Source organism: Humulus lupulus, chromosome 9 (genome assembly GCF_963169125.1).
Source record: "Humulus lupulus chromosome 9, drHumLupu1.1, whole genome shotgun sequence".
NCBI classification, from domain to species: Eukaryota; Viridiplantae; Streptophyta; class Magnoliopsida; order Rosales; family Cannabaceae; genus Humulus; species Humulus lupulus.
Genome location: NC_084801.1, coordinates 25,167,079 through 25,239,167, shown reverse-complemented (window position 1 = coordinate 25,239,167; position 72,089 = coordinate 25,167,079). Strand labels below are relative to the sequence as shown.

The window sequence follows — 72,089 nt, the reverse complement described above, 5'->3', positions numbered from 1 at the left end:
GTTATATATTTGTGTATTTGTTTAATGGTCATTAACTACATGAGGTGTTCCTCTTATTTGGTATTTCAATTTATATTAGACTGAGCATAAACTTCTTAGTTGCATAAGTGATCTTTTTGATAGTTTTTTTAAGTTATGATAGGTTTCTTACATTTTGTGGTGTATCTCTCTGTTTAGAGACAGAGTTCATCTCTTAAATTAACAAAATTTTCCTTTAGATTAGATTGTATTAGTGTTGATAATCCAAAAGTCTGTTAGTAACAGCTTTGTCTTAATTTATTATTGCTTTGTTTGTCTTTAGTTTTAATTTTGTATTAATCTTTTAGGTATTGATTATATTCCTTTGGTTGTGGATCGAATTGGCAAGGAGCAAATTTAATTAACTTGATTATTAATAGCAAGAGGTACGGAAGTATGTTCTTTTAACTCTTTTATTAATATCATACAATTGTTAGAGGAGTTTGAATATCTTAAATATTCATCCATAGAGAAGTAGGTTCTGAGATTAAAATTGTATGCTGCGGTGATAACGGAAGGTTGAAAATTTGTGTGTCTTAGAGAAGTAGGTTATGGAAAATTTGTTTGTGTGTTGTGGTGATATAAGGATGAAAACTTATTGTGTGTTGTTTGAATTTTTTTACTTGGTATTGATAGATGGTTAGGTAAGCTTTTAATTTTACTTAGTGGTTGGCATATTAATTTTATTTTTGTTAATAATCAATTGCTGACATATAAAGCTAAAAGTACTAGTAGACTATTCCCATTAGAATGATTACTTTAATAAATTTATAAGCGTTTTATTACTTCTAAGCTAGACAAAAGCTAAACAAATTTATCAATAAGAACTATATTAGTTTTAAGCTAGACAAAAGCTTAATGATTGAACAAAACACAAGAAGATCCAAAAGAACATTGCAGACCTTAGTAAATGGTAAAAAAAAAAAAGATTGTTGCAACAAAGAACTAAACCAAGTATTGCACCTTTAAAAAAACACTAATACAATTAATGAAACACTAATGCAAGTATTGCAACAAAAGAAGTATGCATTTGAAGACTTTGAAAATGCTACACATATACATTTAATGAAATGCCTTCGTGAAATCAAATTAGTATTTGTAATCTCTATAAATTAGAAAACTATATTAAAACTCATAAGCCCTGTACCCAAATAGAAGTAGAGATTACTGGAGTCATTCATCACACTATAAATATATCAATTAGTCTTATAGTATTTCAGGGGAACAAATTGAGGACTTATAAATACTTTGTAAGTATGCATATTTGTGATACAGAGGACCTGTTTTTAAGCTCTTGTAATACTACTTTTTTTAATGGAGAAAGACATACTTCATGTAATTGTCATAATATATTTTACATATTCACCTACTACTCTCAATTCCCTCATGATTTCCTCACTATTATTGTAAAATAATATTATATGCATGCACTTCATGAATCATGATATGATGATATATACAAACTTATAAATTCAAATTTTAAATCTCTACCTAGTAATGTCATCCCTTCCCAAGCTTATAATATTATAAGTACTCTTTGTGCTTGTAGTGGATTAGGCTAATCATAAGTACTCTTTGTCTTATTTTTGTTAATTTCTTTGCTGAATATTTGAATTATATATATGCTTTTTGTGCGAGTTTATATAAACTAAGCAAATAAACTTTGGGCATGTAGTTGAGTACTTGAAATTGAATCTTTTGTTGTGGGCTAATTTTGGGTCTTTTTCTGTGTTATATGTTTGGGTATTGTGGAGAAGAAGGGTAACTTGTATTACGAGCTTAATTATTTTGGGCAGAGAGTGTGGGGTGGGCTGTGGAGAGAAGAATATGTGTAATCAAATATAAGAGTGGGTTTCTGTTATTTATCAATATAGGAGAAGAAGTTGTTGATATTCCATAGCCCAGAAACAGTAAGGTGCTTGAATATCTTCTTATTTGTCATGCCTTTTCATCTATTGATTATGGTGTACATGTAGTGATACATAGTATAGAATAGTACAGTACAGTATAGTATGTATATAGCAACACTTCAAACTACTGACAGTCAAGTTACATTCTTTAAATAATCAATTTCATTACCCATTTTGCTTTGATCACATTTTTGTGTACTTCTTAATTTCTAACCATTCTCACATTGCTATTAATATTTGTGGTTTCTATTAACTATGGTCGTACTACTATTAGTTTGTTTTGAGTCACATTCTGGCTGTTGGAATCTTCAGTTTTGAGTCACATTATTAATGTTATTTTTCTTAAAATGTTACTTCTTTATTTTTATTGTGTCACCAAACTTTTGATGAATTGACCTCTTTCACCCTGCTTTTTAAGTCAGTTCAGCAAGCTTAGAATAAGATTTTAAATTTTAGCAGTAATAGAAAATTCTTCACGTCAAGATATACATTTGCTCAACCTTTAATTCCTAATATTATATCTTCCAATATAGTTAAAAATTTCAAGAAACTACTTTCTCTATTGTCTGACATATTGAATGAAAATGGGACTGGGTAATGAAAATAGAAATTCTTCTTAATTTCTAACCATTCTCACATTCTAGGTGCATATGTAGCAAACTCAAATCTTTGGGTCAAAGCTTAGTTGGCTAGTGATGAAGGCATCAGTGGGCATATTCCTGTGAGAAGGCCAAAGTAGAGTTGAATTACAACCCTAGAAGCTTGAAAGAAGGGCTGGAAGAGGTTCTGTCGTGGCGTATGAACTTAGGCAGGATTTTATTGACCCCTCTCCTTTCTAACAGCCAGGTTTTTGTATAATAATGCTTTATGTATAATATCATATTCTACATGAAAATCCTTGGTGTATGCATAATGTGAAAAGCCTTTGGTGTAGAGTTGTATGGTACGTTCGTATGCAAGACCTGATTCTGTATTGGAAAGCCTTTCATTTTATTTTACTTTTCCATAAAACTTGTGGAAAGATTTTAAAGCAAGACCTGATTCTGTTTTTGTTTGTGTAAAAATTATTTATATAAATATACAATTAATTTCACCTGATTTTACATTATTTATGGAAATCCCATGCCTTTTGTATAGAGAAGCAATGCTAATATATATGTTTTTGCCTTGCTTTTTAACCTGTTTATGCTTTAGCCAGTCATGGGTAATGTTTCATGAGCAATTTTTTCTTCAAATAATGCCTGTGTCATGTTGTTTATGGTATATCTTAGTTTCTTGTTAATTATTTAATTATTTAGGTTTCTTCCTCCAGTAATGGATGTGAGATTCTAACTAGTCTAGTATTGGTTATCTGAAAATCTCATCTTCTCAAGCTTCAGATTTTTTTTAATTCATTTTGGTATCTTAGTAGTGATCACTGCAAGCATAACAGTTATTATAGGTCCTTTATTTCATTCTCTCTCTCTCTCTGGCCATTTCTAAATGTTGATGTTTGTCTGTGTTGCTCTTATAGATATATTTGTTATCTTGATACATTTCACAAGCCTTGTTTTAAGTTGCATGTTTTGTTGCTTCAGTCGTTGTTTTGCATGGTAGTACATCTTGCTATACCTTGCTATTTTGTCAATTTTTGGAGTTATTACAAATTTAATTTAAACTTTATATGCTTACAGGTGGAAACTAGCTTAAGTCTTATGTTCTTAATAATAAAAGGACTTTTTTTGTTACAATGTGCAGGTTTATTGAGATGATTTCTTTGGAGCAATTCTTGACAACATTTGTAGTTGAGGCCTTTAGAATGGAAGAATGTATTTCACTAATTTTTGTATACATTTCTTGTTTTGTATTTAGTGATAAAGGAATCTGAATTGGGCATAAATTATGTTGTAATATGATTTCTTAAGCCTAGACTAGTAGACTAAATATTGTAATTACATTTGAGTAATTAATAAAAATCTATTTATGTTACCTTATTTGGCTTCAACTTTCATATTTGTTTTCCTAGTTTTGTGTAAGTAAAAAAAGATTATGTTTCTCTAAACTAATATAACACATGTGTTATACTAAAGTGTAGTATAACACAAATTTATAAGTATTGAAATGTGTTATATAATCGACTATAAATAACATAATTAAACACTTATCTATATATTAAAATAACACAGAAAGTGTGTTATCGTTGACAGTATAATAACACTAATAAAGTGTTATGTAAAGTACCCTGACCTACGATAACATAGCCGGTCTTAACACATCAAAAAGTGTTATGGTATGTTTTGATAACACATTTTCGGTGTTATTAAAAGCATTTTTTCTTGTAGTGATGGTTACTAGTACGGTTTGTTAAGCATACGGGATGCGAGTAATCTAGATTTGAATTATTGAAGTGGATAGACATCTTAGAAAAGTTGTTGTATATAATATAGATTATATATGACAGGACCGATGATAATTAGTTATCTTTATAAACTTGTCATTTGACATAAATGTTTAATTCTTATCATAATAAATTATCATTTGTAGATCAGTAAATTCTGAGTATTCATGAACTCCTGTTTATGTTTATTGGATCTTTTGATTCGCTCGTTACGGTCTCTTAGAATAATGAGGCTAATGACTTTTGTTTTGGAGATTCAATATCATGGATGGTTGGGAACATGAATTACAATATTAGAATCCATACTTTCCTAACATATCGAATATTGGCTCCCTTAAGGGTTAATTTTGGAACTGAATAGTTATTGAGCTCAAATCTATAATTAGATTATAGATTAATTATTCGCTAAAGAATTAATGGTACTTAAGGATCAAGAGGTAATTAGAAGAGTAAAATGATAATATTGACCAACTTTAATTAACGAACCAATAATGGAGGACAAAACTATATTTGTTGCTTATATCAATGGACTACAAGAGAAAACTCTGTAAATATAATTCTATAAATACTTAGAGTGCAATTCCATGGTTATAGTAGAGTAATCATGGAATTAATAAATAATATTATTAGATTAAAGAGTCTGATTAATAAACTATTTTATTTGAGCTTCGTATTATAGGTCCATTGTAACGACCCAAAATCACTAATAAGGTTTAAGGGCCTTGATTAGTGTGCCGGGAGGGCATAATTGGTTTATGCGTGAATTTATTGACTTAATGCATGACTATATGATAAGCATGCTAGTATGGTTACATGAATATAAATGTGATTATATGCTTTAATTGTGAGAACTACATTATTATGTGGGTAAATATGCAGCATGCGACTTGAGGCGATTATAGGTCGGTAGTTAGCTGGAAAGTCACAACGGGGCTTAATACTTGATTTTGGGCAAGTCAAGGGGTATTTTAAGTACTGGAAGGTTATTTAGATTACCAGGTTATGGAAATAAATAATTGGAGATATATTTGAGGTTAGGAAGCTTAGGCGGGAATACTGGGGAATTTTACCATTTTGCCCTCGGGGACATTTCCGGCACCCCGAGCCTTAGGATTAACTTAATCACCTAAGGATAGACTAAGTAAAATCTCAGAACATAGTAGAACACAAGGAACCTACCCTCCCTCTTTCTCCCTTTCTCTCTCAAGGAAAAACCATAGAAAACTTAAGGAATTCAGCTGGGAATTCAGTGGTTTGGGCTGGAGTCTTGAAGGATTAGTCCAGTGTTCAGCTAAGGAGTTCAATCAAGAACTGAGGTAAGATATAAGCTTTGTGCATGGTGATTAATTCTGTGTTTTGGCTAGGTTTTAAAGTGTTTATGGTTTTGAAATTTAAGGACTGAATTGAAGCCAGAAAGCTTGGGTTTTAGCTCAGAAATCGTTAAGGGAGTTGGTTCATCAAAGAAGGTAAGCTCTTATTCGTGATTTAGTGTTTGCATTATGAGTTTTTATGGCTGGTTTTAATGTTCTTGAGTAAGTGAGTTTCAGAGATTGAAGTGGATTTTGGTAAGTTTCTAGGCTAAGTTTCAGCTGGGTTGTGTTGCTGGAATCATGTGAAAAGTTTTGGGATAATTGAGTTGTGGAATTGGGATGGTTTTAGATGGTTTTGAGTGAGGTTTAAGAGTAAAAAATGGTGGTTTTTATGGGTTCGAAGGGGTCGGGCCGCGGCATAGTTCTTGGTGAGCCGCGGCCCTTTGAAACTGAAATGTGATGAGGAAGGAGGGCGGGCCGCGTCATGGGGTTTGTAGGGCTGCAGCCCATGTCTAGTTCTGAGCCTAGATGGGCTCTATTTGGGGGCTATGCTGCGGCATGGGTGGCTTGAGCCGCGGCCCTTAAGGGATTTTGGGATTTTAAGCATGGGAATTTTACCTAGGGTGCTCGGGATTGAATCTACTACCGTGTTTGGTGGAATTCAATGTTTCGGAGACTAGATATTATCTAGAAGCCCTTTTACGATCATTAATGATATCCTTTATCTTGGTTGTGACTAGGTATAAGCTAGGGGCTCGGGAAACGAATCGTGCTTAAGAGGCATCTTTCACAATCAGTACACTTGGAAACTAAAGGTAAGAACACTGCACCGGTTGTGGATTTATAACGGGGCTAAGGGTTCCCTGTTTGTATGATTTATGAAGGATGGTATTATGCCATGTAAAAAGTAAACAACCGGCTTAAGAGTGTCGAAGTTTACACTAGCGCACAGGGCGCGGCTCGGCCACTGGTAGTTGAGGACAGCTTATTATGCACTAAGCTCGGTTTAAGTGGGCCGGAGTCAGTGGGTTAAACAGAGGGTGTGACGTAAGGTGTCGACCCTGATTACCGTGAGACTTGATTGTTATTATTGATTGGTAGATTGTTATGTTGTATAGCTGGGTATTAATTAGCTGAATCTATGATTGAATCTTCGTGCTTTGTGACCATTGTGGTGAGCTAAGTATATGAACATGCTTAAAGGGTTATTCAACTGTTATCATTGCTTGTTATATAATGTTGTGTTTTCTTGCTGGGCCTTGGCTCACAAGTGCTTCGTGGTGCAGGTAAAGGTAAGGGCAAGATCGATCAGCCTTGACTCAGAGAGCTCTGAGAGCAGAATGTACATGATCAGCTGCTCAGCCGCCATAGTTGAGAGGGAGACAGGAACAGAAGAACCATAAACGTCTGTTTTTCCCTTAGAGTGGCTAATGGTTGTTTGAACTCTCGAAATTTGTAAACTGACTTTTGAACGCTGTTCCTTTTTGGGATCCCACGTGTAAAAATGTTTAGGTATATGAAATATACCCTTTTGAGACCAAAACCTTTTAACCCTAGCTCATTAGTGGTTTCTGTATCACGTTTTTCACTAAATGACTTGATTAGCAAGTCTTGCACCTTTATAAGTACACAGTGTAGCAGTCTTGACTATCTAAGGCATTACAACTTGGTATCAGAGCATCCTAGATTTAAGGGTTCCTGAAGACCGGCTGGACATGTACATTCACTGCTAGAGACAAGCTCGATTCAGGGTTTGGTAATGTGTATATGTTCATATGTGCTCGTATGTCTGGAATGAATTATGAATGTTGTTATTTATTGGATTAATAGGAAGCATGAGATACTGATAGGGCCTGGCCCTTGATTGTTGTATGAAAATATTAAGGCATGTTTATTAGCATCCCTGTGCATGTAAATGAATATTTGAATGATTAACTGCATATTGTGTATGGATGGATGTTTATATTTTAGCTGTTGAGTGGTAATCTTGGGGCATGCTTATTAGCAATGCCAATGCATGTGGATAAATGCCTATATTTTTTATTGTTTGTGATTGGTTATGTTCCTCTGGTGGATTTTGGAGAAGTTTTTACCCTGTCATCATTGTCTGATTGTTGAGTCATTGATTGCAGATTGACTTGGATAGCTATGCGTCCAAGAAAATCTACACGACTAGCCGGCACTAGGTCTGGGACCGGGGGTAATGACCAAGGCCAGATTCCTCCGCTAGTCCCTGAGAACTGGCACCAACTCATGACAGATATGCAAGCACGACTATAAAACCAGGATGAGCAGATCCGTATTCTGCGACAGCAGGCTCCATCAAGGAGTGCTGCCCCTATCGTACCACCTGCAGTGGTACCAGTTGTACAGCCAGGAGAGGTTGGGAACAGGTGGGAGCTGTTATATGAGTGGTTCAAAAAGCAGCATCCCCCAACTTTTGAGGGAGGACCTGACCCACTGAAGGCCGAGCAATGGTTGACTATGATTACTACTATTCTGGAATTTATGAGGATAGAGGGGCATGACAGAGTGGCCTGTGCCACATATATGTTGAGAGAGGATGCCCGCATTTGGTAGGAAGTGGCATCACAGACCAGAGATGTCACTTCTTTGAGTTGGGAGGGATTTAAGGACTTGTTCAGCTAGAAATACTATAATGTTTTCATCAGGGCAGCTAAAGTTAATGAGTTTGTGGGTTTAGTGCAAGGCAACATGAAAGTTACTGAGTATGCCCTAAAATTTGATAGACTTGCGAAATTCGCATCAGGCCTTGTGCCTACAGATGCAACTAGGCAGGATAGATTTATTAGAGGGCTTAATGTTATGATAGCCCGAGATGTGAGGATTACGACAGTTCCTGGGGGGACAACTTATGCCCAGGCTGTGGAAAAGGCTCTTACTGCTGAGGAAGCGGAGAATAAGATCTGGAGGTAAAGTGCAGTAAGGCGGGAGGGCCGCAGAGTGGTGCCTCCTTATTCTGGATCAGGTAGGGGCGGAGGCCCCAGTGTTTTCAAGAGAAAGACTCCTGACACTCCGACCGCTGCTGGTCCTGATAGGAGGGGTCGAGGTGGTCAGGGTGGTCGTCAGGGCTGCAGTGAACCATGGAGAAGTTATGTGGAGTGCCCGAGGTGTAGAAGACGCCATTAGTGCGAATGTCGGGCCAAGGCTTACTATGTGTGTGGAATGGTGGGGCATCTCAAGAAAGACTGCCCAACAGTGAAGAAAGGGGAAGAAGGAAAGGTGGATAGCTTAACTCCAGCTCGAGTATTCACCTTGACACAGGCAGAGGCCGAGGCTAGTCCCTCGGTAGTGACAGGTTAGCTTTCTAGCGCTGGCTCTCCTTTTACTGTATTGATTGATTCTGGTGCTACACATTCCTTTGTTTCTAGTAAAGTGATTGATAGACTTTGTAGACCTAGTGAGTATCAGACTGCAGGGTTTGGGACTTTATTGCCTACAGGTGAACTGGTAGTTTCTAGGAGATGGATTAGGGCACAGCCAGTGATGGTTGATAGTAGGGAGCTTTCGGTAGATCTGATTGAGTTAGTGCCGAGTAACCCACATAATAATGTGGTCTCTCACATATATCACATTTATGCACATAGATATATAATTATGCTTGCAACGGGCAAAATGATCATAATTGCCCTTCTAATAAGAAGGGGGCCCACATGCATATTTAATACCTTTAAACATGCACAACTAGTCATATAATCACATAATTACAATTAAATATAACAAATAACACATAATTCCATATATTTCCATCCTGACCCCCTAATCAAGGCCCTAAGCCTTATTAGGTAATTTTGGGATGTTACAAAACCTCTCTAGATCTCATGTGTTGCACTACTACAAAATACACTTTACGGGACACTTTTTTAGGACACGCACCTAAATGTAAGTCCTAAAAAATGTCTCTGGAGTTTTTAGGACTCTCATTGCGAGTCCTAAAATGTGATTTTTAAGGACTCTCAATGAGAGTCCTAAAAATATATGTGAGTCCTAAAACACCTGAATAGAAAATTTAAGAGTGGTGACTTTTAAGGACTTACTTTGGGTATCCTAAAATAGTATTAAGGACTCCCAAAGTGAGTCCTAAAAACTTTTAAGTAAAATTTGAAGAATACACTTAACATTTTCGAAATGGGGGATTTTTAGAGTTAGGGTTCGACATATAAAATTTTCAGCACACACACAAAGAAGAGGAGAGAAGAGGATCGACTGCTGGAGAGAAGAGGGGCGACGACGGCAAGGCAGCGACGGCGGCGACGGTCTCCATAGCAGGCGCGTGTACCACGTCAGGGGGTTTCCTTGGACGCAGGCTCCACGGCAGGCGGCGACGGTCTCCTCGTCTCCAACACCTCAGCACGCTGCGACGACGTGGGGGTTCTCGAACGCTCCAACACCTAACGATTCCTGTAACAGAGTTTAGCAATTGTGCACTTCAATTCCTATAATGTTGTACATTTTATTCTGAAATATATATATATATATATTAATGAGATGAAATAAAAGTAAATCTCTTGCAAATTCTTTCAGGCTCGTTTGGAACTGTCTATCATGCTAAATGGCGTGGCTCAGTAAGTAATCTTTCTTTCATTGCCTTTCATCCATGATATACATTTACCTTTGTATTTTTTGTTATTTCTAGTTGGTTAGGAAGTTCTTATTCTTTCTTAACCATAAAAGCTAGTCGTTTTATTCCACTGTAAATTTGTGATTTTAACTTTAGTTTAGTCAATTGATGTCTAACTTGTTTTCTTTTTGGTATTCTTATTCCTTCTGAACCATAAAATTAAGTCATTTAAAGCATTCCTCTGAACAAGTTTCTCTCTTATTCACTTTCCTTTTTAGCATAAGTGCCAAACACCCAATTCTTATATGACACAAACTTTTCATAATTCATATGGTGTCTTCAAGTTTCGATTTTGATGGGATGAGTATGATATTCAACAAAGTGTGCTTGTGTTTGTCACACATATTCCCAAAATGAAATGATCAATTTCAAATCATAGACCTCACCATGTCTAAAAGAGCTCTGTTCCTCATTTCTGCTATACAATTTTACTCTGTTATGTGCAAAGAATAGGAGAAAATCCTAATTTCTATTAAATGTTGCTAAAACTCATCCGAGTGGTATTTGTTGCTTCGATTTGATCAAAGAGTCATCTTTATGTAATTACTTAAGTAGTTTTTGGTTTCTGCTTGATACCTCTTGAACTTTTAAAAGCTTCATACCTATGTTGTATTAGATATGCATAATCATCTTGATCAATCGTTCGTGAAGGAGATAAAATTATAGCATCTTCATCTCACATGAATGTTTGTTAGACCACATATGTCATCAATATGTACTAATTCAAGAAAAGTTGTAGCTCTAGCTCTTCTAGCTCTGAATGTCATTATAGCCATAGGGTCCATCTTTTACAAACCTTTGAATTCTTATTTAATTTCTTAGTTAATAGGTCCAGGATGCTGGTGACACAAATAGGTTTCTTTAGTATATATATATATATGTATATAAAATAATTCATATGCTCATTGTTGTAGGGTTTAGAATTAATGATTACATTGTATTTGTATTCGACATTTGATGTCTGCAACCTAGATTTCTTTGATTATTTCAATTTTTATCTTATTTTTAATTTTCCAAATCTAAATTTTCGTTCTGAACTGAAACCCTTTGGTTAGGCAAGTAGGAAGTTGCTCAATTGCAGACTTAGTCAAACAATCATTGTTAACGCAAGCTCATATATAACAATTTTTGCGGAAGTACGCACAATGGTGCCTTTTTAAAAGCAAGAGAGTTTTGTAGTTGTTTGGTCATGATTTCTACAGAGTACTTAAAAAAGTAATAAGATTGTCTGATGTTGTCTTTCATGATGTCCATATTAATTGGTTGCCTCTCCCTTTTCTCATTTTTTTAATGCACTGAACATCGTTATTTATTTCAATTGCAGTGGTTGCTTGGATAAACTTTTATGGAGGTCGAATGCAGGAGTTATACTTGATGAAAGGCTTCGGATGAATATGGCTTACGATGTGGTAATGTCTCAGTGTGATTTGTTGCTTTTTGTTTCTATGTTGAAAGAACTCGGTGACTGGCTATCTGCGTCTTATTATTCATGGCTCCCCTATAAATGTTTAGTATAATTGTCTCCCCGCTTTTTTTTAGGATTCTTTCTCTGAAATCTATCTTGTTTTGTCGCTTGATATAGAAAATAGCTTAGTGTGGCAAAAGCTAGAATTTGTCTTTGGTAAGGACTTTCAACACTAGTTTTTATGAAATTACAGTATTTTTTTTTCTAGAGATGTGACACTCAAAGTTCTTGGGATTTAAATGTTAGTTTGAAATTATTTCTTCATAGCATGTGGACTGTCTATAGGTTAATTAGTATGTGTGCGTAACTAAATATCTCTCCAAACTCCAATACTAAATCTAGACATTATGTAGATAGACATCTATTTTTAACGTTTTGCACTTTGTTGACGCCATTTTTCGTCAGCAGATAAAAGAAGAGAGCACGTAAACAATTTAAGACAATGGCCAAAAATAAACAAACGAATCAAACACGGTTTTTTACGTGGTTCAGCAGTTAAATCTGCCTAGTCCACGAGTCACTGTTATTATCCTCAAGATTATCTCTGAATAATTCTTTAGCAAGAATTCCTCAGAGTTTTCTCTCAAGGATCAGAATTTCGGTCCTTTACAATGGTGCATGCCTTCTCTATTTATAGAGAAGGGTGCAGAATACTATCCCACATATTTTGGGTAGTTACTCTTTTGTGAATAAAAATAAATGGCTTTAAATGCCAATAATCTGATATTAAAGGAAACGTCCCCCAAAGATCAGGGGGCGTATAACTGTATTAAATAATATCCCACAATTCTTGGGGATTTACATCAATTAATGAGGACTACATCTCATAGTTATTATACTTGTAGATACTCAAGGTGGTTATAGCGTATCTTCAAGGCTCCAGCATTTCTGGTCTCATGTCATTGTGCGAGCCACTGACATCTCCCGAGCTAACGTTTATTTCGAGATAGGATATCGAGCTCAAGAACCATGCTCCGAAGTTCCTGAAGATGAAGGTGTTCTCGGTGCTACCTTTCGAGATCGAGGTCATTTCGAGATAACCGCATTCGAGATCATACATCATACTTTGCAGGCTCGACTTACAATCCTAGATCACTCTAATCCTCACGAGACCATTTGTTGCGAACTCAGCTTTCGAGGTCATATTTACTATGGCTCGAAATCTGGGTATAACACACTTAAATTTCTTTTATATTGGATATACGTAATTGATATTTTGATTAGTACATTATATCTTAAGTTTAAAACAATCATTTTTCTATCTTAATTCAAATGAATTTGTATTTCTCTTAATAATTTATATCTAGTTGCATGAGGATTAAAATTTAATCATTAGAAAATGTTGAAATTTGTAAACAAATACAAGCGTGTCTAGCTCTCTTGAAACATATTTCTTATCCCAATTTTCGTTTATCTTTTGGACGTTCTTATTTTCTAAAGGTATATATTTTTTTTTTTATAAATACAATATTCTAATATTAATTATCAGCTTGCAATGGATTGATTGTTTCTAAGTAAACTTTTGAAAAGTTTGATGAACCTAATAATTAAAGAACTTTTTTATAATGTGCAGGTCTATATTGAGATGCATTTCTTTGGCGCAATACTAGACAACATTGGTAGTTGAAGTTTTTAGAATAAAAAATATATTTCACTAACTTTGTATACATTTCTTGTATAATATTTGGTGATGATAGAATTTGACTGTAGTATAAACTATCATGTAATATGATTTTGTAAGCCGAGTAGACTAAATATTGAAATTATATTTTTGAGTAATTAATACAGAATTATTTTTGTTGTATTTTCTTTTGAAAATTTTAGAAATCTAACATATATAATACATTTTGGACTCTTAAAGGGATATATTTTTTTTAAATCAAAATAAAATTTGTAGCTGCATTTTTTTTAAAAAAAATTTACTTTTAAGGGCATACAAAACGAGTCCTAAAATTAATTTAAAGACACTCAACGGGATCTTTTAGGACTCACATTGCGAGTCCTAAAAAATTACTTAAAGGCACTCAACCCGATTTTTTAGGACTCGCAATGTGAGTCCTAAAAACATTCTTTTAGGACTCGCTTACTTAAAGGCACTCAATGGGAGTTTTTAGGACTTGCGTTGCGAGTCCTAAAAACATTCTTTTAGGACTCTCAATGCGAGTCCTAAAAAACCTCAGTTTTTAAAGCTCTCAAATAGAGGACTCGCAATGCTAGTCCTAAAAAGTCTTTTTTGTAGTAGTGTGAGTACATCTAGAGAGTCACATAAATCAACTTTTTGAATCCTACGTGCCCACACACGTCCTTGTGTGTTTGAGGATTGTTCTGGAAGATCAAGGTGTGAGCTTTTAGATTACTGGATAGGAAGATCATTGATTTTATACTAAAAGATTCAATGACACTTGATAGGCTACAAGAGGTAATCTCTGATCCGTTTTGTATGTGATTTAATGTTTATATATGTATATGATCCTGGAGGTATTAATATTTATTAAAATAAGTACATGTATTCTATTGCACACCTTTGATTTGATCATTTAATACCAACATTTTGTAGTGGGTATACGAATCTTATATTTTGGATCCAGCCTGATGTGCATTGAAATTATAAACCGATATAATTAGTAATGCAAATTGGATTGATTATTTATCATTAAATAAAGAGAAATGTACATCATACATCTAATAATATAAAAAAAAATTCATTTATACATTGACACATATTTTTTTACATTTTTTATGCTTACATTAATATTATTTCTTTTTTACGGTGTTTATCAGAGTTAGCCGACGACGTTGACTTGAATGGTTCTGATCTCTCTATCAAGATAAATTATACTAGCTGACTTATTATCTTTCCCACTTCTGAATTATTATTTTTTCTCTCACTCGTGCTCTCCACATTCTTTATGAAAGCTACCATTTTCTTCTGCGCAAGTTTTTTTTTCTCTGTTTTTAGAATTTTTCTTTTTACTTCTCGTAATGCATTTTTGGGATAAGAACAGGGTGTTATGGTGTGACAGACTCTAATCATATTAAAATTCTAATTATTTCAAAGAAGTTTTAGAAAATGTTGAGCTTTTCAAATGGCCAGTTGATGATGATGACTCTTGTAGAAGCAACTCTGTTTTTGAGAATGTAAAATAGAGTTTCATTATAGCTCGAAAATTGTTGATCCAGTCAAGGAGTATACTACCATTGGGCTGCCTCATGGACCGCTTCCATGCTTGGAGGTTGAACTTGTAGCTGCCTCATGGGTTAGCATAAGTTTTTTTTAAGATTAAATGTATGCCAATTTAAATAAAAGAAAAGAAGGGTATATACAAGTAGCTACAATATGAACAAGGATGAAAAAAAAGAGTAGAAAGGGAACACATGAATATCCCCATATTTTATTCTTCTACTTATCAAAACAAGAAAAATACATAATGTTTTGTTGAAAAAATGGTCATACATGTAAACCAATAAGCAAAAGTGCCTTATATAAAGTAAAAAATGATTAACATTTGTTATATGATTACCAACAAATATTACGTGTAAGTTAGAGTCATGGTACTTGATACGTGTCTTCAGGATAAAAATAGTGATATGTGTCACCAAATTGTATAAGCTTTATATAGTCTTTGAATAAAGACAAAAGACTAATCATGCATTTATATCAAACAAACCTACTTATTTATTCTTATGGAGGTGCACAACATGTCTTCACGATAAGAGTAGTGATATGCGTCACCAAATTGTATAACTTTTATATAGTCATTGAATAAAGACAAAAGACTAGTCATGCATTTATCAAACAAACTCAGTCATTGTTTTGATGTTGTTTTTTAGTTTATGTTGGGTTGATGCAATCTACTGAGTCTATTATTTTGATGTTGATGTCTAGTTGATTTTAAGTTTCTTTTTCAACAATGTATTGTTTAGGTTTAGGCTTATGTATAGTTGTCTAATATAATTTTTTTTTGTATTTGTTTAGATTTATGTATAGTTATTTTCATGTTCTTTAAGTTTATGTATAGTTGTTATGTTATTGTGTTGATGTCCAAGTGATTTTTAATTGAGTAAATTTTTAGTTTTTCTTGACACATTTTAAAATGCAGTGATAAGTTTTTTAATGTTTTTTTTTAGTTTATTTTGGATATATGTTTAGTTGTTTTGAGATATATTTTTAGTTTAATTTTTACACATTAAAAAATGCAAGGAAAAGTTGTTTTGAGGTTGCTTTATTGTTGTTTTTTAGTTTATTTTGAATAATACAATGAATTGATGTCTAATTCCCTTTTTTAACACTGTAGTATTGTGAGGTTGTTGTTATGTTGCATTTAAGTTACTTTTTTGATATTGTATGGCAGTGTGTTGCTTTTTTAAAATGTAAGAATGAGTTTTTTGATGTTGTTTTTTGGTTTTTTTTTAGCTGCAATGAATTGCATTGTGTTGTTGTGAAATTGTTGTCGCGTTTTTTTTATAACGTTATGTTTTGTTGGTTGATGCTTAGTGTAAATCATATTTTTGTAATTTTGAAATATTAAAATCGCATTTTTGAAAACTTGAGTTAGTAAAAATGTACAAAAAAAAAAGGACTGTAAAAATATAAAAAAATAATAAAAATGAGTATTTATGAAAGATCCCTTAAATAAACTCATAATATGTTTAAGCAGAAAAATCAATAAATAAAACATCAATTTTTAATTTGAATTTAAAGCTAGGTTTTAAATTGATTTATCATTTGAATTTTTCCTTTTTTAAAATAATTTGAATAGGATAGTCATTATTATTTATTTAGGAAGAAACACTATGGAACCAGCCAGACTAAGGAAAAGGCAAATCCTCTAGCCATAAACGGAAGACCCCATCCAAAAAGTAGAAGCTTTAAAAACTAAAGCATACTTTGCTTGATTATGAGCAACTGCACAAGACTCAGACTCACAAATAATATTTTTTGATACATTATCAATTTTTTACAATTTGTATTAAATATTAAAAATTATGTAATTAAAATATTATTCTATATATATAATTTATATAAAGAAAGTATCGAATTCGCATAATATGAGTATCCGATCCAAATTAATTTGGAACACCCTTAACTAATATTATCTTATGTTGAAACTTACAACTTGTTTTGCATGATGGATTAGAAGCATGATTGATTAAGGGGTGTGAAATTTGACTAGAGCCTTAATTTATTATTGTTTGTTTGTTTGTTTGATAATGAAAAAGGGACCAAGAAAGGGAGATGGCTATGCATGGATTACAAAAACCCCTCGCCCCAAAAAAAGAAATCCAATCATTTATATATGGAGGGATTGTACGTATTTGTATAGACCAAAAAATGGAATGTTTTTTTTTTAAATAATTAAAATGATCAAACACCCTCTTTCCTTCCTATTTTATCAAACAAAACTGTTAGAATTTTTTGAATTGAAAAACATGGTGATAATTAGCCCACATTGGTAAAGAGAAGATTTTTTCCTCTCTCTTGGCCTATATAAGAAAGCCTCATGACTTAGTATTTTCTACATCAAAATCCTTTATTTTAAGGTATGATAAATATATAGGATATTTGCGGCATAAATACCTAAAGTTTTGGGTTTGTACGCGGCAAAGACCCAATTTTTTTTTTTTGCGGGGAAAGTACCCAATGTTAGTAAAATAGTTATTGTGTTAATCTCCGTCTAGGTGCTGATAGTTATTCCGTTAATCTCCGTCTAGGTGCTGATTGGACCAACACGTGTCACTTCGTGATTGGTCCAGCTTAAAATTATTTTTTAAAATTGATTTTAACAGATTTCAAAATAAAAAATTAATGAAAAATACATTTTTTAAATATTAGGAATTAAAATAATATAAATATATTGAAAAAACTTGGAATACTAGCAAAAAAACTTGAAAATTTTAAAATTTATTTAACAAAACCAATAAAACTGAAATCAAAATAAAAAAAACCTCTTCTTCTTCACCTTTATCTTCCTCGACTCGTTTTTCGTCATCACCATTCTCTTCTTCTTTCGTTTCTTTCTGCAGATGCTGCTTGAGACGACAAATCTAGGTGATAAGACTTAGGCAATGGAAACCTTCGACGTATCCAAGATGCAAGGAACATGAGCGAAAGAGACTTCTTTGCGACATGGCCAACAAAGACCTTCGACTGTTTCGACGACACCTTCATTAGATCCAATCTATTGGGGACAACGAGTTCATAAGATCAAAGCTTCTTAGCACGACAAATGAGGGTTAGGTTTTGAAGCACTGGTATTATTTGGGATTAAAGCCCTAACGTTAACCTCTAACTTTGATTGGTTATGAATTTGACTCATTTTGATGTTGTTTTAGGTCTGTTATTCTTTTTTTTCCTCAAAATTTTATCTCAAAACCTAGATTGCCCAGATTGTATTATTGTGATTCATTGATTGGATTTTTTTTCTAAGATCAAGACTGTGTTTTGGGTGGTGTTCTGAGATGGGTTTTGGGTTTTTGGTGGAGAGAAAACAAAGTTGTTGTAATTTGTTATTTGTGATTTTCGATTTTTTGATTTCTCTAATTGAGGCTTTCATTTGTGATTTCTTTTAAGTGTGCTCCCTGTTGGAAAATAAGAACTCAATTAATTTGAGCTGACTACTGGAAGTGGTGCAAGAGCAAGCTTCCTCAAGCATATTGATCTTTACTGATTAGGTTCTTGTTTGTTTTTCTTTGAATCTTTGTTGGTTGCAAGTTTTCATTTGTTTACTTGATTTTTGTTTTGTTTTGTTTTAATATTGTTTACCCAAAAAAATGGCTGCTGATGACGTGGCAAGGATTTCTCACACATGGTTGACACGTGGCAGAAGTGCTGTTCGACTATCGACCAGAAGCACATCACTTCATTAGGCTTAACTTTTAGATACGACCGGGCTGGTTGTATAATTTAATTTGTTTCCTTCTAAGTTGTAATCTTATAATAATTGCATTGAATATTTCCTCATTATTACTTTGATACGCGGTTATTAAGGAAAGATACAGCCTGTTGGCCCATGTAACCCTTCTTGAGCCTATAAATATAGATGAAATAGCTCAAGGAAGAGAATTTTGGCCTGAATCTTTTTGCTAAGATAGAGAGTTAAAGAGAGCTATAGTGCAATTATCCATCGTTTCATTGTATTTCTTCTAAGGTTTGTTAAACTCAAGAACCCTAGTTCTTTGATCACGGCTTTGAGATTCAATATCAATAATAGCACTAAGTGGACGTAGGTCATTACCATTCTTTGGGGCCGAACCACTATAAATCCTTGGTGTTTTCTTCTTTTCCATTGGATTATATTCTTAATTGTTGTTATATCTTCTGTCGTACATTTTACTCCGTCTCGTTGGCCAAATTGTTGGTCAACATTCTGGTGCTTTCATTGAGAGTTTGACAAAAAACTGTGAGAAAATCTAATGGCTAAAACATCCAAGAAGACTGGACAGGCTGCTAGCGCTGCACCATCCCAACCTCCTCCCCCAAATGTGGCTGAGAATGAACCACATTTGGAGTTTGATGAGGAGGAGTTAGATTCCGAAACACTAAGGGCAATGCTAGGAGTGTTGCAGGATGAGTTGGCTAATCTGAGGGCCAATTAGGAGAATGCTGCGGAGACAATGGCGCTGCAGCAAAGAGAAATAGAACGCCAGCGCTAGGAGCTGAGTGAGCGGCAGGCGGAAATGGATCGTCGGCAAAGAGATGCCATGGTCGCCCTTGAAGCATCCATTCAACTGGCTAGGAGTCAGGTTGTGCCAACCTCCCAGCCAGATCAGCCACCAAATGTGCCACCTCAAAGAGGTCCCAATCCAAGCCCTCCGCTCCAGCCGGCAAACCCTCAAAGGCCGGAGTAGCTGCCTATGGCTCAAGATGATGTCCCACCTAGGAATCCTGAGCAGCAGCCTCCATCTCAGGCTGGTCGAGGCAATCCCCAGCTCCCGAGGTAGAATAGGGCCGGGCAACCACCCCGCAGCCCTAGACGCCCCGGAGATGAAGAGCCAAATCTACCGAGTAGGGGGCAGCGTCCTTCTACCAACAGGAGGAACACCGAGTCAGGCTCTGCGGTCAGGGGTCCCCCACGGCATAACAATGCACGGGGACCCAAAGACCAATGCAGGCCTCCCCCTGAAGCTCGGGAAATGCCAGCTCGAGGAGGAAATAGCTTGAACAGTCGGTCACGCCGTAGTCAGCCACAATTCAGAGATGGCCATGACTATAATGAGGCTGATTCTGGCAGAAGAAATGCTGGTCGGAGAAATGAGGAAAGAGGTGGAGGCAGAAGCCCCCCACCTAGAGAAAATAGGCCAGCTAGCCACAACGCTGGAGGGCAACCCAGGTAGCAGAACGTCTTTAGTTGGCTGGGAGCTAGCGAGCAGAGACGTAGAGACGATGATTTAAGGGACGTACTTAACAACCACCGTGAGAGGCACGACGAGTATGCTCCCCCGGCACTGGCGGTTCCAGCAGTCCCAGAAGCTGTTCAAGCTCAGATTGATGCTCTGAAGCAAGCGGTACAGCAACTGGTTGGGGGATGAACGCCCCATATCGAGTACGATAGGAGGAGGGGCACTCCCTTTGTACAAAGGACTGCTGCAGCTGAAACCCCCAGTAAGTTCAAGATGCAAACTTTGCCAAACTTTGACGGGTACGGAGACCCAGTATCTCACGTTAATAAGTTTGAGATACAAGCTGCCGGATCTTCCCTACGACACTGTCTAACACCGCCTAGGAGTGGTTCTTTAAGTTCCCTCCTGCTAGTAAAGTATCTTGGGAGATGTTCGTAAAGGAATTTTATGGACAGTTCTACGTGGGTCGCGTACACCCCACAGAGGCCAACCAACTAGTCGAGATACGCCAGAAAGAGGGAGAGCCCTTGAAAGAATATGTCCAATGCTTCATGCGAGCAGCAGCTGGAGCCAAGACAGTGGGCGATGAGGGTAAGATGATGGCTCTAACTATTGGGGTTAGGCGCCATTCACCCCTCTGGAGTAGCCTAAAAAAGAATGGGGTAAGAAGTACCCAAGAGTTTTTGGGTCGGGCTGATCAATATATCAAGCTGGAAGATGCGATTGCCAACGAAGGGAAATCGCCAACAAAAGACAGGGGGCCCAAGGAAGAACCCTCCAAAGTCGCCAACGGGTCAGAAAAACCCAATGGCAACAACAAGGGCAACGGGAATGGCAATGGTAGGAACGGTGGAAAATGGGCGAACAATGAACCCTCAGCTTCTGAGAGTAAATGCCCCAAAGGCAATCGATACGAGGCGAGATTCACCAACTACACAGCCCTTGTCGAAAGCCGAGCTAAAGTCTACCAGGCGACCAGCTCAAGCGTGCCTTACAAACGACCCATAGCTATAAGGAAAGATATCTCCAAGAGAGACACGACAAAGTTCTATCATTTTCACAACGACTACGGGCACGAAACCAATGAATGTAACGAGTTAAAAGACAAGGTTGAGTTCCTGATCAGGTAGGGACATTTAAGAAAATATGTGCAAGCCGCATGAGGGTCTCAGCGAGAGGCTCAAAGTGGCAACGAGCAGGCGCATGCACGCCAACGCTCGCCACCTCTACAGCCAGCTCCTGTGGCAGTCACTTTACTCACCATCTGCGGAGGCCCACATCTTGTAGGAGACAGTGGGAAGGCAAGGGAACGATATGCTCGAACCCTATGCCACGCCCAGGACATCGAGATGATGAATGTGGAGGATCGAGCACCGAAAAAGGCTCGAACAGAGGAGGAATTGATAACCTTCTCTGAAGACGATGCCCAGCATGTGCGATTCCCACACTTCGATCCGCTGGTCGTAGACGTCCAAATTTCCAACATGATGGTAAAGAGGGTGTTGGTCGACACAGGAAGTTCGAACAACATCCTGTACAAGTTTTCGCTGGAAAGAATGAAGTTGTCCGTACCTGGAGCCATGAAACCAAACCATTTATGGTTTTTCCGGTGAAGGGCTCGCCCAACAGGGTCGATTAGGCTTCCAGTTACAGCAAGTGCTGCACCTGCTAATAGGACATTACTCACTACTTTCATAGTAGTTGATTGTCCTTGATGGACCCAAAACGGGTATGTTTAAAAATTTATAAATCACAAGCGCACGAATCGTTCATATAGAATAGTGATCTTGTAAGCAAGGATGTTGAACCCAAAGGAGTTGTCTAAAATTGAAAAGAGAAAACTATTTTAAATCAAAAGTAATAAATTCTAACCTAGCTCCAAAGATTGATGAGTTTTAATGTTATGAACATAAAATAAAAGATTGAAAAATAAAGCTATTTAAGAGAATAAAAATAAACCAATAATGATTTGAAAATAAGTGTTAAAAGAAAAGATTATTAAGATACTAGAATCCACAAAATGTAAGTTTAGTAATATTTATTAGTATATTGATTCCCAAGTTTTAGTGATAGTTAAAATAAATAAAACTATAATTTTCAAAATAGATTTATAATTTTAAGCATAAATTACTTCTAAAAAGATAGGATTTTTCTTCACTTTTCAAAATTATAATTTCAAAGCATTTAGTGTAAATCAATCTAATGAAATAACAATTAAATCAATGAACATTATTTATAAGGCAAAACATAATATTTTTGTTCTAAGCATGGATGTGTACAATTTAATGACACATCTTACACAAAGAATATTATGTTTTTGCAAAATGAAGAACAAAGTGCATATTATCTAACAATCCAAAATATGAGATATTAAAGATGAAAGACATATATGAAGAAGAAAAATCCATAAACTTTGTTGCATTACAAGGGAAATCAACATACAATATAAATATTACCTAGTTACAAGTTGCTTCATCATGATCTTAATAATCTTATGAAAAATATTAGAAGCACATAACTAGAGTATAAATTACAAAATAAATGACATACATACTTACAAAATTCTCTTGAAAAACCCTAAATGGAAGAGAGAATGGTAGAGAGAAAATGGGAGAAAAGAAGATGGTAACAAAAAATTAAGCACCCTAAAATGGTCTTGAAACTCCATATTTATAGCCAAAATGAGATTATTAAAATAATCAATTTAAATTAATTAAATTGATTAGATTAATTAAATAAAATAAATATGGTATATAGAGGTAAATTATAGGGTGTAATGATGATGTTGTGGTGAAAAAATATATAGAAAAATGGGTAAAAAGTTGGCATTTTGGACATAGGGGACATTGTGGGCTCAAGATGATTATAGGGGCTAGAACAGGTGGCTGTGCCGTGTCTTGGGCTGGGGTGGCAGGTGGTTTCGGCTGGCTGAAGGAAGCATGCATCTGGGGTCACGGCTGAGAAGTGCTGGGCTGTACGGCTGGCAGGGAGGAAGGCTGGTGGTGGTCTTGTGATGCCAGGTGGGGAGCTGCTTGGGCCCGTACGGCTGGGAGAGACTTGAGCTGGCTGGGAAGAATGGATTGTTGAACATGGGCCTGGTTGCTGGGCTCTAGCGTGGGCCTGGTGGGTATTTGGAGAAAAACCATTTTTCTTGTTACTTTCTTTCAAAACTACCACCTTTCCTTTGATTTCCTTGCTTTTCAAGGGCCACAAATGAAATAATTTTCCTACAAAATAAATTATAAACTAAATTAAAATTAAATATTTTCATTAATAAAATATATCATATAACTCCCATGAAAACATTATTTAAATTTAATTTACATAACATTTAATTTCAATAAAATCATATTTTTAGCATTCAAACTAACAATACTAATTTTAAATAATTAAACTACAACATATTATAATAAAATATATATAAAAACATATAAAAATCTAGAAAACTACAATAAGACTAATAAATTAAAAATTACATAAAAACTTAATAAGTTAATTAAAAACTCAAGAACTAAGCAACAATTAGCATGTAAAATATGGTAAAATAACTCTATTTTGTAAAGTTATCAGTCTGAGTCTCAAAACCAAACTACCTCGTGGAAATTATTTACAGATGGTTTTTCTAACGAGTGCCACGCTGGAACAGGAGTGATATTGATAACGCCGGAAGGGCATCGATTTTATTGCGCAATCAGGTTTGACTTCACTGCTTCTAACAACGAAGCCGAGTATGAAGCATTACTCGGTGGGTTGCGGTTAGCCAGGGACATGAATATAAAGGTGCTCGACATCTACAGTGATTCTCAGCTGGTGGTGAATCAAGTCATGGGAGAATACCAGGCGCGAGGTTTAAAGATGGTTGCCTATTTAAACAAAACAAAATATCTATTGGCTCAGTTCGAAAAATACACCCTCCAGCAAGTACCTCGCGATCAGAATTCCAATGCTGATGCTTTGGCCAAGTTATCAAGTGCGAAGGATGCTGATACTTTGAATATAGTACCGGTTGAGCGGCTGTCTATGCCTAGCATCCGAGCAGAGGAGACCACTATGGTAATCCAGATGGCGGATACATGGATGGTACCATATATAGAGTATCTGATGCAAGGCATGTTACCAACAGACAGAAACAAAGCTAGGTCCCTTCAGTGACAAGCTGTTAGGTATATCCTGGTTGATGGAATTTTGAATCGAAGGGGATACTCAATGCCACTCCTCCGATGTATTTCAAAAGAGAAGGCCAAAGAATTGATGAAAGAGGTACATGAAGGCTTCTGCGGAGACCACACTAGGGGACAAAGCTTGTCAAAAAAGATCCTGAGGCAAGGGTACTTCTGGCCAACAATGAATGAAGACTCGATGGATTTTGTAAGGAGGTGCGACAAGTGCCAAAGGTTCTCCAAAATCCCGTGAGCAGCCCCTAATGAGCTTAAACAGATGCAAAGTCCGTGGCCATTTGCAGTTTGGGGCATTGATCTAATCGGATCTTTGCCCACAGGAAAGGGCGACGTCAAGTATGCTGTGGTTGCCGTCGACTACTTCACTAAATGGGCCGAAGCCGAGCCGCTCGCAACCATAACGACCAAGAAGGTGCTGGATTTCGTGATCAAAAACATCGTTTGTCGCTATGGAATGCCAAGGAAAATTGTCTCGGATAACGACACTCAATTTGATAGTGATTTATTCACGGATTTTTGCGAATGGCATGGCATTATCAAGAGCTTTTCTTCAGTCGCTCATCCCCAAGCAAATGGACAAGTCGAAGCAGTCAACAAAACGATAAAGGATACTTTGAAGAAAAGACTGGAAGAAGCTAAGGGGGCATGGCCAGAGAAATTGCCTGAAGTCCTTTGGTCGTATAGAACTTCCCACCGAACAGCAACAAGGCATACTCCATTCTCTTTAGCTTATGGGTATGAGGCTATGTTTCCTGTTGAGTTAGATTCGCCTTCACATCGTAGAATAATGTACGATCAAGGCTCGAACAGGCAACTACTGATGGAATCCCTAGACTTGGTCAATGAGAAGCGTGAGCAAGCCCAACTCCGAGTAGCTGCGTACCAGCAAAAATTCACCCGGTATTTCAATTCTAAAGTGCGAGAAAGGAAATTCAATGTCAGAGATCTAGTACTTTGAAGAGTTTTCCTAAACACCCGCGACCAAGCCGCTGGCGTACTCGGACCTAATTGGGAAGGGTCTTACCAGATTGAAGAAGTCCTCCATCCAGGTACCTACAAACTTGCTCGCTTAAATGGAGATCTCATTCCTCGCTATTGGAATGGAGAACACCTGCACAAGTACTATCAATGAACAATCCTTCTTAAAGGATTGGCTTGAATTAATTTTACTTTTTACAAGTTATGAAAAAGGGTTGGTCATTTTATGTTACTAATCGCTTATAAGTGTAAGATCTTTTTGATCACTCGTACAGACACGTTTTGTCCATTTATTACGAGAAATATAAGGGACTGTGCGCAGCCAGTCATTCTTGCCAATTATTGTATTTTATACAAGTATTTGCTCATTACGTGTGTTGTTTTGCTGTATTACAATTTTAATTATTTTGCTCCGAGAAGTATTGTTCGAACAGGTTTTGGTCAAGGCAAGTGACCAAGGACCTAAAGCTCCTCGATCACTTGGGGGCACATAAGGTAACTAGTAAGCAAAGCATATCGAAAGGTATGTAAACACATGAGCAAAATAAGTGAAAGCATGCTAGGGTACTTAGAGTATTTTTCAAAATTTTGTATTTTGTTAAATCAAACCAAAGTACTGTGCTAAGTTCGGTCATGCGAACAGATGTTATAATAAGATGTAAATATATTATAATATCAAAATGGTTCCTTTTACACCGCGAGCAGTCGCTGCTCGGATGTAATTGTTCAATTAAAAGTAAAAGCTGCCCGTGCAGCAATAAATATTCAACTAGAAAATAAGTGTCTTTACATCACGACCCGTAGGCCGTGTACTTGAAAGATTAAAGAGAAAGAAAAATATTAGACTATGAGGCTGGAGGATCTTGAGGGGTACCTTAATCGACGACAGTTGTAGCTTCATTGTCCGCCCCGTCCATGCCAGTGGCCAAGGAGATTTCGGGCGAGGCAGGTACCCTTGCTCTCTTTTCTTCCGCCAATTGAGCAACGCAGCAGGCTATCTCAGCATGCCTTGCGCGCTCGGGAAGATAGCTGAAATCAGCCTCTTGGTTGTGTGTCCAGAAGTCATAGAAACACTTAACCGCGGCGTTCTTGCTCCAGGCAAGTTTGTCGGCGTTTGTTTCTTCAAGCTTCTCGATTTGGCGCTCCAATGTTGCGGTCTCCTGTCTGCTCGCGGTCAAGTCCTCCTCGAGCTTTTTAGCTGCATGGTAGTTGATGCGGTTAGACTCCTTGAAGTTGTCCCTTTGCTCCACGGCCTTATCCAAAGCAGTTTGCTTCTCCCTTAACTCCTCAACCAGTTTGTTCTTCTCCTCAAGCAATACCTCAAGCTGTTCAGCGTATTGCGCTTCGACAGCCTTGAGTTCTTCAACATGTCGTTGCTCCAAAGCCTTAGACTGCTTGGTGATAGCACCCGAGCGGAGCCGCTGGCAGTAAGGGTCAACATTGCCTGCGATCAAAGCAAAAGTTATACTATCTGTAGAGTATAAAAGGGCTGTCTCCACAGAAAAAGATAACTTACACTGGAAAAATCATTTAATGCGCGGGTTAAGATCTGGTCGACGTCCATCATCTCCGTCACAACCATCACCTCTCGGCAGCGTTCGTGCTTCAAAATTTTGGCTACCCTGTCTTTGACCGATCTTAAGGCGCGACTCGATAAGTCGCCGCCTGTGGAAGCAGGAGCAGCCTGCTGAGTATGGTCGGTTAGGGCAGATGGGGAAGGTGTCGACCCGACAGGAGCAGGAGGAGTTTGCTGCTCGAGAGGAGAAGGAGGTGGTGTTACGTTTGTTGAAGGTCCGTCTACCGGAGGGCCTGAAGTATGGGTTTTCTTGGCCGGAGGTGCTTTATTGCTTTCCTCGGGAAGCCGTTCGCTCATTTTCTTCTTGCTCAGGGGAGCTTCAGGAGCCTCGGGGGCACTGTATATGTTGAATACATTCTCGGAGTCCATGTCTATATGAAAAGCAAATACACGAATAGTGAGATAGTATAAACGACTGAGTATGTTCTGTTAGGAAAAGAAACAAAGAAAATTGTAAGTGAAATACTCGAGCTATCATTACTGGTCGCTACATTATATACTCTACTAGTGTTACACTCACTCTCTGGCATGAAGAAGTCTGAATCTAAATTGGGAGTGCACTTAAAGTTGCTGTCCTCGTCAAATAAGTGACAGGGAATTGGCAAACTATCTAAGAGTGAGAGATCAGTACCGTTCTCATCCGAAGATTCGTCGAGGAGCTCGAGAGGTTCGGTGGCTTTCTTTTTTCCCTTTCTCGTTGGGGCGGGGGGAGCAGCAGCCCGCGGGGTTCTGGAGGGTTCCTTGATTGTCACTCCAGTTGCCCTCCTCGGAGGGGGTTATGGCACATCTGGGTGTTGCTCGGGAACCTCTCCACCAGTGGCATTCCCCGGTGTTGTCTCCCTCACATCTTGGTGAGGGGCCAAAAGGCCGACCAGTCTTAGATTGGCCTCTGTGACCAGCTGTTTGACACTTTTCTCTATGTCGGTCATGCTGGCCAGGAGGGCTGATCGGATCTCCATGTCTGGTGTAGGCTCTGGTCGCAACCATGGGCCTGAAACGCACTAAATTTCTAAGGGAAACGCAACAAAAAATTGAAGAAAGATAAACGACCAGTGGTACAAAGACTTTACCTCCTTATGTGAAGGCCAAGTTGTTCGCGACCATGTCAGTGGTCAGAAAGTACTCCAGATGGTACTTCCCCACGTTCGAGATATAAGTGGTGTCAGTCAGGAAAGTGCGACTTGTTTCCTGGTGACAGAAGTGGAAAAACCCCGTGTTTTCCTGGTTGGGGTTAGATTTTAGGTCGAACAGGTAGTTGACCTCATGTGGCATGGGGATGGGCAATTTCTTATGGCTATAGAGGATATAGAGTGCAACAAGCATTATATATCCGTTGGGAGTTATTTGAAAAGGAGCGACCTCGAAGTAATTGGCCACCTCCTGGAAAAAAGGATGAAGAGGCAGGATCGCTCCTGCCTCGATGTGGTACCTCGACCATGCGCTGAAAGCGCCTCCAGGCAAGTTCGCCCGTTGGTCTTTGGTGGGTTGGACTAGGGCCACCCCAGGAAGTCCATATTTTTTAATTAGCGATCATCCTGATCGTTACTCGGCTAGAAGGGGCGATGTACCATTCAACATCTGGTTGAACGGCGTTTCGAAGCTGAGCACGAGTTTGGATGTTGGGGTCAGGGATATTTCTTTCCCGAAAATTGGTCGAGGGAATTCCAGCCTGAGGAGCAGGCTGATTTGAAGGGTTGGAAGGTTTCTTTTTCTGGGCAGTGGATTTTACTCTACCCATGGCTGGAAGGTTTGACTGAGGTCTATTGGGTGGGGTTCGAGAAAAAGGAATTTCTGGTATCAACAGCGATGGTTGCTCCTCATCTTCAAGTAATTGGGCAAGCAAGTCATCGTCGATAGGCCTTTCACCTCCCCACGAATCCTGCATGAAAAGCTGCGAACAGAGAAAGGGGGAGGTGAGAACGTAAAGCCTAAAATTCTATGTTGAGAGTTAGAATAACGTTGCTCGCGTATAAAAGTTAAGCTTTTATACGAACAACAACATTCTAGCAAAAACACTAAGTTTTATACGAGCAGTTTGAAAAGCAGAAGTAAAAAGTTTTTCAGGAAAAAAGCTTTTTCGACTCCGAAGGGGTGGGAAAAACCCAGTTTTTCAACTAGCCTAAAAATCGAATTTTTACTTCGATTTTATGCCCTAAATCTACAATCTCGACTGCCAAACTGGCTCCTAACTCCTACGAAACATTGCTTTACTACCCTATCAAACATCTATTGATATATACACAATCCCCATAACAGTTTCAGCCAAGAACATGCAAAGGTTCAGAGATAAAAATAACTATGAAGCAGTTTTGAATGGAAACTCAAATGTCTAAGAAGTTCATGAAACTTACTTAGATGAAGAACAGAGTCTGAACACATGGTCTGAACAAGAAAGTTGTTGAGCGTCCGGATGTGAGTTCCTGGGAATTTCTGGGTTCTAAGGACAGAAGTTCTTCGAAGTTCTTGGAGAGGAGATGGCAAGAGAAAAGTAAAAAGTAAAAATGTGGATTTGGGGTATTACTTATAGCGGCTGCAACACAGTAGAAGAAGTAATCATGAAGTACCTTTTTCAAAGCATGGGGAAGTGAAATAGACGTCAGACAAGTTATTGGGAAACTGAAAAGACTTGATTGAACATGATTGATTACTTTTTCCAAGAAAGCATGGGCGGTTCTGACAAATTTTGTGGGGTATTTGAAGGGTCAGTTTCTGAAGTTTACTTATTGCTGGTCGTAATAAATAAACTTGGGGGCAAATATTTACCCAAAAAAACGGCTGCTGATGATGTGGTAGGGATTTCTCACACGTGGTTGACACGTGGCAGAAGTGTTGTTCGACTATCGACCAGAAGCACATCACTTCGTCAGGCTTAACTTTTAGATACGACCGGGCTGGTCGTATAATTTGATTTGTTTCCTTCTAAGTTGTAATCTTATAATAATTGCATTGAATATTTCCTCATTATTACTTTGATACACGGTTATTAAGGAAAGATACGACCCGTTGGCCCATGTAACCCTCCTTGAGCCTATAAATATACATGAAATAGCTTAAGGAAGGAACTTTTGGCCTGAATATTTTTGCTAAGATAGAGAGAGAAAGAGAGCTATAGTGCAATTATCCATCGTTTCATTGTATTTCTTCTAAGGTTTGTTAAACTCAAGAACCCTAGTTCTTTGATCACGACTTTGAGATTCAATATCAATAATAGCACTAAGTGGACGTAGGTCAATACCATTCTTTGGGGCCGAACCACTATAAATCCTTGGTGTTTTCTTTTTTTCCATTGGATTATATTCTTAATTATCGTTTTATCTTCTGTCGTACATTTGACTCTGTGTCGTTGGTCAACAAATATATAATTTATAACTTTTGATAGATATAAGTTTGTAAATAAATAATTTTTTTAATTAATTTAGATAATTTTTCATTTTTCATTTTAAAATATATTTTTTAATTAATTTCTATTTTAAAACATGTTAAAATCAATTTTAAAAAATCATTTTAAGTTGGACCAATCACGAAGTGACACGTGTTGGTCCAGTTAGCACCTAACAGAGTGTAACGGACGAAGATTAATGGAATAACTATTTTACTAACATTGGGTACTTTCCCCATGAAAAAAAAGATTGGGTCTATGCTACGTACAAACTCAAAACTTTGGGTACTTATGCCGCAAATATCCCTAAATATATTAATTATATTTATATTATGTTTTTAGTTAAAAAAATTTATATTCTTAGTGTGGTAGAGTTCAGACATATTTGGTTCGGCAAAGTAATTGAGTTATTTGCCATTCTCTTTTTATTCTGGGAGACAGACGTCGAAACCTCTTGGAGGCGGCGAATATATTTTAAGAACTATGTGCTACACAAGCATTGGTTTTTATTTTATTGTTATTATTGTTCATTATAATTATTATCTAGATTAATTATAATTATTATTTCTATTGTTTTATTTATAATTATAATATATATATTGTATTTATCATATATTGTGTTTATTCAAATATTATATTTTTCCTTAAAAAACATCTTTAAGCAAATATGAAATCCATTTTCACTTATTCAATTCTCATACCTCATATTTAATCTATTTTTTGCTTTTTCCACCCTTCTTACCAAACAAAGTCTTATAATCATAGTATTTTGATGTTTTTAAAAGCCTCATTTGATGCTAGCAACATATCTCTATCGGCTAGAAATTAAATCATACCCACATATTTTAAACTGAAAAGTAACATGTATTGAGAGTAATGATAAATAACACAAATGATGAACAACATCACCTTACGTAAGTGAAATTTAATATCAGGTAATTAATATTCATAAGAGTTGTGCCCAATAGCAATACTCATTATCATGTCAGCCCGATAATATCTACAAGTTTCCTGAGAGTCCCTCCTAAATGTTTGTCCTAATAGTCCTTTTGTATATAAACACTTTTATATGTTGCAAGTGGCCGTAGAAAACTTATTATAAGAATCCCTTAAAGATAATTACAAGTTTCTAAGTGGGGGTTAGTGCAAAATAATTTTTAATGAGTTATGAAAGCAAGTAAATGTTTATGTTTTTAATTTGGTAGAAAATAACCTAACCACCCCTTTAATATTACATATTATTAAATATGTTCTTTAGCAAATTATTATTTTATTCTAAATATTTTAATATTATGTATATTAATTTTGTTTAATTAGTTTTTATTTTAAAATTATTTTAATTTTTTTTTTCATTTTTTATGGGTTGTTGAATGATGTACTATACCACAAAATACATATATTAAGTTGAAAAATAATATACCAACAAAACTTACAAAATTATTACTAAAAAAATGTATATACTATGCTAACAAAATTATATACTAGTATTAAAATATATATACAATGATACAAAATTATATACTACAATTATGTATAATAAAATAGAAACTAAATATCATAAAAAAAAATGATATACCACACCACAAAAACCATATACACTAGTTAGAAAATAATATACTAACAACCCATAAAAACTTAAAAAATTAATATAATTTTAAAATAAAAAACTAATTAAACAAAACCAGCATACGTATATCACTATATTAAAGTTATACACTTTATAAAAAATAGCAATTTAGACAATTAACAATAAAAAATAATCATTTCTCTAAAAACATTTAAAATAAAGATATTAGCTTCTTAGTGCCATTATTTTGGGTGATTTACTATAATTTCTCAATCTAATTTTCTGTCTCATTAAAGAACGATTTTGGCTCTGCAGATACATAATCTAATCAATTTTTTTTCTTCCAAATTTCCATAAATAATAATAATAATCACTCGTTATCCATAAAACATCATATGATTTTGTAAGCACTTTTGGGATATAGGCAGTGATGGATACCCAACATGCATACTGCCCAACCATTACCAATGCGCGTTATAAAAGGATCATAATTCACACATCACGCGACACTACACTTGTCTCAACAAACGACAAGTGTGTATAACGTTTTTTCTTCCAAGCCTAGTTGGTTGTGCAAATTCTTATCAAGACACATATTTTTCACTATTGCAAAAAACCACACATTTAATCTATATTAAAAAAAGCCAAGAATAATAGGTTAATGGGTACTTAATATAATTAACTTTGTCAAAAATATACCATATATAATTAAATTAAAAGATCCCCACTCTCTTTACATGTATATTCTTTCTCACAAGCACGCGGATAAGTTTGGCATCCACAGTGTGTGTTGTGATAGGAGGATTTTTTCATGTAGTGCATTTGATCAAGATAATGAAAAATTTCCCAATTTAATCATAATATTATTGCTTGAAGATCGAGCGCCACCGCCACCACAAGAGATCTTCATCTCTTTTTTCTTCTTTTAGTTCTTTTTGGATTTTTTTCTTTTCTTCTTTTTATTTTTTTCTGGTGCAATTTTTTTTCTTACTTTTGACTATATAATCCATGCGTGGCCAATAGTGGTAATAATAGTCAAGAAAATGGTTATCAAATGTGAAAAATTGTATTCAGATTTCAATTAATAATAATAATAATAATAAAAGATGAAACTGATATTTCATCTAAAAAACAGGTATGAATTAAGTGTAAGCTTTGATTTTATTGCATCGACAAAACATGTTATACATATCATCCATGAAGCAAGAAGAAAAAGAAAAGCAGTATCCCATTCAGTAAGACGGTCCCATATGTCTCCACTAAAAGCACACAAGACACATCTACACCAGAGAGACCTTCTAACTTTATGCCATTTTGTTATGAGTCATTTAATGCATGTAAGGCTTCAAACTTGTTGAAGTACTTAGGTAGGGATTTGAAGTGATCTTTTCTTAGAATTTTAAGTTTGTATCATTTGATACGGATTTAGTGAATTTTTTAGGAGAATCATACCCTATTTAAAAATTTTGAACTCTTTTAGAATATTGGTTTGAATTAGGACTGACAATTTTCAATGTGATATAATGATAAAACTTAAAAATGATATGAAATAAATTGGTTGGAAGATATATTTAATTTTAATGTTATTTTCATATTGTTATATCAATTTTTGGAGTGTCACTACACATCGGCCCAGATCATGCCTAAGGCTCATTCGTTGGTAACTTTGTCTAATTATTAGGCTAAGCCCAATAACACAAGTCCACACTCAAACGTAACTCTAACTCCTTAATATAAATAAGATGAGTAAGAACCAAGATAAGGGGGGATGCGAGATGAGATAGAGAAAAGGGCGGCAACTTTGTGCAGAGAGAGTTCTCCATCTTCAATGGAGCTAACTAAAGATTAAATACAAATGTAATCCGTGGTTGTTAAGATGAATAATAGTGACTAAGTAGATGTATGTCATTTTTTTTGGGTCTGAACCACTATAAAATTATCTCTCTATTCATTATTTCTAGGCACTAAAAGCATCTCATATGCTTTATTTAGCTCTCACAAATCTTCTCAATATTATTCTTTGAATGTTAGATGAGTTAACGAAAAAACGAGTCATCACATGTCAACCCGTTTAGCACAATTAATAAACATGTTATTTTCATGTCAACCCAATATTTAATATAAAAATGTACTTTTTATTTTTTTTGAAATTTGATCAAACAAAACTGAAATAATTCTTCTTTTTCTTTTTCTATGAAAGATTGTTGATGGACATCTGAACTAGGTATTGTGTTTATACTGTAGATTTTATAATATGTAATATAATTTCGAATAATCTACTATATATAAAAATGAGACCTTTTCGGAAAAATCTAAATTTAATTTTTTATTTATAATTTTAAATTAGTTATGATATATTCATCTAAAATCATAGTAACTGTAATGCCCCAAATTTCCTAATAAGGTTGATGACCTTGATTAGGAGGCTGGGAGGGCCATAATTAATTTATTATGCTATTTAATGATAATATGCATGTTTAGGTGTATTAAATATGCATGTGAACCCATTTGTGATTAATTGAGTGATTTTCATATTTTGGTCATTTCGGACATTTTTGGCATATATGTGAAATAGGCGTGGTGCTTTGTTATTATTTGGTAATGCCAGTGTTACCCAGCACAAGACGATCCTAGGAGGTAAGCTAGTGGGAAAGTCACAATGGGATTTAAGCTTGACTTGGAGTAAGTCAAGGGGTATTTAGAGCATTACCGGGTTATCGGGTAATGGGAATTAATATTTGGTGATAAATTGAGAGTTAGTAAGACCAGGGGGAAATTCTGGAAGTTTTGACTATAATGTCCCCGGGGGTGTTTTCGGGACCCCGAGCATTAGGTTTTATTGGAAGCTACTTAAGCTTGAAGTAACCTTTTAAGAAAATAAAAAGAACGTTATGTACGTTCTTTTTCCCTAAAAGTTCCATTTTCGTTTCCCGATCGCGTTTTCAAAGATAACTTGAGTTCTAGGACTCGGAATCAAGCGAGGATCGAGGCATAGAAATCCTAAGGAGAATTAGAAGCCTATTAGCCGGAGGATTTAGTTGGAAACAACTCAATCGGAGGTAATTCAAGTTTAAGTTTTAAAAAGTTTTTAAGCTTAAATTGGACTTTGTGAATCGTTGAGTTTTTAGTTCGTTTGAGCCTCAGGTTTTGGTGGTTTTGGACCACTGGGGAGTTTGGGAACTTTGATTTGATGATTGGGAATGTTTAGACATGTTTTTGGGAGGTTTTAAAAGGTTAAAAACGAAGAAAGATGGCTGCCCCGAAGTTGGGCTGCGACCCTTGCTCGATGAAGCAGGTGCCTGATCTGTTCTTGCTGGGCGCCGCGGCCCTTGGTGTTGGGCGCCGTGGCGCTTGCCTCTGGTTGTGCTGGGGGCCGCGGCTCAGGCAGGCTTTTGAGCTCGTTTGGGTGTTTTGACCCCGGGAACATGGTTTTATGCCTCGGGATCATTCACACTACCCGGATTAGTGAGGATTGATGTCTTGGAGGCTAAGTTTTAGTTCAAGGATTGGTTTTAGAACTTGAACTCATTGGGTCACCATTTGTGGTTGTGACTAGGTTATCACTAGAGGCTTGGAATCAGGATCGTGCTTGTGGCTCATTTGTTAGTAACCTGTGCTTGGACCTAAGGTAAGAAAACTGCACCCCATGTGTGACATGCATGGCTATTTATGATGCATGTTGGATATTTAAATGTAAACATTGATAGCATAATGAATGCTTGGCAACTTTGCCCATTTGCATATGATTATTGTTGAGGCATGCTGGATGGTTAAATGTGATGCACGAGAAACATGTGATTATGGCATGCCATGAATGATGAATATGGGATTGGTCAGAGCTTGAGTCTCTGTGTTTGTGCATGATCATTATTATCCTAGCAATTGTTAAGTAAGCATGATGAATGCCTCATCTTTGGATGTGTGACATATGATACATATTGGTACCTATTGATAACATTGCTTACTTGTGCATGGCTCTGGCTAACTAGTCAGAATTGGAAAAGGTGTTTGTATCCACTGTGAAGCTGTGACTTATTATTCAGGTTCGGCAGTGGTACTGGGCACTGGTCACATTGCGTTGACTCACTAGTCAGGACGGCCTTAGCGTGTTCCACGCAAGCCATGTCGATTAGATCAAATCGACCTTCTGCATTGAATGACTCAAAGAGCATTAATGCAGGACCGACCTCAAGTTCGATGAATATAAACAAGCGCTTATCTAGCCAAAGGCTAGTCATTTAGAGCCAGGGCTAGCGAGCCCCGTGACTGTTAGGTCACATGGCTATGGGCACCGACCCTCAGTGACATGCTTGTCAGTCACTCATTTGATAAGAGCCATTGCAGGAAAGCCTAGGTAACGGTGTCGTTACACGGCTATGGGCACTAGGCCCCTAGTGACTTGTTTGTCGGTCACTCAGTATGGTTTAACAGAACCTCAAAGTGATATTCACTCATCTGATCAGAGCTATGAGCTCTGTATGATCATTTTGATCATCATATGCATGGCTTTGGGCACTGAGGCCCTAGTGACTTGCTTGTTGGTCACTCAGCATGGTTTACCAGAACCTCAAGTGTTGAGACACTCATCTGATTAGGATTGACTTGATGGTCATCCAATCAGAAGGGCATAATTTCTTATCTGAGCCCCTAGTGACTTGTTTGGCAGTCACTCAACATGGTTTACCAGAACCTCAAGTGTTGCGACACTCATCTGATTAGGATTGACTTGATAGTCCTCCAATCAGAAGGGCAGGATTTCTTATCCTGGATACCCCCACATTGTTTGAACTCATTTGCATGTTGGAATAAAGCTATGTTTGCTAGGCATGCCAGATATGTTTTGATATCATGATACGACTGTTTATGAGCATATGAGTTTTCTTGCTGGGCTTCGGCTCACAGGTGCTTTGTGGTGCAGGTAAATGCAAAAGAAAGTTGGACCATTATTGAGTTGGAGAGCTTAGGTGATGACGTGTACATATGCGGCTGCTCGACCAATACTTGGGCGAGGTTTGAAAGAGGAACTAGGGTTAAACCCTGTTTTGCCGCTTAGAACGGCCTGTTGTAAATATTTTCTTGTAATAGACTCTGAAATTATATTTTTGGGATCCCAATGTATATAGTAAACGTTATAGTGAAACGTTATATCTTAACCAAAATTTTTAATCCTTAAACCGCTAATCATACTTAGTTACACATTTATGGCCAAATGACTCGATTAGCGAGTTTAGCACTGTTTGCAATGCGCACTGTAGCGGTCCCTGGAGTTGGGGCGTTACAGTAACTTTTATATATAAACTAAATTTCCCAAATCAAATTATCAAAACATAAACATAATAATACTAAAGTCTTATAAATATATATCAGTTAAAATATCATAAAATAAAACGAATATTTCAAAATTCTTACCAACATTAATGGGAATTTTTCAAAAATATGGCTTTTATACTATAAATGTGCAAAAATATGGGAGTTATACTTTTCTTAATTTGTATGGAAAATTTATTAAAGAAAAAGTTAAAGTATGGAAACACAATTAGTAGCTAACTTAATATATGAAAATATCAAATTTTTTTTATCATAGTTATGTTTGCTTTGATTTTGATGGTAATTTTATTTTTATTTTTTTTATTTTATTCCATCATTTTTTTATTATATTTTTTTCCTTGTTATTTCTTCCATTTTTTTCTTTTTCTTTTTTTTTTTCTACCAATTTTTTTCTTTCCATTTTTTCATTCTTCTTCTTCTTTTTTTCATTTTTATTCATTTATCTATTTTTTTTCTTTCATTTGTATTGTTTTCTTTTTCATTCTATTTTTTCTTCATTTTTGTATTTATTATTTTCTCCTTCTATTTTTTTTTTCTTTTTTCACACATATGAGTTTTTTTTCATTTTTTTTCTTCTTCCATTTTTTTTTCATTTTTTTCTACCAATTTTTTCATTCATATTTTTTTTCTTTTCATTTTTCCATTATTTTTCTTCTTCTTCTTTTCATTCTTATTTATTCATCTATTTTTTTTCATTCATCATTTCTTTTGTTTTTTTTTTCATATTTTTTTTTTCATTTTTGTACTTATTCTTTTCTCATTCTATTTCTTTTTTTTTCACACATATATTTTAACATTATATAATTATTCTACTATTTTTTATTTATTATATTTTATTATTGTAATTTTTTTTATAGTTTTTTCCACTATATGTAAAAAAATATTCAAATCAATTACTGTAACACTTATAGGAATACCAAAATTTGGAAAGAAAACTAATAAAAATATGAAAACGTGAATGCGTAACTGGTTACCTTGACATTCTTTGTGTGTATATTTATGAGGGTAACTGGTTACTTTCACGTTCTGGTGTGTGTATATTTATGGTTTCTTTATGGTAACTAGTTACTTATGTTACTAAAATCATAGTTACTTCTTCTTCCTTTTTTAATGAAGTGTTCTTCCATTTTTTTCCTTCATATTTGATGTTTCTTTTCATATTTAATATGAGTAACTTGTCACTCCTCTTAGGTAACTGGTTACCCATCTTATGGCAGAAAATTACTCATCTTAGGATAACTGGTTACCCCTCTTGGTGCATGTTATTTAACCTAGCTCTATGATTTTTTTTAAGATCAATCAAGTAACTGGTTACCCTACCCAGAATTTGAAAAAAAAAACGTACAATCTTAAAAAAAATGTTTATAATAAATAAATAATAATTTAAAAAACAATTCATATTACAAAAAAAATTTGTAAAACAACCAAAGAAAAATTTAATATAAAATTAGTAATATAAAAACAATATAAAAAACAAATAACCTAAAAAAATAATAATCAAATTACAAACATACCCTTCCAAATTTGATTAAGAGTAAAGTTATGGCATAAACCAACTTTTATACAAAAATATGGGAAAATAAACCCATAAAAGTGAAAATTCTTAAAAAAAACCTTAGATTAACTTTTTTTGAAAAAAAGCCACATTTTTGCACACTCTATTAAAAATCCCATATAAAGTGTAATTTCCTCAACATTAATTTGTACCAAACATAACAATAAGAAGGGTCGGCGAGAGAGTGGTGCGAATGGGCCTGGCCCCAAAATTTAGCCCAATAATTTCTTTAGAAAAATACCCAAAATTTTCTTTCAAAAAGGCCCTATTTTAGTTTTTTTCCCAAGGCCCCTAAGATCCTTGGGATGGTCCTCACAATAAGTTTTAAAAGGTTCTACAAATATATAATAGTCTATAATAATAATTCAAAGAGAGAAAAGCATCTTCTGAAGGATCTTCAATAATAATTTATCAATTCAATTTAATATAATTTTAATTTTTATAAACGAGAAGTCAAATGCCTTTTATGTATAAAAATAAAATGTATTATTTAAGGGTAATACTCATTTGATACATTGTGTTTTATCGAAATACGGACTTGGTACCCTATGTTTTCAATAATGCCCATCTAGTACTCTGTAATTTGAAATTTTACATATTTGACACCCTAGACTCAAATTTGATCAGCAAAAATTTATCAATATGACCAAAACGCCCTCCATTACATGTGTTAACCTCATATTTGGTCAACAACAGCGAGTTGAATAAATGATATGAAAATGAGACTTGAACTTGTTGACCCTTGATTTGGCCAGCAACACGGAGTCAAATGTACGACAGAAGATAAAACGACAATTAAGAAAGATAATCCAATGGAAAAGAAGAAAACACCAAGGAATTATAGTGGTTCGGCCCCAAAGGATGGTAATGACCTACGTCCACTTAGTGCTATTATTAAGATTGAATCTCAAAGCAGTGATCAAAGAACTAGGGTTCTTGAGTTTCACAAACCTTGGAAGAAATACAATGAAACGGTGAATAATTGCACTATAGCTCTCTCTCTCTCTCTCTCTCTATCTTAGCAAAAAGATTCAGCGATCAAAAGTCCCTTCCTTGAGCTATCTCATTTATATTTATAGGCTCAAGGAGGGTTACATGGGCCAACGGGCCATATCTTTCCTTAATAACTGCGTATCAAGGTCATAATGAGGAAATATTCAATGCAATTATTATAAGATTACAATTTTAGAAGTAAATAAAACAAACTATATGACCAGACTGGTCGTATCTTATAATTAAGCCTGACGAAGTGATGTGCTTCTGGTCGATAGCTGAGCAACACTTTTGCCACATGTCAACCACGTGTGAGAAATCCCTGCCACATCATCAGCATCCGTTTTTAGGATAAACAGAACTAAAGTAATAAAAATGACACAAAAAGTTTAAAGTGGTTCGGCCTCAAGTGATGGTAACAACCTACATCGACTAATACTTTTATTACTGTAGAAAGTTTCAAACTCAATGATCAGATGAGCTAGAATCAACTAACTTTCATATATGCTTGAGAGAATACAAGAATCAGTGTATAAAAGTATATAAACGATAGCTTTATGTCTAGAATATTCAGTGCGTTGAAAAGAATGATTCACTAAGCTATTTATTTATAGACTTAGGAATTTACAGATTGGGTCGTGGGCCTCCCATGACTCGCGCAACAAGTTATAATAAAATAATACATAAATAAGACATTTTACATTTGAAATAGGAAATATCTAAAAAAAAATCTCTGTACTAATGGATTATGAGCACTTCTTCTAGAACAGTAGACCAGCCTTGGTCGAGTGGGCATCGACCAGCCTGGTCGATAGTGTGCAACCAACTGTTAAGTGTAGTTTTGTCTAAGTTCGCACTAGTTGTATGATGAACCTTATGTTGGGAAAACTTATACAGGATCTTATTTATTTTCATGTAGATCTTATATTAAAAAAATTAATATAAGAAAACCTAGAACATGTTTCTAAAATTGAATTCAAACAAAAATAATGACAAGAACACTTACATTATACGCAGCAGAATGAATGAATCATTCATTCAGTTTCTCTAACCCTTGTATCCTTTCAGTCGCAAAGTATTACCAAGAAACTGAACCGTTCTTCAATTTTCTTCACAACCTTCCAAAGTATCATTAGAATCTCCTAGACTAGGGTGGGCAATACTAAATACATGAGATAGATACAGAGAGAAGAAGAGAAAATAATATTGAGGCTTAGAAAAGGACTTATACTGTAGAGAGAATCTAAAACCTACTAGATCTTCTGTTCTTCTCAGAAACAAGTGTGTCTGTCATCTTTTTCAACTCTCACTTAGCATTCCTTTTATAGACTCAATTAGGTAGCATTCCTTTTATAGAATCAATTAGGTCATTTATTTAATTAAAAATAAATAAAATAATAGCCAATTATCAGCCCTAGGTCGAAATTCTCATGGGCTTTAGGCCCGTGAAATTTCTCATTTAATTATAAGCTCATTGGACTTAAAATCCATGCTTGTATTATTTTCTATTGATTTAATTAATTAAATAATTATTTAAATCCTTTATCAAATTAATTATTTCTAATTTGAACCTTTATTTAAACTTATTTATTAATTTAGACACCAATTTATCTTAATAAATAAATCTGCCATATTCTCTTTTCTTCTCTAAATTACATAACTCTGTGAAACTATAAAAAATTGACACGATCAACTTTGATAGTTGTGGACGCTCAATATGCTCAATATTTCACGCCCATAAAAGAACTAGGACAGGCGCTTAGGTCCCTCGGAGGCCCAAGTGCATACTTGAGCCACGAGGCAATCAAGCCGCCACCTTCTCGCAACGGCCTAGCAGGCCTAGGATCATGCCGCGCAAGGTGATCTCGCGCACATAGGCTCACGCCCCATCGCCTATAGGCTCGCGTCCAAGCCCGCATGGCTTCACTGGAGTGCCCACGGCGTCGCACCCGTGGCCTCGCTGAAGCGTCTCGGCGTCGCGCCCGTGGCCTCGCTGGAGCCTCTCGGCGTCGCACCCGTGGACTCGCTGAAGCGTCTCGGCGTCGCGCCCGTGTCCTCGCTGATGCCTCTCGGCGTCGCGCCCATCAACCAGACTCGTGAGTGACCGCGGGAGGCTTCAGGTATCTCGTGCCAAGGACCCAAGATCTCCACCTCACGCCAGGACCATAACACACACCAAGGGTCCCATTCATTACACCTTGAGACCCCTATGCTTAGAGGCTCCAGTACGAGTCGAATGGGACGTACTTGTACGACCTAGTACTGAGTACGGATACCAGTGCCAGTGGGACTGCTGGGATAAGAGTTATGGCCCGTACGTCTACGGCCAAGGGTCAGGGTCGACACCACAACCACCTGCGCCACTATGCCTGCCACCACTCGTTAGACATGGGTACGGACAAGTAGTGGAGACATCCTCCTGACACCTGCTCCTGTATAGGATGTACGACCACAACCTCTGAAGCCACTCCCTTAACATAGTACTTATGTACCACTTGGTCTCTTGGGCCACCATGTATCTAAGGCCATTAGAGCCTACTATAAAATGAACTCTAAGACCACCTGAGGAGGGGATTTTAGAAATTTTACTGTAGCAAAAGCTTGAGTGTGAATGAAAGACTGAATTCTCCATTATTGTTCTATCATTGTTCTTGAGTTATTGTTTAAGTTTCTACAGCTTTTCCATTAGTGATCTTGACTTGATAATTTTTCCAACGCAACTTAGTTGACGAGTTCTCACCGTCAACAGTTTGGCGCCGTCTGTGGGAACGTTAGTTTCAAGCTACTGTTCCACCATTGTTTCTGGCAAGAAGAAGATGCCAAGACGTTCAAAGCGACTGAGGGAACCATGGGAGGTAGAGGTTCACCTGAACGGAGTCCAGCTGAAGGCCTCCATGAAGGACGCTCCTCCACCCAGAGACGTGGAGCCCCCGAAGGACCCTGAGGTTCACGGAGGTGATAGAGTGGCCTCGTCATCGGCCGCCCCACCTGGAGAAAGTCCTCCAAGAGAACCACCGGGAAACGCTAATGAGTTCCCTCCTGCAAAACCACCGCAGGCACCGAACTCCGGCCGGCAGGACCCGGGCCCCTCAACCCGTAGGCATGATAAGCATCCCCGGGTCCATTCCGTGAGCTCAAGTTCGAAGTCTCGGTTCTTTGAGGAGGAAATACGTGAGCTGCACCGTAAGAACCAAAGGTTGGAAACCACCTTGGAAAACATGCAAGAGGTCCTGAACGGCCTGTTGCAGGGTAAGTCGAGCGTGACCTTGCCTAAGAGGAAGGAGAAGGGCAAGGATGGGGTGGAGACCAATGTACCGGTAGATGATGGGAGAACCAGACATTCAACCAGTAACACCCCCCGAACGAAGCAACGTGATCACCCTGAACCGCCTGAGCAGGCCCAGAAACCAGCGCCGAGGACCAACGCTGCCCCTCGCAATGAGGACGAGGTCACCTCCAAAAGAGCACCCTCAGACTTGCGAGAGGAGCTCAATAAGAGGAGGGCATGCAAAGGGACCACGCCCCCTATGGCGCCTCGAGAGGGCAAGGGAAAGGCAGATCTTAGCTCGTCCGCTTTGAGGGACACTCTCAGCAAGAGGAGGCAGGACCTAGACACAGAGATGAGGAGCCTGCGGAGCAAGATCGTCACCGCATCAGGCGGCCAGGCCTTTGAGGAGGACTTCGACCATGAGTCGCCCTTTGTGAGAGAAATTCAGGTGATCCGGCTCCCTGCCAACTTTAAGGAGCCCAATATGACCCCTTATGAAGGGAACACGGATCCAAAATACCACATGGATGCGTTTAATGATCTGATGAAACTGAGGGGAATTGGAAGTGGTGCCAGGTGCCATTGCTTCGCTGTTACTCTGAAAGGACCCGCCTACAAATGGTTCAAAAGACTAAGGTCGGGGTCCATCAGATCCTGGCAGCAGTTTTCTGACGAGTTCCTCCAACAACACCATGCCGTGCGGGACTACACGATGCCAGGTACCAGCCTGGCCACCGTGAAGCAAGGAGAGAATGAGAGCCTGAAGAGCTACATTCACCAGTTTAATATGGAGGCCGCGAAAGTGGGTAGCTTAACTCACCGAGAGTTGAAAATGGCCATTACAGCTGGGGTGCTCCCAGGAAGCAAGTTGTGGGACAACATGCTGAAAAGGGAGGTCACCGACTTAGACGACTTCTACGAAAGAGCGCAGAAGTACATACGTGTGGAGGATGGCCACACAAACCTAAAGGCAGGGAAGGAGGAGCCCCACGCAAAGCCCCCAACTAACGACGGGTCGAATGTAGCAAAGAAGAAAAGGGCATACGATGGATCAAGAGATGACCACCAGAGGAAAACCAAACAGGGGAATGATCACAAGCAAGTGGCTTACACTTACTACACAGACCTCACAGATACCAGGGAGCACATTTACCTCACCAATGAAGATCGAGTTCCTTTCAAAAGGCCCCCACCAATGAGAAAGGACCGGTCCAAAAGGGACCCTAGTAGATACTGTTAGTACCACAAGGATACCGGTCACACCATGGTAGAGTGTATCCATTTGAAGGAAGAAATTGAGGAACTCATCCGCAGGGGACATTTGGGCAGGTATGTGCGCAAGGATAACCAGAGGCCAGAAGGAGGAGTGTCCTCGCCGCGGGCACGTGAGGTGGCCCCGGAAGTGCAAGGAGAGGTCAGGACCATCTTTGGAGGACCAGGATTCGGAGGCGATTCCAGAAAAGGGCGAGACAGGTATGCCAAGGAGGCTCGACGAAGTCCACCACATTGCGTCTTAAGTTTGGAGCAACGCCCCCCGAAGAGCTTCAAGGGCGAGAATGACTCAATAACTTTCACTGAAGAAGATGCGTAGGGGGTGCACTTTCCTCATAACGACCCCCTGGTGCTAACCGCCCAGCTAGCTAACATGAGGGTACATCGGGTCATGGTGGATAACGGGAGCTCTGTGGACATCTTGTATCGACAGGCGCTGGAAAAGATGGGGTTGAGCCTCCGTCACCTAAAGCCTTGCACTACGACTTTGTATGGGTTTACAGGAGATTCGATGCAACCCCTGGGGACAATCGAATTAACCCTCACCATGGGGGAGCAACCTAGGCAAACCACCGTAATGGCTAACTTCGTCATGGTAGATTGCACCTTAGCCTTCAATGCGGTATTAGGGAGACCCTCTCTGAGAGAATTGAAGGCGATAACTTCTGTGTATCACCTAGCCATGAAATTCCCTACCCCTGGGGGAGTAGCATGCGTGAAAGGGGAGTAGAAGGAAGCGAGGGAATGCTATAACATGTCCCTCCGCGCAGCCACCAAACCATCCATACCAATGACGATGGCTGTGCATGAAGGAGCGACCCACACAAGTTAGATCTACACAAGATTGGACCCACAGGTTACGGAGCCTCTCGAGAAGTGCTACCAGCTAGACTTCGGCTCTTAGTGCCAAAAGAACCTATGTTTAGCTTGTTCTTCGTTATTTTAGCTTAAGTAAGAATAAAAAAGGCTACCCTAGGTAGCCTCCTAGTTAGATGTAACCCCCCTTTTTTTTACAAAGTTAGATGTAAACCGCGTGCTATGAATGAAACCGTTTGCTACTTCCCGTGTTTACTTTCTTCGCTGCACAAGCATCAGCCAAAGTGCCTGCCGAAATAAATTTCACCAAGCACTTGGGGGGTAGGACAGGGGGCAAGAACATGCAGCCAGCAAAAGAGCTCCTAAAAAGGGACCCTATAACGAAGGATCCTAAAAAGGACCCCTTGCCCTCCTAACTCCTAAAAAGGGACCCTCTAACGGAGGATCCTAAAAAGGACCCCTTGCCTTCCTAACTCCTAAGGGAGACCCTCTACCAAGAGGATCCTGAAAACAACCCTCCATCAGAAGGACCCCAAAAAGGACCCTTCAACGGGGATCCCAGAGGGACCCCCTATATCAGGGCCTTAAGCGGAGTCCTTACAAGGCATCTCCTGGGATCACAAGGATTAGCTACCCGTGTGAATATCAAGGAGGCCTTAGGGACTTACAAAAAAAAATATATGGTAACGATGATAATAAGTCTAGAGCAGCCACCAAGTCATCTAGCCAATAATAAGTCTAGCCATTATATGGTAACGGCAATAATAAGTCTAGAGCGGCCGCCAAGCCGCCTAGCCAAAAAGGATCCCAAAAGAGACCCTTGTAAAAATAGTACTATGCATAATGACGAGAAGGACGCTTTTCGCAACAAATAATAAGCGCGCGCAAAAATATATAAAAGGATAGCTAGGACTCAAGGGGTCAAAATATCCTTATAAAAGTAATCAAGAGGCACCAAAAGAGGTCTCAGTGAACCCTCTCGCATGGGCTCCAAAGGACCTCCAGCCTGGTAAATAAAAGAGGGGAACCAACCAAACCCCATCATACAGGCTTAAAAGGGCCTTAAATGCAACAGAACAAGAAATAAACAGCAACACATATATTTATACATTAGAAAAAAAAGAGTTCTTGAGATAGTACAAGAGTTACCAAAAGAAAAGTAGCAGTGATAATGATATTACAAAGTAAAAAAAAAGAAAAGAGCAAGACTACTTCAAGGCCTCCTAAGGTGGGCACTCCACAAGGCTGCTCGAGCAACGACCTGTTCACCAAAAGAGGAGAAGTCAAAATTAGGATCTTGCCTCCACACATTGTAAAGGGCACGATCTATGGACCTGCACTCGGTGGTGGCCCTCTCCGTCTCCAAGGAAGCATTCCTCTCCTGCGTCGACTGAAGCTCGGCCCTGAGGGCCTCGACTTCGGCCTCCAATTGGGTAACCCTCTGCTGAGATGTGTCCGCAGTGGCCTTGGCTTCCTGGAGCTCACGCTCCAAGCGGGTGACCTTGCCTTCTAACCTCTTAGTCTTGGCCCTTATTTCCTTCCTCTTCAATGACAAGTTGGAAAATTGGGTCTGGACCTCTGACAACTTAGCATTGGTTCCATTAAGCTCTTCCTCAAGCTCCTGCACTCGGGCTGTGAGGCAGTTCCTCTCAGCAGCAGACGCGGAGAGGTTGTTAGACGAGTCAACAAACCGCATAGCCAACATATAGGTCTGCACACAAAAAAAGTTAGCAACAGCAGCAATAAGTGACAAAAGGAAAAAAGAATATATGCATAAACACCTATACATAATAGGGCCAACGCGAGGAGCAGGGACTCACCCAAGCCATGGAGCGCCTTAGATTCTCCCCAAGGTCCGTCTGAGCCACGTTCCTAAGGCCACTCTAGTCGGATACAGGGAGGCCCGAGGCAAGCTGGATGTATCGCTGTCCGAACGACGTTGCCATCCGAGTCACCCAGGGCTCCCCATCCGTACTAGGGACACCTGGCTGGATGGGGACAGACGACCCGCTTGCCGATGCGGGAGGAGGCACGGTGGAAGTGGAAGGCCGAGGCTCTGATAGACCAAGGGGGGGGGGGTCCGTAAGGCCGACGTAATCAACCCCCGACGATCCAAGGTCGAGAGGAGCCCGAGGGAAGGCGTCATGGCCCTCAGGGTCAGGGTAAACACTACACCCCGGAATGTCCTGATGGTCTTGTGAGTGAGGGGCTATGTCCGGATCATAGGGAGCACATGGGGGGCACCCCCAGGAGATGGAGGCAGCTGGTGGAATCCCCCGCGGTCAAGAGGGGCTTCATCCGAGCCCTCCTCATCCTCATCGTCATCTGGGCAAGGCTCAGCCAAGGTCTCCTTCATCTTCGTGGACCCAGAGATGGTCCACAGCAACTTGGGGTCAGAGACGGGAGTTAGCTTGTAGCGGTTCAGATTCTTTACGGTGAAAAGGCGCGCCGCCTCTTTCCTGGCAGGGTTGGCGGTGAGGAACCGTCTCATGTCTTTCGCTTCCAACCCGATGATGGAGGGTTCGGCGAATCGTTCTGCGCAATACGAGCCATTGTCGGTGTGAGCGTAAGGCACGAAACCATAAGTTGCAAAAAAAAAAAAAAAAAAAAAAGAGGAAGTGATGCTCAGAGTACTTACTAGGAGTGGTCCGGAACTCCTCACGGATAGAGAGTGGGCCTTCCACGAAGAAAAAGTCCCGCTTCCAAGCACCCGGGTTAGACACTGAACCCTCTATCAAAGAGACCCCGATGTTGGCTTTTTGTAAGTAGTAAAAGCCTTTTGAATTGTGGAGGGGCATGAGGTTGTAGAGGAAATGTACCTCGGTGGCCATAGGGGCACGCTTCAACAGTTTCATGTATGCGATGAAAAGGCAGCTCAAAGTCAGCCAGCCATCGGGTGCCAGCTGAAGTGGGGCAAGATCGAAGTAGTTGAGGACTGTAACAAAGAACGGGTGCAGCGGAATGGTGCCACCCGCTTTTAGAATTTGCTCGCTGAGGGCCACGAAGCCGAGCCTAGGACGGTCGGCCCGACACGCCTCCAAAGGGGCGTATAGAGCATAATCTGGAGGGACGCGATAATCATTCACGATGTTTATCAGTTTGTTTTCGGACATGCGCGACACCAGCTCGGACGCTAGTAAAGGGGCGTCGTCCTGCTCGTGAGTAGACACCTGTCCGCGTGCCTTCGACATATCTGCAAAATCAAAAGAAAAATGTGACGAAGAGACAGAGTACTTGACCCTCCATTTCTTCTTCCTATCAAGAGTCTTCCATCGAGGGAGCGACGGCGGAAGTGCTAAGCTAGGAAAAACTGAGACTAGGGGCTGAGGAGAAGCATAAGCAGCCCCCTGACGGTCATCAGGCGAAGGTGGGTTGGAAGGCTCATGCGGAAGGTGTCCCTCCATAAACTCTAACTCCCATTACAATTCAAAAAGGGTCATCCTAAGGCTCGCTACGTGGTCACTAAGGTCTGGGGGGGAAGGTCCTCCGTCTCCTCTCGACACCGAGTCAATTTCGCTCTCCACCACCCAAATTTTACGCCTAAGTTCAGCCATGCACTCAAGGTGGCGGATGCGGGCTTGCCTTAAGGAGTCATAGTCCTGGTGAGGGTTGCCCTCAGGGGATTCTGAGTCTGAGGACAGGTCAATAAACTCAGCCCCTGGGGGTATGTCGGACAGGCTGTCACTGGCCATGAAACCACGTCCCAACAGCAAAAAGGGGTTCACGTATAAACGAGGGAAAGGCTACAAAACACAAAGGAATAGGCTTAATATCTCTAGATGCAAACGCCCTAAATGGCCCACTACAGGGTATAAAAAAAAAGAGGAGGGGCGTGCATATGGTCAAACTCACTACAAGCTCAGGCTAAGGTACCCCATCCCGAGTACTGCTAGTTGGGACCCGATAAAAATAAAAGGGAGAAGGAAAGAAAATATACCTCAAGCGATTAAGAGAGCGAAGTTGGGGTCCAAAGGAGGTCGAGGACCGAAAAGCACCAAAGAGTCGAAAATGCGCGTCTGCAAGAATGGACCAGAAAGATGTGTTAGTCACTAAATAGACACACCGAGAAATTAGCTCATATGTAAAAAAAAAAAAAGAAATGAAGAGAAAAAATAAAACAAATGAAACTATGGAAAAAATGGGGTTGTGGAGGATTGAACCCCTTACCTCTTGAAAAAGGAAGGACTCTCCAAACCAATAAGCCAAAGAAGTGAAGTGAAGATTTTAGGCCATGTATGAGGGCCTATTTATAAGAATTAAGGTGAATAGTCTACAAGAGCACCTAAAGGTCCTCTCCTAGACTGGGGGGCAAGTGTGGATGCTCAATATTCCGCGCTCATAAAAGAACTAGGACAGGCGCTTAGGTCCCTCGGAGGCCCAAGTGCATACTTGAGCCACGAGGCAATCGAGCCGCCACCTTCTCGCAACGGCCTAGCAGGCCTAGGATCATGCCGCGCAAGGTGATCTCGCGCACATAGGCTCACGTCCCATCACCTATAGGCTTGCGTCCAAGCCCGCATGGCCTCGATGGAGTGCCCACGGCGTCGCACCCGTGGCCTCGCTGAAGCGTCTCGGCGTCACGCCCGTGGCCTCACTGGAGTCTCTCGGCGTCGCACCCATGGCCTCGCTGAAGCGTCTCGGCGTCGCGCCTGTGGCCTCGCTGGAGCCTCTCGGCATCGCGCCCATGGCCCCAAATATGGCCTCGCCCAAGTATGGTCTCGCGTAGCCTCAGCCAAAAATGGCCTCGCCCAAGTATGGCCTCGCGTGGCCACAGCCAAGTGTGGCCTCACATGGCCTCGCATGGCCTCGCGTGGCCTCAGCCAAGTGTGGCCTCACATGGCCTCGCCCAAGTATGGCCTCGTCCAAGCATGGCCTCGCGTGGCCTCGCGAGAGGAGGGGGGGCCTCGTGAGCAGCTAGGGAGCCGAGTCACCAAGGGGGTCGCAAGGAGGGCGTCTCGCTACGCATCCTTAGACATCTGTCAAGGCCACATGCCTATCAACCAGACTCGTGAGTGATCGCGGAAGGCTTCAGGCATCTCGTGCCAAGGACCCAAGATCTCCACCTCACGCCAGGACCATAACACACACCAAGGGTCCCATTCCTTACACCTTGAGACCCCTATGCTTAGAGGCTCCAGTACGAGTCGAATGGGACGTACTTGTACGACCTAGTACTGAGTATGGATACCAGTGCCAGTGGGACTGCTGGGATAAGAGTTATGGCCCGTACGTCTACGGCCAAGGGTCAGGGTCGACACCACAACCACCTGCGCCACTATGCCTGCCACCACTCATTAGACATGGGTACAGACAAGTAGTGGAGACATCCTCCTGACACCTGCTCCTGTATAGGATGTACGACCACAACCTCTGAAGCCACTCCCCTGACATAATACTTTTGTACCACTTGGTCTCTTGGGCCACCATGTATCTAAGGCCATTAGAGCCTAATATAAAATGAATTCTAAGACCACCTGAGGAGGGGTTTTTGGAAATTTTACTGTAGCAAAAGCTTGAGTGTGAATGAAAGACTGAATTCTCCATTATTGTTCTATCATTGTTCTTGAGTTATTGTTTAAGTTTCTACAGCTTTTCCATTAGTGATCTTGACTTGATAATTTTTCCAACTCGACTTAGTTGACGAGTTCTCACCGTCAACAATAGTTCTAATTAATAATTAAATCAATTAATTAAGACTATGTATATGATTTTATCCAAGGTATAGTGGGGACCATGGGCCTATGAAATCAAGCTCCAATAAGTTATCATAAATCTAACAAATAAATTTACTAACTTATTAATTCCTCGTGACTCCGCTAAAGACTAAAAATTGCACTCTTGAATTCATAGAACGCTCTATAAGCAATATAGATACGTTATTAATTATCCATTGTTACAACCATGATTGTCACTCAATCCTCTATAGACGGTCTACAATGAGATGGGACTAAACTATCGTTTTACCCCTCAGTGCATTTTATCCTTAAAACATTTAGTTCCTTGTAAATGATATTTCAGTAAACTAATATTAGTTACTGAAATGAGACCTCTATCATTCAGCACCTTGAACCAAACTAAAAGGAAACCATCGTTTCACTTCTTCATCAGAAGCTATAGATGTTCATATCTATGATTAACACTCTCACTCAATTATACTACCAAGTTCCCAAGATATAAGTATGGGCTAGTCCGTAGGGTAAGCTGGTAACGAACAAGTCAAAGAACTCAAATAATACAATCAGTTAGCAAACTAACAACTCAGAATTGAGATTGAATTGACCTATGGTCAACTATATGATATGACTAGAATAGATAATAACAGTATGTTTACTTATCCTATCTACTATCAATATCGGTCCAGTCCGATGTAACAAATACATCCGATCTTATCAACTTTGCTAATGTGCTAGAAAGAACATAACACTACAATATGTAAGTAGATCATATTGTAGATTGGCAAGTGAGTGTAAATTATGTGCACTGACTAATCTTAGGACTAACTTATATTTGAACATATAATCATATTTATATTCCACCGTGATTACGTCACTATAAATACGATTAGCTATATGCTTAGGATTTAATAGAAGTTTATATTAAACAAATAATCATGAAAATAAAACATGTGAGCAAAGTGATTGACCAAGTCAAAAAAATGATTTCTATTCTTTTATTGATAATAAATGATGAGATTACAAAGAAATTGAGTTTTAATTAGGGCATAAAACCCCAACAAACTCTCACTTGCACTAATTGAAACTAATGCCTTAATTCTACTAATCCCATTTCTTTGATATGCTTATCAAATGTAGCTTCTGGTAGTGTCTTTGTAAACGGATCCGCAAGATTGTCTTCAGATGCAATCTTCATAACCTTCACATCTCCCCTGGCCACATATTCTCGAATAATGTGATACTTCCTTTCTATATTCTTACTCCTCTTGTGACTTCGAGGTTCTTTCGAGTTGGTTATCGCTCCTGTGTTGTCACAAAACAACACAAGCGGTTTATCAATTTTAGGAATAACATCAAGATCAGAATAAAACTTCTTTAGCCAGACTATTTCTTTGGCTGCTTTTGACACAGCTATTTATTGAGCCTCCATGGTGGAATTTGAGATCACAGACTGCTTTACGCTTATCCATATCACACCTCCACCCCCAAGAGTAAACACCATTCCAAAAGTAGACTTCCTGTCATCAATATCCGTTTGAAAATCTTAATCAGTGTAGCCTACAGGATTCAGAACACCACCCTTGTAGACTAACATATAATCCATAGTCTGCCTTAAATACCTTAGGATATGCTAAACTGCTATCCAATGTCCCGGTCCTGGGTTTGATTGATACCTGCTCACTACTCCCACTGCATAGCAGATATCTGGTCTAGTACACAACATAACATACATCAGACTTCCAATTGCAGATGCGTAAGGAACTTTTCTCATTACATATTTCTCTTCAGGAGTCTGGGGAGACTGCTTCTTTGAAAAATAAATTCCATGGCGGGACGGTAAACATCCTTTCTTGGAATTTGTCATTGATAAACATTCAAGCACTTTATATATGTAAGCTACTTCAAATAGAGCTAAAAGTTTGTTCTTTCTATCCCTAATGATCTGGATACCTAGAACATAACTTGCTGCATCCAAATCTTTCATCTGGAATTGAGTGTTCAGCCAATTCTTCACATATGACAATCTTTTAACATTGTTTCCAATGAGTAAGATATTATCTACATAAAGAACCAGGAATACCACTATTTGATTTGCCTTCAGTTGGTAAACACAAGGCTCATCAATATTTTGTTCGAAGCCATAGGTTTTGATTATTTCATCAAACCTAAGATTCTAGGAATGAGAAGTTTGCTTAAGTCCATAAATGGACCTATTCAACTTGCAAACTTTTCCTTCTTGTCCAGCTACATTAAATCCTTCTGGTTGATCCATATAAATGACTTCATCAAGCTTTCCATTAAGAAAACTTGTCTTGATGTCCATTTGCAAGATCTCATAGTCGAGAGCGGTTGCTATGGATAGGAGGATACGAATGGACTTAAGCATGGCTACCAGACTAAAAGTTTCCTCGTAGTCCACGCCTTCTTTAGGTATAACCCTTTCCTACTAATCAAGCTTGATAAGTTTTAATATTTCCATCAATACCTCATTTCTTCTTGTAGATCCACTTGCACCCAATGGCCCTAAAGTCACTAGGTGCTTCCACAAGATCCCAGATGGAATTTGAGTACATGGAATCCATTTCCTGTTTCATGGCTTTGAGCCATAGTTCCTTTTCAGGGCTAGCCATTTCCTGTTTGAAAGAAAATGGATCATCGTCACTAGTATCACCAACAACCATATTGGTTTCACCATCCAAACCATAGCGAACTTGGTTCCTAGAAACCCTCCCACTACGACGAGGCTCTGTGATTGTATGCTCAGGAACAATGGTACTTTCTTCATTTAAATTGACTTGCGTCGGTTGGGCATGAAGAGTGGGAATTTCATCATCAAATCATGTTGACAACGATGGAACATTGGTACTTTCTTCATTTAAATTGACTTGCGTCGGTTGGGCATGAAGAGTGGGAATTTCATCATCAAATCATGTTGACAACGATGGAACATTGGTTGGAGTCAATTTTGGACATAGGCATATTCCAAAATAGTGGCATTCGTAGAAATAAACACTTTCTTTTCTGAATTACTATAGATAAGTCCACCCCAAGTACCTTTAGGATAGCCAACTAACATGCAAACTAGGTTCACGACCATTCCAGCGTTCTAAAGGTGTTTTGGGGATTGATTTCTGTTAGGAACGAGTTTCCTAATACGCAGCGAAATGGTGGTATGGTTGGCCTAGTGTACAACAATTTTTTTTTTTTTGTAACATATTTAAACTACCTTTAAATATGCGGATCCATTAATATACATACATTAATCATAAACAAGATAAAGATAGAATTCATACCTTTTGAAGCCTATCAAGTATCCTTGCTATCTTTTCGTATTTAGAACGATCTTCCTATCCAAGCCGCTCCCACGTACTCACACCAAGATCTTCCAAAGCGTTCTCTACACCTCAAGAAATGTGTGGGCACTTAGAGAATGAAGGATAGTTTATTTGTGATTCTACTTGATGTACTCAACTCATGAGATCAAGAGAATAGGCCTGAGAATTGGTTCTTTATTTTCAGGGAGAGAAAACTATCGTTCTTTTTTTTGACAGAGCGAATGTTCAGAGTTGTCTCATTCACTTCTTTGAATAATTTTCTGATTAGTCATACTTAAAAGAAAATATTCAAATTTTAAAAAATAAATCTGTAACCATTTTACAATTTACTTTTTAATTAATTAATTATTCTATTAATGAAAAAATCCAAAAACCAAAATTTGAATTATCCATTAATTAAATAAATAAAATTGAAAATCTCATCCCTGAAAATGATGGCCCTACACGCCACACACAGTCCATGGACTGTGTGTGAACGTGTAGCTTCCTAATTTCTAGGGATATTGGATTTTCAAATTTTATTTAATTATTTATTCAAATTACTTTGTGAGATAAGATCTAACAACCTGATAACTAATTCAAATTTGAATTCAAATTAATTATCTTTTTAATTAATTATCAAATATAATTAATTATTTGAATAAATATTAATCTTTTAAATTCAAATCCAATTTGAACTTATGAGATTATTATCTCCCACTCAAATAAAGATATTTAATTAATTCTACCAATTAATTAAATCCAAATTTTTGAAAATAAATATTTAATTTATTATAATTTCGAAAATTATAATTAATTAATTATTTAATTAAATTTCGAAATTAATTTAATTATTTAATATAATTTCGAAAATTATACAATAATTAAATATTAATTAATTTTGTTAGCTACAACTAATTTGTAATTAATTAATTAAGCACTATTATCATATAATTGCATATTTGGTCTGAAGAACAAATTTCTTCTTAAATATGTCTTTAAACTATTTTCCCTTCATATCAACTCCAAGCATGTAAACAAAGAAATAGCTTCTGGTCGAGTTTTCTTCACGGTAAACCCAACCTTGTGAACCTCAGAGAGATCCTTGAGAAAGCTGATATCATACAAGTTGTGTTCTTTGTCAGTCCAGTCCAAATATACCTTTACAACTCTACTGGAATTTAATAAAGTGTCCTTCTCAATGGGCTTGCAGCTCGAACTGTTTCCATCAGTAACAAAAAGTTGAAAGGATAACGCTTCGCTGGATTTTTCCTCTACTTCTGCATCATCCATTGACAGGTTCTTAGAATTCTAGCTGTTTGATGGTTCTTCAATAACCTCTTTTTCAAATCCATTTTCCTTACCATTATGGAGGTTAACTGAAGGACACGTTCTCTTCAAAGGTGACAACAATCTAGTACCAGCGGCTTCAACATTGGCTCCACATATTGGCTCTTTTAAATAAGTAACAAAAGGGGTACCGATAAGCTTTCCCTGACAACCCTTAACACTGTCTAACGGGCACCTGAAAAATCCAACTATCTAAGTTAGGAAATCCAGCAGAAGTCTAACAAGCAGTCTGCGTAGATGATCCAAGACATAAAATGACTAGGATACAAAAAATTAAAACACATATTTCTCAAAAGCAGATAATATAGCCAGTATTATCCAAAGGCGATATATGGTGGACTTTAGATTAAAATCAAGAAGTCAAAATTGATTTCTCGATTGATAGTGAAAGAAATCCTGTTGTGACGACCCCATATTATATATACATGTATGTGTGCTACATGTAAACTACCTTGAATGGTTTATCTCATTTGCAATATGGACAAACTAATCATACAAAACATATCTAACAAACCCTAACGTCATAAAGTACAGATAAGCACAATACAAATTTTTTGCTGAAGCCACACAAAGAGGTTTTAATTTTAAAATCATCAGCTCAATGAAGTGACTAAATATTAGTAAGAAAAGCATTTGCCCAATTTAAAAAGGCTGAGAAAAAATAAAAGCAAAACTTAGACTTAGTCCCAGTGTCATCTGTGAGCACAAGTCCAAAACCAGAGTACTATAAACATAAATAACTGATTGATTTCTCCAACTTCATGCGCTAAAATTTCTCCCAAAAATAAACATCAGGACATAAAAATACATTAAACATTGAAGTATTCAGTATTGAAAGCTTTGCGATTATTATTCAATATACAATACTAACTTGAGAATCATGCTGGTTATAGCCACTAAACTAGGGAGCAAATCGAGCTAATTTTCCCTTGAAAACACGTGGTGCAATTGTAGTTCGCCCTGAGGACCATAATTTCCTCAACCGCTCACTAAAGGCGATTGCAAGCTCACCCTGCACAACTAAAATATACTTTAGAAATTGTATAAGCACCAGACCTACTTAAAATTCAAGTTATCCCCATAAAAAAAAATAGAAAGAAGATAAAAAAAGAACAAAAACTACATGCATTCCCAAAGGATTTTCAGTATTGATCTCATCTTTGTAATCTTGCAAGAAATACTCAACAAGAGGAGGCGTGTGAACTAAACATTGCAGGGCACTATTCATAAAGCAAGTATTTCCCAAATTCTGCAATTCTGCCAAACCTCCCCTAGCTGAAAAACCAGCCAATATCTTTAAAGTTACCAAATCTTCTTTATGACATAAGGCAACATCCACTTGGTTTAGACGTCTTGACTTGAGCTAAAAAAGAAAGTCAAATTTGGCCACGAATTATTTCCATCAGGCCTGCTTAGGGGTAAGCTTAGGGGTGAGCTTCGTCTAGGTAAGAAAATGACTAACCGCTACATTTTTAGTCTTCACCACAAACTTCGACCCCAACAAGTAATGTCTACAGACTCGTAAACAATGAATAACTGTGAGAAGCTCCTTCTCCTATACAATATACTTCCTCTCGACTTTGCAAAAACTTGTGGCTCTAGTATGTCGCGAGGTGGTCCTCTTGTAGAAGAACCCCTCCCAAAGCATAATCTAACACGTTTGTTAATATCTGGCTGGGTGAGGACAAGATACTTCATCATGGATTCTTTCAAACTCCTACATTCTTTAGCAAACTTATCAGTCCACGCCTAAATCACACCCTTATTCAACAATTCAGTCAAGGGTGCCACCTTTCGTGACTAGTCTTCCACAAATCGTCTATAGTAGTTGGCTAGACAAAGGAAATATCATAGTTCCTTCACATTGAAGGGGGCTTTCTATTCTTGAATCACCCTCACCTTCTCCAGATCTATAAAAAATCGGCAACATTCCACAATATGGCTCAAGAACTTGATACTCTCATGTGCAAAGAAGAATCTCTTTTGCTACACATACAATTGATTTTCTTTCAACTTCTAAAACACTTGAGCCAAGTGCTCCCGATGCTCCTCTATCATGGTGTTGTAGACCACAATGTCATTTAAGTACATTACCATGAACTTGTCTAGAGATTCATAGAATACTTGGTTCATTTGTGTACAAAATGTGGCTGACGCATTCGTCAACCGAAATGTTATGACGTGAAACTCGAACGCTCCGTATCAAACAACGCATGTTGTCTTGGGATCAACAATCAATGGGATAGGATAGGTATTGTGGTCCTCACCTGAAAATAGCCCAAAGTCAAGTCCAACTTCGCAAAGTATTTTGCTTCACTTAGCTAGTCGAACAAATCAAGAATCAATGGGATAGGATATGTATTGTGAACAATCATTTTTTCAGAAGCTCTATAATCAATGCATAGTCTCAAGCTCCCATTGTGCTTATTCTTGGAATAACACAAGCACACCAAGCGATACCTTCGACAATCTGATGAAGTATGCTTCCAGCAATTCTTTCAGTTACTTCCTCAACTCTTCTAGTTCAAGGGGTGTCATTGTGTATGGTGCTTTCGTAGGAGGATTCATTCTAGGAAGCAGCTCAATCTAGTGGTCAATCCCCCTTCTTGGTGGCAAGGCTTTGGGGAGTTTATTTGGCATCACATCCCCATACATCTTCAACACCTTTTCGATTTCAGGTTGAACAATCTCGTCCACCTTCTCCTCGAACACGATGATTACAACAACATAATTGGACTCCTGCTTCTTCACACCTATAACATCCCAAATTTGTTAATCAGGCTTAGTGCCTTGATTACTTTGCTGGGAGGGAATAAATGGATATTATGTGCATTTTTATGATTATATGCATGATTATGTGAGTTATATTATGATATGACTATTATAGCATGTTTAGGTGTATTAAGCATGCAAGTGGGTCCGTCTCACATTAGAAAGGGTATTTTTGTAATTTTGACCTGTTGATGGTATATTTGTAAATATATGTGATTTTTGATTGAGACCACATTATTATGTGAATATATTTGAGGTATTCGGTACGAGACGATCTTAGTGAGCAAGTTGGCAGTTTAATCACAACGAGGTCAAATACCCTGCTCGAGGTGAGCCTAGGGATATTTTGGTAATTTAGTACATTACCGAGATTTATCGGGTAATGGGAAGTTATCTGGTGATTACGTGGGATATTAGAATTAATTGGGAAATATGGCGTTAATTGAGGATGAGTGAGAAATGATGCCAAAAGACCATTTTGCCCTTGGGGGGCATTAAAGAGCTAAGGTTTGGGCAAGGGATATTTTGGTCTTTTCCCTAGCGTTGAATTATCTTAGTCACCTAGAAGCCTTCAGAAGAAATGAGATACACTAAACATAGCTCCCATTCTCTCTTTCTCACATTTCTCTCCCTTAGTTTATTTGAGTTGTTGAAATTTTGAGAGATTAGCTTTGTAACTGAATGAGTTTGGAGCTAGGAATTAGGTTAGGAGTAGCATAGGGTGATGGACCCAAAATGGGTATGTTTTAAATATTTATAACTCGCAAGCGCACGAATCGTATATGAAGTATAGTGTTCATGTAAGCACGAGATCGAACCCAAAGGAGTTGTCTAAAATAAAAAAGAAAACTATTTTAAACCAAAATTAATAAATTCTAACCTAGCTCCAAAGATTGATGAGATTTAATGTCATGAACATAAAATAAAAGATTTAAAGTAAAGTTATTTAAGAGAATAAAAATAAACCAATTATGATTTGAAAATAAGTTGTAAATGAAAGATTATTAAGAATCTAGAATCCACAAAATAAGTTTAATAATACTTATTAGTATATTGATTCCCAAGTTTTAGAGATAGTTAAAATAAGTCAAACTATCATTTTCCAAATAGATTTATAATTTTAAGCACAAACTATTTCTAAAAAGATAGGATTTTTTTTCACTTTTCAAAAAAGTATAATTTCAAAGTATTTAATCTGAATCAACCTAATGAAAAAAAAAATCAAATAACATTATTTATAAGGCAAAACATAATATTTTTGTTTAAAGCATTGGATGTGTAAAATTTAAAATATTATGTTTTGTAAAATGAAGAACAAAGTGCAATATCATCTAACAATCCAAAATATGAGATATTAAAGATGAAAGACATATATGAGGAAGAAAAATCCATAAATTTTGTTGCATCACAAGGGAAATCAACATACAACATAAATATTATCTAGTTACTAGTTGCTTCATCATGATCTTAATAATCTTATGAAAAAGATTAGAAGCACATAACTAGAATAGAAATTACAAAATAAATAAAATACATACTTGAAAATGCTCTTGAAAACACCAAAATGGAAGAGAGAATGGTAGAAAAGAAGATGGTAACCAAAAATTAAGCACACGAAAATGGTCTTGAAATTCCATATTTATAGCCAAAATGAGAGCATTAAAATAATCAACTTAAATGAATTAAATTGATTAAATTAATTAAATAAAGTAAATATGGTATGTAGAGGTAAATTATAGGGTGTAATGACGATGTTGTGGTGAAATATGTGGAAAAATTGGGTAAAAATGTGGCATTTTTGGACATAGGGGACAAAGGTACATTGTGGGCTCAAGAGAAAGGGTGTTGGTGGTGTGGTGGGTGTGGCAAGCGGCTGGGCTTGTGGCAGATTGGGCCAAGCGGTTGCTGGGCTGGAAGGACTTCAGGAGGCAGCTGGGGATGTTGGGCCGAGTGGCTGGAAGCTGTCAGGCCCAAGGGAGGCAGCAGGGTCTGGCATGGTGGGCTGAAGGCAGGTAGGCCTCGGGTGCTTTTGTCTGGGCTCGGTAGAGGGGGGCTGAGACTTCGGCTGGGCTGAGTGGCTGGGTAGGAGGCCCACGATTGCTGAAGGGCTTTGGGAGCTTGGGCCAATAACTCTTTTGGTATTTCAATAATATCATTTTTTTCCTTTCTTTTTCACATTACTTTCTTATCTTGTCTTTTCTTTTTGTTTGAAATTTCAACCCAAAAAAAAATGCATCATCATTCCTACAAAATAAACACAAATTAAATTAAAACTAAATATTTCCAATAATAAAATATTCAACATAAGTTTCATGAAAATATTAATTAAAACTTAATTTACTTAAACATTTAAGCTCAAAAGTGCATATTTTTACTTCTAACTTAATAATACTAATTTCAAATAATTAAAATACAACAAATTATAATAAAATATCGATAAAAAAATATAAAAATCTAAAAAATTACAATAAGACTAATAAATTAAAAATTACATAAAAACTTTTTAAGTTACTTAAAATCTCAAAGACTAAGCAACAATTAGCATTAAAAAATGTGGTAAAATAACTCTATTTTGTAGAGTTATCACATAGGGTCGAATTGCTCAGCTAAGGTAAGACTTCTCCTCTGATTTCTGTGGATTTTTCGTGTTCTTGAGGTGTTCTTGAGCTTTGAAGCTCAAGAATTGGGTTTTGAGTTTTAGTGAGATATTGGGTAAGTTTTTTGTGTTACTGTGTTTCTTAAGTTGTATTATGTTGACTCTGAGACTCATTTTTGGCTTGGGTTGGCACTTGGGGCTAATTTTGATGAGTTAAGGTCGGAGAAAACACAGGTGGAAACCCATAAATTTTGGGTTTTTGAGGTGGCACCCCTGCCCTGGGTTTGGGCGCCCTTCCACTAAGCAAGGGATGGCTTTGGGGGCTCTCTGACTTGCTTAGGCACCCCATGTCCTTGATTTGGGTGCCCCTGCCCTATGTCAATTTTAGCAAGCTTCATTTTTAGAGCTTGGGAAGAACTTGGGGGTTCGAAGGACGATTCCACCACCCCATTGGGTATAATTGGAGGCCATGAGGGCACTTTATTGGTCCTGGAGTTTGTTTATGGGATTGAACCATAATGAGGATATTATTTATGGATTTGACTAGGTTATCGATAGGGCTCGGGAGAGGATCATGCTCGAGGGTCATTTTTTCTATCTAGTGCTTGGACCAGAGGTAAGAAAACTACACATAGTATGTGATTAGGGCTTGGCCCAGCTATTGGACATGATTATGACCATACTTGGGTTGTTTTATTAGACATGTTAACTGTGATGTGCATTGTTCTAATATATAATGTAAGTTTATTTGCTTTACTTGATTGAAAGGCTTGACTTATGAGTCAAGGGCGGCAACAGTGCGTTGGGCGCAGGCTGGTATGGGTAGGCCTATCCAAAAGCGTGGTATACACTTGACCGACCCTATATTCACTTGGAAAACAAGGCTAGGTACGCTTGGCCAACCCTAAGGCTGGTTATACATAGAATAGGGCAACGTGCCCCGAGGTGACTCTACAACCAGTTATCTAGGCTACCTCAAGGCGGACTCTCGAGCTGAGTCGAGCTATCTGTACTTCTTGATTCTTCTATCTTTGATTCTGGAAAATGCTTCATGATGTGCCCAACTATTCCACATTAAAACATGCCTTCGCTCGACATTTTCCCAGATGGCATCTCCTACACCTGACGCACACTGGATAACTTCTCCAAACCTCATTGTCGCCCTAGCGGCTGCCCTGAACATTATGAACTCTCATGTCAGGACCAACAGTGGTAGAATTCTCAGGGGTCTTTCTTTTCTGACTACTAGGCCCTCCGCCCTTACTTACTCCTACAACTAGGGGTACCTTTGCCTGAGGTTCCTACCCCATGGCACCCTTGCTCCGTATCACACCTTCTATGTGCTCTATGGCAAGGGTCTTCCCTACCGCCTGAGCATAGGTGGAAATCTCATGAACTGGAGCGACCCTAACTTTATGGTACATCTGTCGGTACCAAATCAAATGCGAACTTGGCTAACCCATCAAATTCGTTGACATACTTTGTCATCGTCTTACTACCTTGAACTAAATTCATAAACTCATTGGTCTTCGCAATTCGAACTGCATCACCATAGTACCTCTCGTTAAAAAATTGCCTGAACTCCTCCCAACCCATCATAGCAACATTCTGGGTCTAGGATACCACTTCCCACCATGTTCGGGCATCCTCCCATAGTAAGTAGGTGGCACAAGCCACTCTATCATTGCCTTCCACTCCTATATAGTCAAGGATGGAGCTAACCATGCCCATTCACTGTTTAGCGCTGAACAGATCTAAGCCCCCTTCAAAAATTGGAGGATAATGCCTCTAGAATCTTTCATACAATAATTTCCACCTATTTCCATTCCTAAGTTGAACAAAAACTGATGCCATTGTCGTCGAAACACATAAAGCGGTGTTCCCTGATGGAACTCGCTATCTCAGCCACCTAATCTCTTCTTCTTACTTTTGCAGTCCAGCCTGCATGTCAGCGAACACCTGCTGCCAATCCCAGGGGACAAATGGAGGATTTCGACCCTTACTACTATTCATAATCCCAGCATTAACAATGACTCAATCCATCAGATATGGAAATCCTTTCTGGAACCACTCCTAAGAAGGGCCAGACAACACAATGGCCACATACAATAAGAATACCAAACACAAATATATATATATATATATTGTTCATGCTTCCTATATTAACAAGCAGATAAGGAAATTCAAATAAACAACTAGGTAAATATTTCACTAAATACCTACCGACCTTGAGTTGAGCTTGTCTCTGGCAATGAGCATACATGTTCGGTCAATTTCTAGGAACCATAAATGTAACGCCCTGGATAACCAAGATCGTTACAGCTTAATTCTTAACTTCTCCTCTGATTTCCAGCTTAAACACCCTAACTTTCTTTCTGTTTCTCCCCTTAGTTTCAAGCCTTCACTTCTAGAGCTTATCTCCCAAAGTTTCCCAGCTGAAGCTCAGCAAAACACTCAGCTTGTCACCTTCTATATCTTCAAGCTTCACTTGACTTCTCAAGGGAGAGTGAGAGTGAGAACGTGACTGGGAGAGAATGAGTGACTTTGTGAAGTTTCCTAAGGTTTCTGGTTACCTCCTTTTCCTCTAAGTGTATCTCTCACCCCCAAAAAGACTACAATGCCTCATTAAACTTATCAATCCTCTAACTATATCTGGGGGTAAAATAGTCATTCCACTCACAGTTCCCGCTCATTCCTCGAGTGTTCCTAACATTTAACAATTAATCCTATCATGTCCCATTAATTACCAAATACTTATTCAATATCTAATAAATCCCAAAATATTCTCCAATTTCCCAAAAATACCCCTAGGTTCCCCCGAGCCGGGTATTAAACCCTGTTGTGACTGTTTCACTAACTCGCTCACTAGGACCATCTCGAGCCATATGTAGCATATATATCCACACAATAATGTGGTCTCAACAATTTATCACAAAAAATCACATTTATGCCCTTAACGGGCCAAAATCACATATATGCCCTTATAAGCTATAGAGGCCCACATGCATATCCAATACTCATACACATGCATATAATTTATCTATATAATCATATTAATCATGCACACCACATAATCATGCATTTAACCAATTAAACATACATATGCCAATTATGCTTTCCTGGCACGCTAATCAAGGCCCTTAAGTCCTATTATTAATTTTGGGTCGTTACAACTATCCCCTCCTAGTGAGAATTTCATCCTCGAAATTTACCTGAATAACTCGGGATATGATAACTCTACAAATAAAGTTATTTTACCACATTTTTTATGCTAATTGTTGCTTAGTTCTTGAGTTTTTAATTGATTTATTAAGTTTTTAAGTAATTTTGAATTTATTAGTCTTATTGTATTTTTCTAGATTTTTATATGTTCTTATAGATATTTTATTGTATTATGTTGAAGTTAATTATTGGAATTATTGTTGTTTAAATTGAAAGTAAAAAAATGTTGTATTATTGAACATAAATGTTAAATATAAATTAAGTTATAATTAATATTTTCAAAGAATTAACTTGATTTATTTTATAGTTGAAAATATTTTATTATGATTTATTTTGTAGGAAATTGTTGAATTGTTGGTGCTTGGAGAGCCAAGAAAAAGAAAGAAAGAAAAATGTGGCAAAACTAAAAACAAAGGCCCAAAGCCTGGCTGCCTTCTTCCATCACGCCATTAGCCACGCTAGCACCAGGCCCGCGCCTCTCCTCCAGCCAAATGGGCCCAGCTGAAGCCCCAGGCCCAACAAAAGCCTCAGCCCACTCGGGCCTCCTCATCTCCCAGCCGAGACTAGCCCAGCCTTCTTCATCCTCACAACAGCCCGAAGACCCCAGCAGATCCACGTGCCAACGAGACCCCAGCTGCCTGCCTCCATGTGCCAACGCTAGCTGACCACTCAGCTCCCTCCATCCAACCGTTTGCCTCCAGCAGTGTTTAGCCCACAGCCCTTCGGCCTAGTCAATCCAGCTGCAGCAACCCTTCGCGCCTGGCACCTCACTTGGCCCATAAAGCCCAGCCGAAAACCTGCAGTCCCCACGTGACCTTCAGCAGCTGCTCTCCTCATAGCCCTGCCTCCAAACCGTGGGCCAGCATCCAAACCAGCCCAATCCGGCCAGCTCCCAGCCAGCTGCCACAAAGCTGCCATTTTCCCAATTTTTGAGCCCAACAAATACATTTTGTCTACTTGTCCCCTTTGCCAAAAATACCAATTTTTTTACCTAACTTTTCTACATATTTTACCCCAAAACATCAACATTACACCCTACAATTTACCCCTATTTGTCAAATTATAATTAATTAAATTAATTTAAATTGATTATTTTAATACCTTTTTTTTGGCTATAAATACGGGAGTTGAGTGCTTGATTTTAAAGAGAGGTCATACCACAAAGTTTCTACACTTTCAAACCTCTCTTTTCTCTTCATCTTCTTTTTCTTTTTGGTTAATTTTCTATGTATTTTTAGAGGATTAATTTGGGGGGTTTTCCTCCAAATTTTCCTAAGTTATGTTTGTAATTTTTTTGTTTGTATTTTCTATTCTAGCTATGAGTTTCTAATCTCTTTAAGATTATTAAGATGATGATGAAACAATATGTAACTAGATAGTATTTATGTTGTGTGTTGATTTCCCATTTTATGCAATAAATTTTATGGATTTTCTTCTTCAAATATTTTCTTTCATCTTAAATATCTTGTATTTTTTATTGTTAGAACATATTTACACTTTGTTCTTCATTAGTGCAAAAACATAATATTCTTTGTGTAAGATATGTCATTAAATTGTACACATCCAATGCTTAGAACAAAAATATTATGTTTTGCCTTATAAATAATGTTCATTGATTTATTTGTTATTTCATTATATTGATTTACACTAAATGCTTTGAAATTATAATCTTTAAAAGTGAAGATAGATCCTATATTTTTATAAAAACTTGTGCTTAAATAGAATATCTAATTTGAATAAGTGATGATTTGATTAATTTCTACTATTACTAAAACTTGGGAATCAATGTACTTTTAAATATTATTGAACTTATATTTTGTGGATTCTATTACCTTAATAATCTTCTTTTACCATCTTGATTTCTACTAGTTATTTATTTATATATATTGTCTTTAATTTCTTTACTATTGTCTCTTATTTGATTTTCTTGTTACAAATTCTCATCAATCTTTGGAGCTAGGTTAGAATTTATTAATTTTGGTTTAAAATAGTTTTCTTTTTTATTTTAGAAAACTCCTTTGGGTTGACATCCTTGCTTACACGTTAACTATTCTATATGAACGATTCGTGCGCTTGCGATTTATAAATATTTAAAACATACATGTTTTGGGTCCATCAGGATACTGATCCCGCATCGCTGACTCAAGCTCCCAGGTCGCTTCTTCGACCCTGTTATTCCCCCACAATACTTTGACTAGAGGAATCGTCTTGTTTCGTAGAACCTTATCCTTCTTGTCTAAGACCTGAATCGGTCGCTCCTCATAAGACAAGTCTATCTGCTGTTCCAAGTCTTCATACTTCAACACATGAGTTGTATCTAAGACGTACTTCTGAAGCATAGAAATGTGGAATACATCATGAACTTCTGATAACGACGGTGGCAGAGCCAATCTATAGGCCACCTGCCCGATCCTCTCTAGGATTTCAAAAGGTCCAATAAACCTAGGGCTTAGCTTGTCGTTTTTCCCAAACCTGCTCACCCCTTGCAGTGGTGAGACTCACAGAAACATGCGGCCCCCTACCTGGAACTCTACGTCCCTACGCTTAGGATCATAGTAGTTTTTCTGTCCGCTCTGTGAAGCGAGCATTCGATCTCGGATCTTCTCAATAGCCTTCTAAACCATCTATGGTCCCAAATACTTCCTTTCACCGATCTCATCCCAATGAATGGGTGATCTACACCTTCTCCCATACAACATTTCATACGGAGCCACTCCAATAGTTGATTGATAACTTTTGTTGTAAAAACTCAATCAATGGGAGATACTTACTTCAAAACCCCTCAAAGTCTATTACACACGCTCTGAGCATGTCTTCTTGTTAGGAGTATGTCCTAAAAGCATGTAAAATACATTTATTATTTCGATGAATAAATAAATACAATGGTCAATTATTGTTATATTTAGATTATTAAATTATTGTTTGAATAATTTTGTAAATATCATAAAAATTCCATATTCATTATTGAGGATGTGATCTTGTATTAGTACGAGAGAATTAAGATCACATGAATGAATAAAAATAGTCAACAACAACAAATTGAAGTTATGGAATTCTTTAATTAGGGTTGTAAGTACGGTTTGCTGAGAATCATGTTGATATAAATAATCTAGATTCGGATTATTGATGTGGTAAGACATCTCAGTAAATGTGATTTATATAATATGATTATATATATGACATGGACCGATATGAATAAAAGTCTTTATCCAAAAACTATTTAAAAATAAAGACTTGTAATTCATATCATAACTGATGATCATTTATATAACAACCTAAATCCTGAGTGTTCATGAACTTCTGTTCATGTTTATTAAATCTTTTGATTCATTCGTTAAAGTCTTTTCATATAATGAGGCTAATGACTTTTGTTTTAGAGATTTAATGTCATGGATGGCTGGGAACATGTATCAACAATACAAAATCTAATCTTTCCTAACGAATCATATATTAGTTCCCTTAAGGGTTAATTCTGGAACTGAATGATTTTAAGCTCAAATCTATAATTAGATTATAGATTAATTATTCACTAGTGAATTAATGGTGCATAAGGAATAAGAAGTAAATTAGAAAGGTAAAATGGTAATCCTTCTGTGGATGCTCAATATTCCACTCCCGTAAAAGATCCCAGACGCGCGCTAAGGTCCCATAAAGGCCTAAATGCGTGTCTGAGCTGCGGGACGCTTGGGCCATCGTCCACTGGCAACAGCCTCGCATCAACTCGTGGTGCATGAGGCCCCAGCCGCATCACCACAGCCTCGCTCGGACGCGCCTAGGTGCGAGGCCCCGCCTCGCTCGGCCATGCCCCAGGCGCGTGGCTCGCTCGGCCCTGCCCCGGGCGCGCGCATCTCCACGGTCTTGCTCTGACGCGCCTTGGCACGAGGCCCCGCCTCGCTCGGCCCTGCCCTGGGCGCGACCGCCTCGCGCGCGCGCAACACCATGGCCTCGCTCGGACGCGCCTAGGCGCGAGGCCCTACCTCCATCTCGGTATCTTGGGGGGCCATGCCTAGGCCACACACACCATCTCACATGCAACGTCTTGGCGCGCCCAGCAAGCTCACGGGGGGCATCTCGCGAGAGCCTCTCCCAAGGAGCTACACATATATGGCGACCTCGCCCTAATGGATCTCGTCCCAGAGCCCCGCGTGCATAATGACAGTGGTCAAGGTGGCCCATAAGAGACAAAAAGAGTACGAGCAAGGTAGCTCAAAAGGGGTACGTACATGCCTGCTAGGATCAAGGGACGGGCCTGACACCTGTGCCCGACAAGTAGTGGCGGTTGGAAATAGTACGAAGAGTTGCTACACCACCATCACGTCTCTGACACCCGTACAAAGCGAGTGGTGGAGTCATGACCGGGTACAAAAGGTGAGGTGCTCCCATGGACTCTAACCATGTACCAGAGCCGACACCCCTACCCCTGGAACCACTCTCCTCTTAGTGTACTCGTGTACCATCTGGTGCCCTGGACCACCATGTACCCAGGGCCATTAGAGCCTACTATAAAATGGACTCTAACTCCACCTGTGGGGGGGTTGGAAAATTTACTGTAGCAAGTGCACCATAGTGAATGAAAAACTGATTTGACCATTGTTCTTCTGCAATTGTTCTTAGAGTTGATACTGAAATTTCTAAGGCTTTTATATTGACAATCTTTATCTTGCAATTCTTTCCAACTTAACTTAGTTGACAAGTTCTCACCATCAACACCTTCCATTCTAATTTATGAACTAATTAATTAGAGGGTTGAACTATTGTAAGATGGTTATATCAATGGACAACTTAAAATAAGATTTCTGTAAAAGTATATCTATAACATAAATAGTTCAATTATGAATTTATAGTGGAGAAATATCATAATTAATAATTAACTATTATAATTAAAGAGTTTAATTATTTAGTTTTAATTTATTGGACCTTAATGTTATAGGTCCATGGTCCCCGAAATGGCTCAAACACACACTGACAAAGATAAATACAAAAATGGGAAAAATGACTTATTTGATAAGTAAAATATTTTTCTATGCACTAAATATAATTATTGTATAATTATGTGTAATTAATTAATTATTTGATTTAACAAAAATATAATTAATTTTGAATTAATTTATTTTTGAGATTTTTTGTATTTAAATAATAAGAAAAATTGGAAAAATCACATACCTTCCTTGGCATGTGGTACACGTGTAGCATAGTGCACAGTCATTGTGCTACACACACAAGAAGCTTCTAGAAGTTTCTTTGTTCCACAATTTTAGTTATTTAAATATTAAATAAATAATGAGATATTGTAATATGATTAAAATATTATTATTTAAACAAAATCTGATAACTGATTAGTTATTTTTAAATTGTTTTAAATAACTAATATTTTATTTATAATATATTGGATATATTAAATATAAGAGATCTGTTTTTTTCTGAGCGATATACTTTTTCAGTGATAGAAAATATATCGTGAAATCTCCATGAGACAAAGAGAACAGTGATACAAGCATGTCACTCTTCTTCACAAACTTAGGTCCAAACTTTATCGAATCTCATGTGTTGAGAACATCTGATAAATAGATTTTGCCTATTGTTTTGTATAGCAAGCCCACACTCGTTCTTTGAGTATTGAGAACATTTTGGAAGATCCTGGTGTGAGATCTCAAGGATTTTTGCCGTACAAAAGGATAGCAGCAAGGAAGGACTTGAGGTAATTTTCTATTCATATCTTTGATTCAATATATATATGTATGTGAAGAAGTAGATCTAGAAATCTTGTGGGATTAAATTAACAATTTTGATTGTTGTTCCATTGCGTATAATCTCTGATTTGATCTATAAAAACCAACAAATGGTACCAGAGAAATCTTCACATATATATACATTGAATCTGTGTGGGTTTAGTTTTATGCATTTATTTATTTTTGATGAATGAATGGATGGCTTAATATGATTGAATGCATGAGAATGTTGAATCATTAATTGTATGATGTTTTTGGGTTAGGATTTGTTTATGATTAGATCATTGTGTAAGCCATTAAAGGGCATAGAATTTATGTAATTTTATTTGGCTTTTGACACCATAAAATTGTAATTCTGATCACACAAAGTTTAAACAGAGTCCGGGATTCAGAATTCAGCCACTGTTCCTCCGAGCCGCTGCCGGGGACGTCATACGAACCATACGGATGAATCCGTATGGTTCCGTACAAGTGGGCCCCTGCAGCACCTTTTGGTGCCACGTATCCCCGTCTTGCTAGTCCAGAATTTTTTTTATTTTTCTGAAATTAATCTGTTATTTTTTTTTAATTTTTAAAATGCTAAATATCCTATTTATTAGAAATTTGATATTTAAATAATGAGATAATTTTGTTATCCTAACAAACTTTTTTGAATATATTATTTAATTTTTAAAAAAAAATAACAGATTTTAATTAAATTCATTTCTGTTTTTTAATTAAAAGTTGTTTTAATTAGAAGGAAAATAAAATAATGATTATTTAAAAGTTTTGTTTTAATTAATCAAGATAATTAGAAAATTGTTTTCTTATTATTATTATTCTGGACCAACGACACATATCCTACTGAAAGTAAAGTAAAGAAGCCTGATGGAGATCAAGGAGGTTTTATTTTATTTTAATTTTATAAAGAGGTTGTAAAATTAGAAATACCCAAAAGCACCCGGTTCAACATTTATTGTTTATTTAAATAATTGTTTTCATGTGATTGATAACTGTTCATGCATTTTGTGTCATACATAAAAACCCCACACAGTCATTATCATGCATCTTATTGGTAGAAACATGATTATTAGGATTGTCCTATATGCTTATATGAGTTGTTTTGCGAAACCCATTGCATATAAATTACTTAGTTTTATTCTTTGAAAACTTTGTAAAATATCACACTATTTTGAGGTCTTTATGACTTAATTTCTTTAAACCAACTTTATTTAAAAAAATTTTTTTTAGTGAAGTTTAGATGAACATAATTGGTAATTTAAAATTGGATATGGACCTAGAAACTTGCTTTCTTACCAATTTTAATTATGTTCATAAATTTTAAAGAATCTATAACTAATTTGGAATTAATTAGGTTAAAAACACTTATTTCAAAATAGTGAGTGGGAGAGGGTTGATAACTCAAGATAACCTGTGGTCTCCATTATTAATATAACACCGTGAGATATATATAGCGCCTCGCAACGACTTTGTTTTCGTCCCCCTAAGGAAGGTGTCTAGACATGTCAATAGCAAGGTTATATTTCTTAAACAGATAGGAACTAATGATGTATTTTAGGTTTGACCGACCCTAAGGCGGCATGTCCTAAGTTAAGTCATGAACTCTGAAATAATGGGTTACACTCACAAAGTTATGATTAAGCTTTTGCAGTGGATAATCATAACTTGACCAAACTAAGCGGTACTTGAATGTTTAAAAGAGAAAATAATGAGTTATTTTAAGTTTTAAACAATAAAGATAAGAACGTCTTATAAATTCTCTAAGATTAATTTGACCGACCCTAAGGCGGCACTTTAATTGTTAGAAAGTTTTATCGTGGAAATTGAACTTTATTTTATGTGTTTTAATTGTGCTCATGCATCACGTTTAATTTTCGAAACTTCGATATTTATTTTTATAAATATAATAATAATATTTGTATTTTTTTTATTCAGAATGTGTCTATCTTTGGTAATCCAATCACTGCTTTAATCGCACAATAAAAATTAAACGGTGATAACTTCATAAAATGGAATTCAAATATGAATCTGTTGTTGGTTAGAGAAAACCACAAGTTTGTCCTAAATGAGGAATGTCCTAAAGAACCTGGCGCCACTGCCCCGAAACATGTTCGGGACAAATTTGATGCATGGAATCAATCCAATAACAAAGCTAAGTGCTATATGATTGTAAGCATGAGTGATGTCTTACGAACAAAGCATGAATCCATGGAAACTGCTTTTGAGATACTAGAATCTCTTAAGGAAATGTTTGGGCGCCCATCTGATCAAAGTCGTCATGAGGCTACTAGAACCTACATGAATGCTAAGATGAAGAAAGGTCAATCTATGCATGAGCATGTCTTGAACATGATCAGTGTACTCCATGAAGCTGAGACGCACGGAGCAGTCATGGATGAAAAGACACAAGTAAGCATTATACTTGAGTCTTTAACTCCTGCTTTTTCTACATTCACAAC

At 37.8% G+C, this 72,089-nt stretch overlaps 1 protein-coding gene across 1 annotated transcript; it reads right to left on the bottom strand.

The window, feature by feature from the left end:
• Positions 1 to 26,009: 26,009 nt before the first annotated feature.
• LOC133799533 (uncharacterized) lies at positions 26,010 to 46,801 on the bottom strand. Its single transcript, XM_062237541.1, has 5 exons — positions 46,793 to 46,801; positions 46,242 to 46,683; positions 26,731 to 27,165; positions 26,172 to 26,662; positions 26,010 to 26,030 (listed from the first exon to the last, which is right to left on the bottom strand). Exons 1-5 carry the CDS (start codon positions 46,799 to 46,801, stop codon positions 26,010 to 26,012), a joined length of 1,398 nt encoding a protein of 465 aa, XP_062093525.1.
• Between the last annotated feature and the right edge of the window lie 25,288 nt (positions 46,802 to 72,089).

Coding starts and splice junctions, on each gene's coding strand:
- LOC133799533 (XM_062237541.1), bottom strand. Junction 27,166..46,241: donor TTTTGACTTCTCCTCTTTTG/GTGAACAGGTCG, acceptor CTTTTCATATAG/ACATGGACTCCGAGAATGTA. Junction 26,663..26,730: donor AAATGATTTTTCCAGTGTAA/GTTATCTTTTTC, acceptor CTTTGATCGCAG/GCAATGTTGACCCTTACTGC.